Raw genomic sequence first — 72,089 nt, forward strand, 5'->3', positions numbered from 1 at the left:
GCATATGTGAAGACGGGTGGTAATTAGATGCTGTCAGTTGATGAAATAATACCATGACTGGAAAACTCAAAAAGCCCAGAGAAATTCACTCAGCCTCTACCTGTCAAACCGAGTTCAAGAGCCAGTTGTTTTAGTAAGTTTGAATTCAAAAAGACTTTTCAACGTAAGTTTTCAAAAGTTGACTGCATCATGGGAGACTCATTTCTCACTTTTGTCTTCTTTGAAAAAGAGAAAAGGAATATTTCTGGCACTTTTCCCTTAATTTTCATCTTAGAAAATCTGGAAAAGATCATTGGTTATGAAAATCAGCTCCAAATGTGGATCAGTGCAAGTATCAACAGATGTATGATGAAAAAGTACAAAACTGGCCAACTGTATTGTCCGTCATAAATCCATCTGAACTATACGCCCCTACATTCTGTAACATTCTTATTCAATACGTATGTGTGATTATTTTGTACATACACCCCTGGTTTATAAGTTTACAATGCATGTGAGTGACAGGGATAAAACTTTTTCCATCCATGACTTTTAAATTGACGAAATAACATATCAGCTGATATTATTATGACTTATTTCGAAACTTTTTTTTTTTCATTCTAAATTAAAGCAAGACCCTCTATGAAATGTTTAATCAAAGCATTTTCATGTAAGTGATAGCTTTCGAAAAAGTAAGCGCACACTCAATTTATGTCTTATGTAGGATGCAAATAATTATGAGTGAGTACAACTGTTTAGACATTCATAGCTATGATATTAGTAATACCAACCACAATTCGGAATAAGAAAATAAGTGACAGATATGCCCTCAGACGCATGAATACATATGACATAGACATATAATCCATACCCATGTACAGGTACACGCAACAGTTAACGCATGAACCCTTTAAATATTTTCCTTGGAATTTATGCGTACACGAAAATAAATATTATGTGGTCATTAAAAAAAAAAAGAGTCATTTGGTGATCTCTGAGAGCAGATGCAGTTTGAAACAATGGAGTTTCAGCTAAATAACCAGATTCAAAATACGGCTTTGAAAAGAAACAGAACTTTATAGTTTACCTTTCCCATAGAATACCTTAATCACATGGAATAGATATAAAAGTTAGACAGCTCTGGCTGCGCAATAACACCTTAAGAATACACTGGTGACTAGAGATATGAAGGGTAGTAGTTATTTCTTACTGATGCACTGAAGGCAGAGCATGTTAAAAGGTACGTTGTATTCACACAGAAGAGGCCTTCATACATCGTGGTCGAACTAGTAGATCCTCTAAGAGACGGGGTCGGAGGGCGAAAGGGGTAGGGATGGGAGGGGGCGGGGGAGTTCTAATGGGGAGGCTGTGAATGAGCGTGGGCGGCGTGACCATGCCGCAGATCAGCAGGGACGCCCACGATGTCTATCTCGTCTTCATAATCGGAATGAGAGATGTCGCTGTCCCGGGCAGTCGTGGTGGTGCACGGAGATGCAACTGCCAGAGAAGAGGAAGAAAGTGATGCTGTTATCATCAAGAGAAGGTGGTTGCAAACATCTTGTCGAGGGGTCCTTAAAACCTCAGGATTTTTGAGTGTTTAACCAAGAACATGAAGAAAAAAATACAGATAATTCAAGTTGTTTTTTGAGCAAAGGAATCTGTTATCGAAGGCCATTGATGTAACTATCTCTTTTCCATCTTTTTCCTGTGAAGGAAAACCCAGTCGGATCAAAGCCAAAATGTTGCTGGAATCCCGATTAAAAAGTTTTTAAACAAAATTATTAACTAATTTGCTTCCTTAATCAACGCGCTCAAGGAAGGATAATCAAAAGGGAATTTTCTTTAACGGAATTTTCTTTTACTTTTTAATGAAAAAATAGGATTATAAGCAAACTACCTAATTCATGCACTGACTACTGTAATGCTAATAAGAAGTTCAAAGTAAAGAATTTCAGCATTAAACCTGACGTCATGTGACCACCACAATATATATGTGTGTATGTTGGAAATATATTAGGTGCTTCAAACACCTGCATAGAAAGCGCTCTCCATCGTAAGGCTCCCTACCATTCAATATCTCTTTCACTCTATCCAGCACTTTTTAGGTTTTCCTCTATTCGTTCCAACACTTTCAGATTGTTAAATCTTGCCACCATCCTACTTCTTCCATTCTCCTTAAATGACCAAAGAATCTCAAAACACTCTGATCTATGTTTTTACATTTACAGTGGAGCAATCCACTGACATAGCAAACGAAGCTGAGCGCTTTGGTACTCGACCGCGGCAACACTAGCTGATTGCACCTTATAAATGTATGCGGGTGTGCTTGTGTGCAATAATATTTGGGGAGGTAGATAGAATTCTTTCAAATACTTTTAATCTTCAAGGCAATTTTGAGTTTACAGGCAAGACATTTAACAGTGATATTCTCTTTCGCAGTTTATTGAATATACAGCACAATAAAATATATACATAAGTTGATATTTTAGCAAACCAGTGAATAAAAAAAAAAAAAACTAACTAAAGAGCGGATACGTAGGGCAACGCTAAACCCATACGAGCACATACTTTTTGGTCAACAAAAACTGTTTTTGTGGAGATCCAGACGACTTAATTTGCAGAAGTAAGTGTTAATAAATGTTTAAAACAATCTTCGGTAAAAGTACTTCGAGGTTTCGACTTCTTAAGCGTGGAACATATGATAAAAGGTGTTCCTTCTCCCCGAAAGTTGCATTCGTATCTCAGCCTTGATCACTTGCTACCTGTCACCAGGCTTACCTGGTTATCTTGTTGTAAACTTCCACACAAAGCTAGTTACTTAAACCTCCCAACCAACATACAAACTAAGGAACGAAGAAACAAACCGCATCATAATCTCCTTTACAAAGGTCAAAAGGTAAATAACGAAAAAACTCACCCACGAGAAGGTAAATTAGCAATAAAGTAACGTACCTCCTGTCATTGGTGAAGAAGGGCACATGGATCGAGACAGTTGCTGTTGGCCATGAGCCTGCTGGGCTTGGCCTGCTAGGTGTGCTTCTCCCTCGCTTCCGCTGCTGCTGCTGCTACTGCTACTGCTGCTGCTACCTGGTGTTTTGTCCTCGCTGTGCTTGCGCAGCTGCTTTTTTTGTGCTTCATCCGGCGGTTCTGAAACCACGTCTTCACCTGTGGTCGAAAGAGAGTTTTTTTTTTTTTTTTTTTACTTTGGTTTGAGTCACTGTTTGTCAAAACACTTATATTGTCAGAATAATTATCAACTCTTAGCAAGTACAATAGGTTTGTTTCTGCTAGCCTTAGATAGCCCTATGGTAGCATTATGGTTCCTGTTTGTTTAAAGGGTGTCTTGGGAGTTCTTTAAAACGAAACTAACTTTTCATCAAACTTACCTTTGTCTCAGAGTTTACTGTATGTTCAGATTACTTCTATCGCACGTTATCCATTTGACGTACCTATGTTCCAGTCTCTTTTCGATAGCCTTGGCAACCTTGTGTGTCAGGTCTGCCTTTCTCAGTCTTGTGTCTCTTTAGCGTCTTTGTGTCGGAAAAACCTTGTTGGCTGACCAGGTTCTCATGGTCTCTTTAGCACACCTATGCTTATTGGTTTCTCTGCACATAAATTATAGCATACGCATTATTTTGTACTTATCTGTGTCCCATGGTTTCCCTTTAGCAAGCATATGCCTCATGATCTCGCCTCAGCTTACTTAAGTTACATTATTTTCATATTTGCTTACCTGCGTCTCTGAAAGATTGAGAGCTGTAGCAAGTTCGACTCTTTCGGGCGTGGAGAGAGATACCGCTGGGCAGCAAATCTTTTCTCTAGACCCCCAGCTGATGGTCACTGAAGACTGTGCGGGCTTTGCGTCGTCGGCAGGCCTTTAGTGCACCTTCGCTCCCCCAAAAGACTTCCAAAACCGAGACCTAAGTGGTGGATAGATTTCTTCATTAATAGTTATTAAGAAGGTTTGTTAGGGCTAAAAGTGTATTTGGAAGCGGCACGTAAAGAAGCGTGAGAAAATACTTTATAATGATTTAAATATTACTTTAACATTAGATAACAAATTTTACAGTTTATGTTGTTTGCATGAAATGTGAAAAGTTCAGACTGGTAGTTAATATCTTATGTGTTGATGATCTGATTGATCAATGACGCACCCACACAAACGCTGCTTACATATTTTCCAGCTTGCATTCCGAGAGAACATCTTTATAGTAATCCCTAAAAGCAATAAAAATGTTTTCTTCTGCAAAGGTTAAATATCAAAGTTCCCTTTTTGTAGTAGTCAATTAATGTCGAGAGAATAGAAGAAATCCTTACTAGCTCCAGGGAAGAGGAAATGTGCTTCTGGTTTGTGCAGGTACGGATGTGGGTGTAGGTAGGCCGCAGCTGCTGCGGCAGCCGCTGCCGCTGTGGATGGCAGGACGCCTGCGGCTGCTGCTGCTGCAGCTGCGTAGGATTCTGTAAAAGACGCCCTTACAATGGACGAGCTGACAGAAGTCAAGTCCCTTGAGGTCTGTAGAAGCAGAGAAACAGAGCATCAGTTAGCAAACATCCGAGTATTTTGGGCTCTTTAGTTTCCTATTGGACCCTTTGCAAGCTACAGACGTAAGTTATTTGAAGAAGGGCTAACATCCAAAAATGACTACTCTGTCATTTACGAAGCAGCAATCATATGCATGAAACATTCATAATCCCGTTGTTTCCCTGAGGTTCCCGTAAAATAAGAGCACAAAATCTCCCTCTCTCTCAAAATCAAAGGGCGACTGAAATGTTACCAAAGAAGATCAGGAAATATTTATCCGTAACTGTAAGATTATAAATTATAAGTTTGGCTTTTGTTTATAAAGTGGAGGGTGGAAGCCACCGTCATTATCATGATAACGTTAGATGAAGTAATGATAAAGGTAAATGATTGTCGAACTACATTTTTCTTTCTCAGATTGCTGTTTGATAGGCCCATCAAATAGAAAGATGTTAATATGCTTGAAATGATAATAAAGGAAGATTACAAATACACCGTGTTATAATAATCCGAACTATGAGGTAGGCATAATACTTGAGGGAAATTCTTCCTTGGTTATGCTTTAATTCTTAGTAATGCAATACAGTTTATGATGTAATGCTTATTAATGCAATTGAAGTATTACTATTCAAGCCCTTTTTTCAATGGTCTGGATACACTGACGTGAAAACCATAGTGATTATTGTTGGTAAAATACTAAGTAGAATTCCATTCATAAGTGGCAACATTTAAAATGTTGGAAAGGCGGTCATGATTTTGCTCCACTCAAATTACCATCATCCGTTTTTCGCTAATCTGCACTTTCAAGGTTATGAATTGAATCTGACATAAACGATGGCCGACCGATAGAAGTTAATAAGAAAGCTGCTAATGAGAGGGAAATAAAGCCCGAAATTTAAGTTCGAGAGAAAACCGAAGCTTCCATTAAGTTCCCTCTACAACAGAAACGTGGTCGCGGTCACTTTACAGTAAGTTGTAATGCTCGTGTATCCAGACTGTACAAAATGCAGTTTTGAAAATCATCTCACCACGGGGTACAGGGGAGCGTTTAGCCTCATCCAGTGGCTGTCTTCACCGACCATCCCTTCTTCGTTCCCGGAGTCATTTGTTCCAACTCTCTGAAGATGACAAGAAACGAGCATGCTCAGTACCACAAATGCAGAAAACTGTGTAGAACTTATCCTATGTAATTTAGGCAGCGTAAAGTAAATAAGTACATTTGACATGACTTTAATTAGATCCATTTAAGATAAAAAATTAGATCCTTGGATTAATATGGAACCCGTATTTTTTCTTCACAGAATATTGCACGATTAGCCTTAGTCGTTTGAAAGTAAAATAAGCAGAACAAGTGTCTAAAAGAGTTTAATGATAGGGTAAAAGCTTTGTATACTCATCTAAATTTCTATTCTTTGATGCTAATCATAAAGATCTTAATGAAAGCGCTAAGGATACTCACACAATACATATGAATCGGTTTTTAAATGCATTATTTTTATATAAATAAAAAAATATAATGTGTTAGTAACACATACCGTGCTTCATTCTAATAGAACACTTATGCAATTGCAGTCTTAGTGAAACAATCATAGGAAAAGATAATTTAATTACTAAGAGGCTGAGACCCTCCCTGGAGAGATTTTGTCCGTAGCAGCATAAAATAGCTCTATATCCGCGTTTCAGGAATACAGTGGCTCGTATTTGTACAACCTGTATCTAAAGTCATTCTAAAGAAATCCCTCGTTTATAATGTCATCAATTGACTAAACTCTGTTTTTTTTACCGAGGCACATTTGCACCGAAACGCAGGGGTGTCCTTTTAGCTCGGAAAAGTTTCCTGCTCGCTGATTGGTTGCAAATATTTTGTCCGAATAGCATCATTGCTTTCAAATAATTACCAAGTAATGTGAATCGAAACTTATTTACTAACCTAAATTTCTCCCCAGATATGTGTTTTGTCAATAAATAATGTTAACGAATAAAGAGATTATAAAGGATTGTGATGGTAAGTCTAAATTTAATAACAACACCCGCCGAAGTCAACGACAGGAGCTTGTTTTCGGATGTACGCTGCATAATTTTTTTTTACTTTTCACATATTTTAACACCAATCGGGATAAATTACACTAAGCATAAGAAAAACATGTTATTATAAACTTTCTTTGAATACCAGAGTCTACTAAAAACATGGAATTAATAAAACTCGCTATTAGTGGAAACTTCCAGGAGGTAAAGGGAACAGCCTGCGGCGGCCTGGCGGGAAAACTATCACAGGTGATTGTCATTGCAGCATTTTCCTGATTTATGTCATTGCAGCTTTTTCCTGATTTATGTAAATGTTGAAATCAGTGTTACGTTACTTAGATTACTTTAATGGCTATATCTGCAATGAAAAAGTTTCTGTGCTTCTTTTTGTAGGTGCACGCTAATAAAAATATATTTCGCAGACATTAACAACTTACTCTTTCATGTAAGTTACAGCAGACAATGCGAGATAAGAAAACTTTTTTTCTTATTTTGCGTTCTGTTCAGGACACATATAAGGTTAACACGAGTTTCTGCGGATATTTTGAGAAGTAAAAGAATATGTGACTGAGTAGAATATGTACTATACACATATACATTTTAAGGATTAGCTGGCTATATGCGTCTACTGTCAAATACCGAGGCGGGGATGGAAGGGAGGGGTATCACGTTGTAACTCGGTGAAATTATGAATTCGTTTAATTATGATTTTTATGCAATTTATGGAACACTACAGTATCCTCAAACCGAATATGGTGCTATTAATAGAATATATACCTTTACGACAAAATTAGCAAATCCTTTCTATACGGACTTACATCATAGGCCTACATACACCTAGCTTAACTTATATCAAGCATCAGCTACTGTTTACTGTTACTCCTTACCTTAAAGAGTTAAGCAAATTTTATTGCAATTGTCAAAAAATGGTGTAAGACACATAGACATAGGCTAGCCTAGTTTGAAATCTGTGCAAGAAATAAAGCCATAATAAGGGAAGTACATTATTATTATGTAAAAGAAAAAAGAGCGTCTTCATATTTATCATAATGATATAACAAAAGGCTTCAGCACAAAAGCCTATAAAAGATGATATGTATCTGAAAAGTTTTCTTGCCCATCAACATTTGCTGGCATGTGGATACCATATGAATAACTAGGCCTACTTATCTAGGTAATTTTATCTAAATTTTATCTAATGCCACAGGCTGTTCCTTTTACCTCCCCGGAAGTTTTCACTAATAGCGAGTTTTATTGATTCCATGTTTTTAGTAGATTCTGGTATTCAAAGAAAGTTTTTAATAACATGTTTTTCTTATGCTTAGTGTAGTTTATCCCAATTGGTGTTAAAATATGTGAAAAGTAAAAAAATTATGCAGCGTGCATCCGAAAGCAAGCTCCTGTCGTTGACTTCGGCGTGTGTTGTTATTAAATTTAGACTTACCATCACAATCCTTTATAAACTCTTTATTCGTTAACATTATTTATTGACTAAACATATATCTGAGGGAGAAATTTAGGTTAGTAAATAAGTTTCGATTCACATTACTTGGTAATTATTTGAAAACAATGTTGCTATTCGGACAAAATATTTGCAACCAATCAGCTAGCAGGAAACTTTTCCGAGCTAAAAGGGCACCCCTGCGATTCGGTGCAAATGTGCCTCGGTAAAAAAAACCGAGTATAGTCATTCTCATTTAGTTTATAAGAACACTTGTGTTATGCACCCATACATTTGTCTGATTTATGTTGTACTATAAAAGCCTTTTCTCGTGCAGAGCCGCTTCTCCAGAAAATCTTTGCAGTGAGAAAGTTACATTTTGGAATTTGAGGTCGTCGACTTCTGTGAAAAATAAAGTTGAAATCCAAAGTACAGGTACCTTGAGTTTTGCATGGCTGTCACTAATTCTAAGAATTAGAGGTGTAATTTCAATGTATTATCTTAAAGGAGAGAGACATTGAGAAAGCTTTTAACTAGCGTTTGATAAAGATTCCATTGATGGAGAGAGAAACCCACAAGATTCCTGTGTATAACTTGTTTACTTGTAAATATTTACATGTTACTTTTAATCTCGAGTACTGTCAGGTCCTAACTGTGACCCTTTTTCAAGAGATGAGGTAGTCAGGCTGGGCCTTGAACCAGCCTGACTACCTTATCTCTTGAAAAAGGGTCACAGTTAGGACCTGAAAGTACTCGAGATTAAAAGTAACATGTAAATATTTACAAGTAAACAAGTTATACACAGGAATCTTGTGGGTTTCTCTCTCCATCTTCAGAAGAAAACTGAAAGAAGTTTTTGTTTGTTTCAAAGATTCCATTATTAGAGATTTATGTTAGCCTTGTGAATTATGAGGAGGACATCTTGATTTCCTCCCAAACCGCTGCCAGGTTAAACCTTAAGCTTAGGAATTCAGAATTTGAGATTCCAAGCGGTCACATTTTGCTATACTTAAAAGGTAAAACTGCCACCATATAAACTCGACTATAGACCTATTTATAACTATAAGACGTTAGGATGTCGGGGAAGAAAAACTGGTCCATTTATCACATGAATTTCCGATACTAAGATCAGAAATATCAGTTACCAACTGGACTAGTAACTAAATGAAAATAATCAGACTTAAGGGATATCATTCTGACCACCTTTGGCTTTGACTTCCTAATGACCATTCTAAGAATTCTCTAGTCAAACGCCTACAGTAGGTTTAGTGCAAGCAATTCGAACAGTTCTTTCGTTGTGTCATGCCTGGGTTTCCGTTGCAGTTATTGCAGTGACGTTATGTTCCACTCAGCAAGTCCTTAATTCGTCACAATGACTCTTATTACGTTGCAATGAGACAAAGCCGATTAATTACAAGGGGTCAAGGCAATTACGATGAGGATTCATCTGTCATCAGTGCATGCAGGCACACGTGCATTCTGCCGACGACGATGGCCTAATGATATCGGCGAATTTTTGTTTTTATCACTTTTGAAGTTAGTTTTTGTTTTCTTCTTATTAAAATGACTTGAAGTGTAGTTGTTAATCTTGATACTATTCCTTTTGTTTTTTACCGTTTCTTATCATTTATAATTTACTAATCCTTGCATTTCAGCACGGAGACATTTCTGATTTGTTTTAGCGAGAGGTCTTTCGGGTTATGTCCCCCAATGATTTCCCTTTATTCCTCTTTTCTCCCACGTCTCTTTATCTTTTCCAACGTTTTCAACACCGTTATCTCCAGCGTCACCACTACCACCACCGCCACCATCCCTGGGGCACTATCTTCAACACCGCCTCATTCTTTTCCTTCTTCTCTGTCCCCCGGAACCTGACCTCGGGACATAGGCCCTTCATGTGCTAAGCAGGAGGCACAGCGCGTGTGTGATCATCGGAAGTCTCACATAATGACGGAGTCTAAGAGTAAACATCGGCCTGCGTCAATTAGGCAAAGATTAGAGCGGGTAATTAGAGCTGGCTCGTACGACCGACAACCGTGGGACAACCCTCTGGCTGAAGCTGCTCGGTTGAAAGCACCGTTTTTTTTTCTCTCTCTCGCTCTCTCTCTCTCTTTCTCTCTTTAATTTTTTTGCCGTTTCGTGAAACGTTTTGAACTCTACATTGAGTCATTTAAATTTTCTTATTTAAAAGGTGATAGCGAACTGCAGAAATCGTGGCGATTTATAAAGGAGTTTTTTCGAACGATACATCTTTAATATGCTTGTCGATTTTTATGCTGTTGGTAAGCTCTGCTGAAAGGATCTTGTAAATACTGGGATTTACAAAAGAGTTTGATAAACTCTCTCTCTCTCTCTCTGTATATATATATGTACATATATATATATATATATATATATATATATATATATATATATATATATATATATATATATATATATATATATATATATATATATATATATATATTAATGCTGTACCTTTTAAAGAAAATTACATTATTCAGAGCGTAGACAATGTCAAGTGGAAAAGACGATAAAGGTCTGAAAATACGTATGTTCTCTCTCTCTCTCTCTCTCTCTCTCTCTCTCTCTCTCTCTCTCTCTCTCTCTCTCTCTCTATGAAATACGAGACGGAATCAATAAGCTTTTGCGCCCCGGCTTTTGTGTCCCGGAGTCAGAGTCCAACAGTTAATTGACAGATAACGATTAACTGTTATGCCTCTTTTAGCCTTCGCGGGCGGAGCTCTAAAGGCGCTTCCTCAACGCCCTCCCCCAAAATCTCCCTTCCCTCCCCCAGAACCCTCAATATAAAGGATTCTCCCGTCATGGAACATGAAACAACTAATCTTGCTTTATTTTCTGCCATTTTGCTAATCATCGCACAGCCAATTATTGTCTGGGATCCGGCAATATTCCTTACCTTAGTTCTAATCAAATTATGCCGTTCGTCAAGTCTGTCAAACATAATGAAAAAGACTATGCGGCGAGATCCTCAACTTCATACCTTGAAAAGGTAGATGATCCTCCGTCTTACGCTCTGACGTTTCACCCAGAACAACGTGATTGTGTATTTTCTTCGGCCCGCCGCAACTTTTCCCCCTTACCAAACTAACTCTTATTTTGCACAAGGAACAAGCTAAAATAAAGGTGCGTGAAGCTGCTTTTTAGTCTTTACTAAACCGAGATCAAGTTATAACATTTCTGCCGGAATTTTGACCAGTTTTCTTTGTAATTTATAACTGATATACCTTTAGTTGTAATATCAAATTGTCGTGTTCTGTTTTCTTCAGTTTGATTATGAAAGACGCTTAACTTTTTCAACAAGACAAAATGAAAATCTAAAAATATTGTATTTAGATTTAGATACACGGCATGCAATGATATAGACAGATAAATAGATAGTTACAGAGAGAGAGAGAGAGAGAGAGAGAGAGAGAGAGAGAGAGAGAGAGAGAGAGAGAGAGAGAGAGAAAAAGGAGGGGGTTGATATTTACGTACGCTTTTTCCAACTCCAATGCCTTAATTGGAAGTTCAGAGTTGTTGCAACATCTCTTACATAAAAATATGTGTTCTCATTTTTCCGCAGCTTTGGAATTTCACAGCTAATATGACACTAGCTACTGCTGTCATTTTTAATCTTCTCTATTGATCGCTGTCCGTTTCGTTTTTTGTTCTCCTGATTTTCCTTAATAAATATTTTTTTTTCCTCCATAGCCAGTACATCGTACGTCCCCATAAATGTAACAGTACTTCCTGGTCACTTACTAAGAGATGTTTTCTCCAGTTTACAAGAAAAAAAAAAGTTTTCATTTACTATGTCAATGCGTTTCATCGCGCATTGTCATTCTACGTCATATGGCAAGAAAAGTCTCGGTTGTCAAATTAATCAGAAACATGTAGCAATTATTCGTCTTTGTCGTAAACCATGGCAATTCTTCCTCGTTATTACTCGAGGCAGATATAAGTCTACACACTTGATCTTCGCCAAATGCTGACATAATCCTTTACGCAACCGAGGTTCCCTTTCCCTATCACCCTCTCACGGCAAAATAAATAGTATCTTATCATCATTGCCATAAATACATTACATTTATGGTGGTTTTTAAGAATCAGTGCACAAATAAAATAAAAAACCTAATCAGTAGTCTTTACTGTCAAGTATTGATTATTATCATTAGGGTACTGTATTATTAAAAGATACACAAAAGGCATTGGCGATAGACTTCATGTAGGCGCTAACGCCCTTGTACCGCCTTCTTATTCATTGTCATATTCGAATGTGTGTCCTTAATTTATCGTCTTCTTCGCACGGGAAATTCACATCCGCCGGTCCAATTCTCGTCCTTTTAATTGTTTATCGTCATCATTACGTCATAATAGATTAAAATCCCTTTGTCATCCTTCTCTTATTCAGATTTCTTTTGTGGGTCTCCAGTGATTTCTATCTCCCATGCCCCACTGCCCTCATCATACCCCCAGACCGGATCACTCCTCTATACCATCTCTTCCATACCCCCTCTCACAGTCTGTACCGTCTACAGTACACCAAGGAGGGTGTTCACTCCTCCATCTCTCTCCCTCTCCCATCCCAGCCCCTCTCTTCCCCTCTTTTCCAGAGGGAAGATCAGGTTACTCTGGGAATCAGGAGACTCTTCAGCAAGAATCACCAGCAACACCACTCTACCGCTCTTGGGGTCCATACCTCCCTACACCATAGACCCCCACCCCCAACCCCGATCCCACCACCGCCAGATTGTACCTACACCTCCCGTTTTCCCAGGACTAAAGTTCTTACGGAAAGTTTAGCAATACTGCAAATGATCAAAATAACTGAATTTTGGTTTGCTCGTGGATAATATTACGAAATTTGTTTGTTTCATACACTTATTTTAAAGCTCTACAATTCTAAAATTTCTTCCTATAATTTTTTTTACGAACTTAGCGCACAAAAAACCTTTGATTACTTGGCCTGTGAAATACTTGCTCTTGACCAAGGTCAATATTTAGATTTCATTAAAATCAGGAATTTATGGCTTTCGAATTAGAGTGCCTTTTGAAGCCTATGTGAGGCTTTTAAAAGTTCTCTTAAAAAAGTATTAGTGGTATAATTTTCAGAATAATGGAAATTGATCATTGCCTGATTCGTGAAAAGTTTTAATATTGTGGTAATTTCGCAATGCAACATTCCAGCTTTTAATACCACAGTCAGTCTTTGGATAAGATAATATTCTCTTTAATGATGAAAGATTCAAGTCTGAGACTTACGATAGCGGACAATGATCTGGTTTCTGAAATGTTTGCATGCTTGCAATGAACATTTAGTTAATTTGTAATAGGATTTGATAGCGAGTGCGACAATTATTATACGGTTTGTGTGGTGTTCCCTTCAGCAGACCTTTGATAAAGGGCCAGTCTCCGATCTACAGCTTGTTTAAGTGACTGCCTTGTGAGTTGCACAGCTTTCGTCATTATATTTAGCACTTGGGTAGGCACCATTGTTTGGACATCTATAAGATACAGATTTTTTATTTTTGTGTCGAAAGGTTCAAGGTCTTTTAATCTTAGACTTTTTATATGGTGGAATATTCTCATTATCAGAAATAGAATAAGAAAAAATCTGTCGTGGTCATTTTTTGTAGCCTTAAATTTGAAATACCAGGCTTTTGTCAGCGGCCTGATGGCTTTCATTATTATGATTAAGACAAGGGGTCAGTTTGGACTGAAATAAAAGATAAAGGGAATTTCATGGAAAGTATACCGAGGATTCACTTTCAGACAGGGAATCACTAAGGTTTTGACCATCTGTACTCGACTTTACTAGACAAGGTACCGGTTCCATACATAACGTAATCAAGTTTTTTCATCAAACTCAACACATCATGGCGTTCTCACGACTAACATAATGTTATCCGCTGACCTTTCCGAAGATTTTTTGGCATTGTTTTACTTTCCCCGAAGAAGAGATCTTATACTTAGTGTTCAAAAGATATTCCTGCTCTGTTCTATATTATGTAATTACATCCATCGTAACAGTACTGAATGACAGATCATGTTTTCCCTGTTATCTTAAAACATAACGGCTAAAATTTCATACGTAAAATTGCCTCAACATTGATAGAGCGGATGAATAAGGCCTATTCCGAAGGTCTTTAAAGCTTATAAGATTTACTCCAAAGGAGATGAGGCAAACTTTCTTTTGTACTATTTGAATAGAAGGCGTCTCATTGAATACCATAAGTTTATTAAGATCGTTCCTCTTAAAGTTGTTGCATTATGAACGCTCTCGTACAATTCTTCCGTGATATCTTCACGTCAGGAGTCATATATTTTTATGGTAGGACAGAGAAAAAAGTGAAGGTGATGTCAGTAGCGAACAATGTGAAAAGTTACCACAATGTATATATATATATATATATATATATATATATATATATATATATATATATATATATATATATATATATATATGTGTGTGTGTGTGTGTGTGTGTGTGTGTGTGTGTGTGTGTGTGTGATATATATATGTGTGTGTGTGTGTGTTTGTGTGGAGAGAGAGAAATAATCGTTTTGAAAAGCATGCAGCCTATTACACAAACATGTAAGACAAAATAAACAAATAAGAAGTGGATAATATGTAAGAATGTTGAAGAACTTTTATCTTGATTATATTTCGTAACATTTCCGGACTGGGTTCTGTTTTCCTTATTTGTAAATATGAAAGACTACGTGAATTTCACAAGTTCTGGGGACTGACTTCAATGCATTAGTGGTTAAAATGAAGAATGAAAGTAGGCCACTATGCCAAGTATCACCTTGGAATAGATATAGCTGCCTAATTAAAAATATCAGATACTCGATGAAAGCTGGATCCATTTTAAATCATCTTTGTGATGAATGCGCGGAGACAGAAAAAAGTCTATAATAATTATACATATGTGTGCGTGCAGAAAACGACAAACTTTTAATTGAGCAGACATTTCACGTTGAAGGAAAAAGACGTTGCTCCATTAGGCCAACGAACATAAACAAACGTTTTGCAACGTTTTTGAAAAGGGAATAAGAGCATCGACCTATTCTCACGATGGGTATCCCAGAAGGTTGGGATATGGAAGGAGCGGGGTGGGTGGGATCTGTATGGGGGAAAGACGAGAAGGAGGGTGTTGTGGGGGCGAGTCGTAGTGGGAAAGTGGATGTGAGTGGGAGGGTTGTCGGAGATAATAGCAGACACACTCCAAAGAGCCCCGTCAGAACGGCTCCCTCATCTAACCTGACGTAGGGGAATTATCCTGCTCTGAATTGGCTAATATTGTTGAATGGACAAAATCTCTCTCCATAATTGACCCCTTTCACGATTCCATTTTCTCGTCTTACATTCCCCTCACACCCCCTCATTCTGTTAGGTAGTTTTTTCTTCTTTTTCCTTTTTTTAATCTTGTTCCGGTCTGATATTTTCGCTGGTTCTTTATCCGTGATTTCGAGAGTTCAGTTGACAATCGTACATTGTCGTACAACGAATTTACTTTGATTTCAGTGACGTTTCTTCTTCTTCTCCTTCTTCTTCTTCCACATGAGACCTCTGCCCCCTCGTGCCTCTCCCCCGCTTCCAGATCATTCTTTCAGCCGTAAATGTGACTTTTGCATAGCATCTGTCCTCGCTTCCCTCATTGGCTCTTCAAACGGCCATTGTTCGCTCATTACGCGGATCCCTAGCCTCCCGTATTGTGCGATGCAGCGTTTGATAAGGCACGCTAATGTAACCTTTTATCTCTGGTGGGCAAAGGATGGAGGATTACCTTCCGAAAGTGTTGTAACTCGGGGAAACAGTTTAGCCATGAAGAGACTTACACCATCTGTGCTGTCTATATCATCTCATTCCGTTTTCCGCCTTTCAAGCTTTTTATTCTATTTTTATCTCTTCCTATATTTTATATAGTTCACAGTTTACATCTGTTGAATCTGTTAGTGCAAGCACCCTTTTCCAATTATTCCCGTTATTATTCTGTTGTTCTATCTCGCTTACCATTGCTACACTCAATTCATCGTTTGCCTTTTTTTAAATACACACTTTTTCGATCCTAACGGCGTACATCACTCCGTTCCTAACGCCAACGTTATTTTCTTTAAAATCATTTGCAGTCATTTTGTTTTCAGCACATTGAATGACTACCTTTTTTATGAGCATTGTGTTCTAAAGAAGAACAACATTCTAAAATGGTTAAACTTTTGATTAACATCATTGTTGTTCAGATCAATAGGAATTTTTGTATGAATGCATTTTACTTTGCATCATTTTCCTTATATTGATGAAGACATTGTAAGGTTTACATACTTTGTATAATTGATTTTCCTCTTCGCCTGGTATAAAATGAACCTTTATTGTTGAGCAAAATATTCTGTAATCGTTAGTAATTATTTTCCAAAGCATAACTAATAAAAAGCAACTGAAACTTTTGATCAAACGGCGATTGAGATTTCTGCCTAATGCCGTATGAAACTATACAAGATAACTCTCTTTACGTTTGTGTAAAATGTACAAAAGTAGCAGGTGAGGCTACCTTTTCCTTGCTCTTTGCTTTCACTCAGATATGTTTATAAAACTTTTGCTCTCTCTCTCTCTCTCTCTCTCTCTCTCTCTCTCTCTCTCTCTCTCTCTCTCTCTCTCTCAAGCTCTAAAATTAATAGTAACAAGTTGCTACTGACAGATTACTCTAACAGACAGACAAAGAGGCTGACAGACGGACGGACAGACAGACAAACAATAAGACAGACGTCACCCGTCCATAACCAAATTAAACTGTTATGACTCATAAGTGCCACGATTGAACAGGAGGAAAAACAGACATTATCGTACAGATAAACTCGTAACTCTTCCCGTCCGTTCTCTCCCCTCCCCCCATCCCTCCTCCTAATAGGGAAGAGGGGAGGGTGGGGGAGGGAGGTCCTCGTATGACGGCCGCCTGCGTTAAATCTAATTTTGCGTCTAGCCTATACAAAAATTGCGTTAGGACTTAATTGAGTCTAACAACATATGGGAGAAAGTGTGTTGGCGGTAGTAAAAAAAAAAAAAAAAAGAAGATGGATGCCATGATGATACAACCTCGGACCGGCCCTTTTGTGTTATTTGCATGAAGAGATATAAATGGCTAATTGACCAGATCTCTCTCTCTCTCTCTCTCTCTCTATCTATATATATATATATATATATATATATATATATATATATATATATATATATATATATATATATATATATATATATATATATATATATATATATATATATATATATATATATATATATATATATATATATATATATATATATGTGTGTGTGTGTGTATGTATGTGTGTGTGTGTGTGTGCACTTGCGCGCTGTGTGTGTAGAGTCTTGAAGTTAACTAAAATAATAATTTAAATATGCAATGTACTTTTGTTCCGTGCACTGGAAATATATCTTTCCTGGAATTTTTTTCCATATTTCCTCTAATCTTTTAAAGAACATTTGAACCATGATTAACATCACTGCCGCCAAAGGGTCCTTTAATCCCCGAATGTAGTCTGAGACAATTTATCATTTAATATATTATAAATGGGCTAAATTACTCAACATTAATGTTTTATTGCTAAGATGGTAAAGTTACGAGAATAATTTAAGTTTGTTTGGGAATACGAATAACGCTTACAACATAGACAATGAAATATGTACAAAATATTAAAAAATTTACCTTGAATAAAATATATATATACCTGTATATAAATAAAAGAAAAGTGTGGGTTGTTCCATCAGTGAAATCAGCGTAGTAAAATACTGGTCAAAATCTGCCACATCTTCCGAGTATATTAATTTCAGATGTCGCTAAGCGCAGTTGATGAGGAAATATGCTCTCAAGAAAACTGTTACTTGAGTCATTCAGTATATAGCAGCAAACTCTTATTAGGATGACGTTGATGGCATGAAATAATGTAAAATTCATGGTAATAAAACCATCTGGCTTTGCAAGCAGGTGCAAAGATATATACCATCTAAGATGGCGCTGTCATTTACGAAGTCTGGACACAAGTCTTCCATAACAGGTCCTTGTGAAGGAATTTGTCCTGAACTTTGGCGCAATGGAACCAACTAAGTTACTGACTGTAGCTTGATAAATGAGTTTGTATGACCTGCTACGACACAGAGATGTTGAATTTATTGATATTCATATTCCTATAACTGGATTAAGCTCAACTTTTTTCGCGCATATGAACTAAAACACTAATGAGCTGGTTCCATATCTAAAGATGGTTGCTTTATGCCAAGGATAAAGAGTGTTTACGAGTACATCTTTAATTATACTTTGAGGAAATTATTATATGGTACTCAAAGCAAAATATCATTTTAAGAATGTTCTGTGAAAAGCAGAATGATTTTTTTATATAAAATATGAACATGAACATTATACAAGAATATTTTTTATACGACTCAAGGGTTTAAAATAGCGTTTTAAAAAAATCAAGACCGTTAATGCTGATTTCCCCGAATTTCCTTCTACGGTGTTTTCAAACTGATTCGACTTTGTGTTACGGGATCAGGTTTCAGAAAAATATGGATGTTATGTGTTATGATATAGTCATATATAATACTTAGACTATTTGTGTTCGCTTCTTTATTATTTTCTCGAGCTCTCCCCCAGTAAGCGATCTGTATTGCTATACGGACAAGAATCTTGAATTGCATGATAAGAAAGCTATATCTAAAATATTTTGTCGGTGTGAGAATAAATTCTGAGAAGAATAATCAGAGTCAGGTGGCCGGAATAAAGCTAGATATGACACCTGCGGGTGTTTCATATATAGATCATATAATGAAGGAAAGGTGAGAGATGGCTTGGACATGTCCTTCGTACAAGCCCTAGGAGAACAGCAAGTCATAGAGTAAGCGGGGTTCTTGTGGGTAATAGGAGAGTTGGAAGACCCAGATCTATTTGGATTAGAACTATGAAAGGAAGGCTTGAGTCACGCGGCGTTGGAGGTGATGATTATATATATATATATATATATATATATATATATATATATATATATATATATATATATATATATATATATATATGTGTGTGTGTGTGTGTGTGTGTGTGTGTTTTGCGCATGTATGCGTATACATGTGTCTGTATGTGAGATATTATTATATTTTATGAATGCAAATATATTACATCTCTATTTTATTTTCAGGTCTTGCAAAGTAGACAACACTCTTCCTGCTGAAGAATTACTTATTTATTCATGTGAGTATTATTTGACTATAGTTATTCGTATACAGCGCATTTTCAATCAGAGTTAAGCGGCGGGATGAATAGGCAAAGTGAATCTGAAACAAACACGTGACTGGAAGATCATCTGTTATAGCCTAAACCGAGTTTTAGGATGAGGCTTTCTAGATGCGGAATACTGGACATAACTCTTAAGTCTGTAAACTTTTAGCGCTTAGGCTACCTTCCCTGACTCGTTTTGCGAACTTAAGACGAAAACTTCCAAAAGCAACGAGGGAAAGACTTGGCTTAGCGCGATCAATGATGCTTATCGTTCTTTTATATTTTGATTTTCATTTGACCACTCGATGGTCATCGATCTTAAAGTGCTTAGTTTGTCTGTACCTTTGGGATCGAGCGGGATGATTGTGCGGTATTTATGTGAATATAGGCGGTTAAAGGGCTATGGATCTTTCCAATGATTCTCACAAGGTTTGCGTTACTGTTTCATCAGTACAAGAATAGATTTGGCTATGAATACTTTCTCGTTTTTTCGAAGAATCCCACTGTTGGGGAAAATGCCTTTTCCTGAAAAGAAACCCCACGTTTACAAACGCATACTCACGTGTACAAGAACCGGTAGTATATACATTTACATACGCATACGTCTCTGTTCGTATATAGGCAAAGTTCCCCTCAGTAACTTTCCTTCCCAGTAGAGGCGAGGACGTCTCCCCTTTCTTTCCCTTTACGTTTCTCTCTCTCACTCTTTCTCGTCTCCCCTCAGCCGCTCCCTGCCAGTTTGCCCTAAACAGCCTTTAACCTCTAATTATGACAAACCAAGACAAAGCTCCATCAGCTCTCGACTGTCTGTCTGCCTGTCTTTTAGAGGCCTCTGTTGTCTGAAGGGCTTTTAGGAGAACTATTAATGTCTTTGTTTTCCTTGTTTTCCTTGTCTCAGCCGCTGAGAAAATGTCTCGGCTGTCACTTCGCTTCTTGGAATTTTTGATGGACTTTGTTTTGAGTCTGACTCGAAGAAGTTTCTCACGTTCTGAAACTGTGTTTTGATTGATAGAGGATGAAATGATATTGCTTTTGTTTATGGGTAGTAAATAAACTGATAATTAATCATGTACTTATGTGTTGGTCACTAATTTCTTTATAAACAATGAACAACTTTTCTTTTGCGTTCACATCTTTGCCATATGTGTTTAGCGGTTTTTATCACTGACTACATTCATCATAGATGTAATCATAAGACGATTTGTAAATCATTTTTCTTTCTCAACAGGAAAAGAAATAAAAATGCGCGACTAGTATAGAATGACAAACGTGATGCTTAAAAAGATAAATGTCCACCTTCATCTTTTTTTTTTTTTTGATTTTGCTTGGAATATTGAAGGCGCATGTGGAGACTCCTAATGCAGAGTAAGGGTTATTATAGTCCTATTTAGATTTACAAAAGGTATTTATGTGTATAGAATCGAAGGAGCAAACATCAAGTTACGCGCTTTTTAAACATAAACGTAGTACACTAATAAATAGATAAACCAAACAGTGCTGCTTCACTTCCTATCGGTAAATAAATGTCGCTTCAACTAACTTTTGTTTGCATCAGTACGCATTTTCTTTAAAAAATTAGGGCATTGAAGAGGAGACTAATCTACTCCATAAGTTTTTAATCAACTAACATCAAATTTTGTTATTTAAGCATCACCTAAGATTTCAGGGACATTTTCTTTAAAAAAGTGCAATTTTATTTTCATATAGGTCATTGAATGAGGAATCTTGCTGACTAATTAAATTTCTACACAAAGAATACGAGCCTATAAGTTTTTTTGTTTGGCGATCTAAGACTTCGATCATCAAATTGGTCTCTCACTGGTGAGGCGTATATGTTAACCACTGTGCTCCACTGCAGAGAGAGAGAGAGAGAGAGAGTTCTAAAAAACAACTGACACATAATATCAAGCTTATTTGTATTCTGTGAATGGTACAGCAATCGTGGAAAAGGACGGAGAGTAAATACTAAGCGAAATGCACTAAAAGTAAAAAATAAGATTTTTCCAGGACTGTAGTTTTATCACTCTGACTTTATATAATTAATAAGTGCATATTTATTTTCATATATATATATATATATATATATATATATATATATATATAATATATATATATATATATATTATATATATATATTCATGTATATGTATATATATACATATATATATATATTATATATATATATATATATATATATATATATATATATATCTTAGTCAACTCAAATCTGCTGCAATGACAAGCGAATCTTGCTGAGCTATGTTATGTAGAGTTAAACTTCTACACAAAGAATCATCTTCTTCAAGAGAGCCTATTAAGCTGGCAAAGATTACAGAATTTTGTTTGGCGATGATAGCAGATTCAGCATCTTTCTTTGTAGGACAGTTCCATTGCCCCACTCCAGTTAATGACATCCCTGTTTAATATATGAAAAATTCTGGTCTCTCACTGTTATTCTTTGTGAGGCGTACCATATAACCACTTATAAACTCAGCTCCCTTTTGTTATTTAAGCAGAGATGGAGATAACGGAAAATGAAAAGAGAGAGATGTTCTAAAAAAACAACTGACACTACTGGTATATTTTATATACTCGTTAAATAACTTGATCCAGAAAAATTCGGCAAGAAGATTTTTCGGAGGCCGAGGTAGCAAATGAATGAAGAAATTTGTATTCTGTTTTTTCATTGTTTATGGTACAGCAATCCCAGAAAGCTGGGGGACTTTAATGAAAAGGCTAAATTCGGTCCGACCATAAATTTAAAACAGAATGGAAAAGGATAAAACTGCCGTTCCTAGATGCATGAAAATGCATTTACAGTATATAGAAAACCCACCCTGTTCCTACATTCATTTCTTGCTACCACGACGCCTCTCAAGAAAATCACGGTAGGGTAACCTATTCCTCAGAGGACTTAGGAATATCTGAAAAGTAAAAACGCGAAGTTATTAAACAGAACAATAAAATATACTACAGGAAATGTAAACATTTTTCCAAAAAGGCCAAGACTGTAGTAACTTTTATTTCAAGTCCATCGGAGTTCAAGCTCGTTAACGATACTTAAATACAATATATAAGATACCGTATATATGTGGAGGCGAGATATATATAACAGAGCACAAAAGATATATAGAGTATTTTCCTATATAGAAATATATATATTAACTGGAATATTGGTTTTCATATAAAAGAAAGATGCTGGAATCTGCCATCATCAATCAAAACCAAATATGAACTTCAGAGGACATTGGAAATATATAGACCTAAGAAGATGACTCCAAGAAAACGTATTCCATCGCCAAACGGGAGCTGTAGGCCAAAAACCACTAGGGAATATTCTCCTCCTTTCTAAGAATCGCCGTCTTCCTTAACATCGGAGGCCTAAGGCCACTATATATATACCATTGTATACCTGTCCATACCATGAACAGGGGCACAGAAAACAAAGTGCCCGAAACATATGGTAACGTTTAAATAGTGTTTTACATATTATATATTATATACAGGAAAGACCACATTCATATATATATATATATATATATATTGTATATATACATATATATATTATATATTCATATATATGTATATATATACATATATATATATATATATATATATATATATATATATATATATATATATATATATATATATATATATATATATATATATATATATATATATATATAATGTTTTAATTCGAGCTCAGATGGGTCAGGGGAGTTGGATAAAAATCCGCTGATATGTTAGGCCTTAGTCGCCTGCCCGAGAAAAACATTAGGTACATAAGTACTTGGGTTTCAACGCCTTTTATGACCTTTGTGCCCGAATTGTTAATGCCCTGGACTCTCACTCGAAAGACCGGGGTTCGGTCCCTTGGTGAGTCAGAAATTTATTTTTCTGCGAAACACGTTTTGTGTTCATGTATATTCATCTCACTATATATATATATATATATATATATATATATATATATATATATATATATATATATATATATATATATATATATATATATATATATATATATATATATATATATATATATATATATATATATATATATATATATATATATATATACATACTCAGGTCCGTCCTCAGATTTAACATTTTGTCTTAACGTTGCACAGACCAGACTATTTCTTACACAACACAATGGTTGGCAAAGACGAATTACACACACACGCATCCCTGGGAGGTTTGATGATTCAGTTACGTGTAACTAGGGATCAAATTATCGACTTTATCAAGCTTAAAGTTACTTTCCATTGTCATGGCAACTTGAAAGCAAAATGAAAATGATGAGACTGTGTCGATGAATGCACTTGAACGTCTCGGGTTGACAGTCCTGAATATTTTAGCAATGGAATGGCTCGCAAAGTCAAAGTTCTTTACGCTAAGAAATCAAGTGTTTTTTTCTTATAATTACCTTATATTGAAAACGACAAGAGGTAATCACTACCGCCAATACTTCGTGAATAGTGACACTACCTCCGCTGTACATGAATAATTTCGACTCCTTCAGCTATAGCATGTTTAGAAAGTATACGATTGACTACCTTTTATTTTGATTTGTGGAAATATAATTGGGTTAATACAAAACAATGTTTTTCAGTGGCTGAAAACGTGGGCCACAAAAACGAGTCTACCGTAGGCGTTTGCTGTTCTCTGTCTCTCTCTCTCTCTCTCTCTCTCTCTCTCTCTCTCTCTCGATAATGAAAAGGGTCAAGTGATTTCACTGATCCTCTTCTGTTTGTTGTCTCTTTCTTTGTGCTCTTGCTCTTGTGGGTTTCTTTCTTCTCGTGCTGTAATTTCATCTTCCAGAGAAGGGCATCATGTCATTTTAGGCTGTGTATACGCTGTCTGAATGCCTTTGATAGCCAACTTACGGGCAGCCTCGGAAACTATAAACCGTTGGATTCTAAACTTTTTAATAGATTATGTTCTTTAGGTTTCCGTTTGTTAGTTACGATAACATGTTGAAAGATAGTACTCTATTTTATATGGTAATGAAGTAGAATTGTGTTAGTGTATCAGACGTGTTTGGGACTGAGGGGTTAACAGTCGTACCCAAGCAAGCAAATGTATGTAAGACGATGGTCATCTGTTTCTTCCTTCTGTGGGGAGTGGTGCTGTTCTTCTTTACCAAGACTGGCATCAGGTTAGGGATAATGAACATACCGAGTGACATTTTCGTAGGGGCATATCAGGCAACTATATTGCATTGTTCTTCTTAAGGCCGTGACAAATTGCGATTGCTCCTCGTTAGTTCTCAAAGGTGGTATGGGCATCAAATCTCGATATTCACGTCTTCCTGAACTCCAGTATTGGTTGAATGTTGGTGAACTCAGTCTTACTCCTTGTTTTACAAATGCCATAGTCTTCCCCTAATTTAACTATATAATCAGTGATTTCTCTTGTTAGTCAAACATTGCACATGATCCTTCAGCTATCAATGCTAAAGCAATGAAAATAAATTAAGTGTAATGGGAGCTATGATAACTTCGAAGAATGAACAAATGAATGATAGAGTCTTTACTCATCCTAGGCGGTCATGTAACCCACAAAGCCACCTCTCTCACACATATCTTTTCATTCCGAATGTATTCCAGTAATAATGCTTTGCAAGAGATCTCGGCAACCGCACTTCTCTTTTATGACGCTGACTTACTTGAACAACCCTTTCATGCACACTCTTTTTTTCCCCCCTCATTGTGTCACTGATTAGTCTGAATGCCCGGGCGAACTAACATTTGTTATCTCAATATCTTGGGTCTATTCATTCTTCTAATCCTACTTTCACTAGTCTCTCCAACTTTACTTCTATTTCACCAGTCAGTGTTGTCATCTGTACACATAAGCAACAAAAGCAATTCCAATTACGACCTCTCCTTCTTTATATCCCTTTAATTTTGTGTAGTCTCCTTCGTGTCGTCTCTAGTCGCTCTGCAAGGTGGCTATTGCTCAAGAGTAATGTGCCTGCCATATCTCCGATTCACGTTCGCACAACTTTTTATTTTTATCTCCAGATATTTTTACGTAATCTTAAATTTAATCAACTAAAAACTTTCATTGCTCTTAAAGTATCATCTGTACCAACAGGTGATTCCACACAGTTCTTCCTTGGAGGGGTGGGTAAAGCTGTCGGGTAGCACGCTGTTGGCCCAGCGTTCAACTCTCCGACCGGCCAGAGAAGAATTAGAGGAATTTGTTTCTGATGATAGAAATTCATTTCTCGTCATAATGTGGTTCGGATTCCACAATAAGCTGTAGGTCCTGTTGCTAGGTAACCAGTTGGTTCTTAGCCACGTAAAATAAATCTAAACCTTGGTGCCAGCCCTAGGAGAGCTGTTAATCAGCTCAGTGGTCTGGTTAAACTAAGATACACTTAACTTTTACCGCATCTCAGTCCCTTTTAGTGCTTTGTCAGCCATTTTTCTCTCCATGAATGTCCTATTTTATTGAACTCATTTTCCTTCCAAATGTTTGCATAATTGTTAGTAGTAAATGCTTGACTGACATATCTTCTTCGTCTCTTTAGCTTTTACTCTTCTTCTCACTGTCATCTTCAACTCCACGCCTAGCGTACATACGCAGTGTTATGTAGACAAATAAATAAATAAATAAATAAATAAATAAATAGGCTATATATATGTACATATATTCATATATGTTTATATTTATGTATATGTGTGTTTATGTATATATGTATATATGTAGGCTATATATATATATATATATATATATATATATATATATATATATATATATATATATATATATAATATATATATATATATATATATATATATATATATATATATAAATATATATATATATATATATTTATACTTATATATTTAAATATATATACAAACACACATATATATACATACATACACATATATATGACACACATTTATATATATATATATATATATATATATATATATATATATATATATAAGTATATATATACTATATATTCACATATATATTTACATGCTGAACGAACATGAAACCAGCTAAACTCAATACAGTCAACGGTACTTACATTTTATTTTATACCTCTCATTCTTTAAGGCTTAATACTTTGTTGTAGCTAATTATCATTCATTTTGACTACTAGTCACTACTATGTATTGCTCTTAAAAACAAAATATGCTATGAATGCTCTTTTGTTTTGCCTTCATTTATTTATATTTCTCTCCTGCATCTCCCTCAGGTTTTGTCGCAGATTTACTTATACTTGGAGCGTTGAAACCAGTAATAAGTATGAAATTATGTGACTGATTCTCACTCTCTCTCTCTTTTCTTATCGTACACTTCAGTGACTGCTTAAACTTCGGTGAATTATACCTTACAAGATGACGTTACATTCTTCTCCTAATTTTTAGAAAAAAATTGAGAAGATTTTACAGTTTAAATGCCATATATATGAACAACACTTCATGATCTAAAAGACCCATGGCTGTAATAATGTTTGATTAAATGGATGAAATAAAAAAAGTTATTATTTCCAAAGAGACGATGTCTAAATTCACGGAAAAGCAGCCTGACACGAACAGATTTTTCCCCCGTTCTTTCTTTTATTGAAAATACTTTCCCATATTCTCTTCCTGATCGTCAGTTACCCAGAGCGAATGTCCGGATTGATCTCGGTTAACAAAAAAAAAAAAAAAAAAAAAAACGCTGGGATTGCATCATTCAATACATTTAAGAGGATTTAGGAATAAAAAAAAATAGTAACAATCGCTAAGCAATAAAGCGGGAATTTCCCTGCATTTATGCCTGCTTTGCTGTGGAACAGGTAGAACATCGCTCTGCTTTTAACTCTTTAAACATTTCCGCCGTTCCAATAAGCGCCTTTTACTGCTACATTTTTCCGAAATCGGAGCATTCGCCTTCGGCGCACATTGGAAAGTCAAAACTCGGATTAATTCTCATCACTTGGAAGATTACGGCAGTTGATTAGTTTTGGGGGAAAATAAAACTCCGGCGTCGATTTCCGAAAAAACGAATATTTTTTGTTCTTGCAGTCCCTTTTAAAAATGAATACTGCAACGGACGTAAATATCGGCGCTATAAAAAGAAACTAAAAGCGGGATTCCCAAGAGCTAAACATTTCTCTAATAAGACGAAGAGTTTTGGGATGCGGGAGCCAATCAGGGCTCGGGATGATCCGCTTAGGACGGTTCCCGCGCATTTACCAAACAAAAGCGAAACGTGATGCGCGATCATTCATTACTGTATCAGCCCCAATGGGTGATATGACCTCTCTTGACCCTTGTGGAGGAAGAGCGAAAGGGCGAGAATGGCAGGCGCGGCGCAGGTGGCAGATGCCGTTTAGCAGGAGTTGGAGCAACATTTTAATAAGAGCGGATAAGAGCAGGTAATAAAGCAGTAATCTGGCTTAATGAGGTGGCTTCTATTACAGGACAATTAGAGTAAGCATAACAAGTAATTAAACGCTGCTTAATTGTCCAGCGTCGAGTTCTGGTATTCTGTTTTCCCCTGGAGAGAAAGAGATGAGATCTGTCGTCAACCCAACTCTAAGAGAGAGAAAGAGAGAGAGTGGAGTCATCTTGTTTTAGTCAGCGCTTTGGAAACTTTGTGACTTGAACTTAAGTTCTGCGGCCTTTTTTCTCCGTCCTGGAATAACGTTGGTGACATGAAGAGGATCTCAACTCCCTCGGAAAATCATATTATGATGGATTACGGACATATTTTAACTCCACGAAACAGATTTCAAGGCGCAGCTTAGGAAATTCTCTCTCTCTCTCTCTCTCTCTCTCTCTCTCTCTCTCATACATTTCATACAAAACACAAATACATAAACCAGCCAGTAAACACTTCAGAGTAAATTTTTTTTAATTTCCTCCCCGCCTCTCTCTCTCTCTCTACAAACTCTCTCTCTCTCTCTCATACACTTCACACAAAACACACAAATATATGAACCGGCCAGCAAACAATTCAGGGTAAAATTTTTTAATCTCCCCTGTCTCTCTCTCTCTCTCTCTCTCTCTCTCTCGTTTTCTTTATTCGATAAATTACACAGTGTACATAGAGGTCATTAAAAATCTGTTTCGTGTACTGCGAAATGGGTATACGCTTCAAGATATCGCAGGAAGAAATTCTCTCCATTTCTTAAGAATTATGTAGCGCCGTAGATCGAGTAATTTGGGTAGTTTTTTAGAATTGTCATTAATTTTTGTTAAGAGTCCAGATTTCCAGAGAAAATTCACTCTGCGATTTTAATACCATTTTTGCAAAGAGAATTCCAATTACTTTTGATAAAAGCACATGGAAATATAATGTACATAATTAAAAGTATGTATGTATATATATATATATATATAAATATATATATATAAATATATATATATATATATATATATGTACATATATATATATATATATATATATATATATATATATATATATATATATATATATATATATATATATATATATATATTGAATATGGTGTGTGTTTGTGTTATATATGCAAATATATTTCAATCTAAAAACAAATATTATGCGACAGTGAGGATGGGTCAGTTTTAATTCTTGAAAAAATGTACCTTAATTCAAAGCTATATATATATATATATATATATATATATATATATATATATATATATATATATATATATATATATACATATATATATATATATAGATATATACATATACTACATTATATATATATATATATATATATAAATGATATATATATATATATATATATATATATATATATATATATATATGCAAAAAAATCACAGTAGATACACGTGACTTCAGTATATGAACTTGAATCCCCACTTCTGCCTGTCATTTTATGTGGGGATTCGCTATATATATATATATATACATATATATATGTGTGTATGTATGTGTATATGTGTGTGTGTGTGTGTATGTATGTATGTATGTATGTATGAATAAATTTGAAGTTACTCCTATTACACACACACACATATACACATACATACACACATATATATACATATATATATATATATATATATATATATATATATATCATGAAACATATTTTTACCAAATTGTTTACGTGCTCTATATTATCCTTAACTGATGTAAAATTAAGATCGTAAATGATATTCCAAATCTGTATACTATTTTGAATTGAAAAATCATTGCGCTGTATCATGCTATTTCTGTACATGAAATGAAAAGCCCATAAAAACTTACAAAGTCTCTCGGATAACTTCAGCATTATGGATAACAAGGTAGTTTTTTTTTTTTACTCGATTCGGACCGTTTTTATATTTGAACGGTGGTTCTATTATAATTTTAATGATGTATAAAAAAGAAATAGATGGATATATATTTAATTAACATTTTCTGTGAGGTCCGAGCTTACGGGTTTAATGCTGATTCACATTATGCCATCACGTCACCGACATATCACGTCACGTCACCGTCCCATCAGCCGTGCCTTGTATTCACACTATCCATCACAATCCCGTTCATTTCGTGCCCAACCTCAGCGACTCACAGATTTAGCGGTAAGAAACTTGCATAAGTACCGTCACATCACGTCGCGTCCAAATATTCTTTCCAAGAAAACGTGTCGTGATGTGACGGTGGATGCCTTGTGCTTGATGGTGACGTGACGTGATGGTGTGAACAGGTCCATTTGATTACATGTAAGAAGTTCTCATGTATTTTGACGTGACGTGATGTGTCGGTGACGTGATGTTATAATGTGAATCAGCCTTAATCCAACCGGTTCTTACGTTACCCTTGTCCAAGCTTCAGAGTGATAATTATTATCTGTATATGGTCAGGATAGTACTACATTCAGTAGGTAACCAGTCCGTGGACAGCCTCTCTCGCCACTGCCCTATATAAGTCCTCTTTTTCATTTGTTAACGTTATTCTTGTAACGTCCCATTCCAGGAGGAACAGGGTAAACCAGACATTAAAGACCTAAGCAAACTTTCACATGATAGAGAGCCTGTGTGTGAGGAAAGAGGCAAAACACGCAAAGATATGCAGATGTTAAATTACTGTTAAATTTAACAAATAAGTAGAAAATAATCCTCCATTAACCTCCTTTTGTCTACGTTTTAGATCTTATTTACTTAGTCGACTTTGTTGACCATATAATTTCTATACAATTATATTATCAAATTCCACCTTCACAAGAAAAATGTATAACCACCATATCGACATGATAAGAGGAAAATTAAATCTGTATATTATTTTTATCATACCTGATTATTATGTATATTATTTTTATCATACCTGATTTGTTTGAATTCGTTATATACCCAGGAAGCATTGTATGGCCTTCGGGTATACTTTCTTTAGTAGAAACGCACAGTAATACATTACCTGGATTTCTACTTAGACAACTAATAGACTAAAGCTGAAGCTCAATTTCAAAACTGTTTAAGAGTTACGACGCCTTTTTTAAAGGGTGCACGTTGCGTGAGTTAATATATATGTTTTTATCTAATGTGAGTATAATAGGCCTAAAAACAAGCTTTTCACAACACGCACGCTATAAATGCAAATTAACAATTTACGATTTAACAAAACTGCGATACTTAACTGAGCCATTCACGCCTTCATATGAAATTATTTTAAACAGTTACCACACCTGTTTTTTCACTAAAGTGATGAATTTCCAGTTTGACAGAGTGGAACTGAAGAATAAAAATTGCCATATTTAATGCTTGAAGTCAGATTCTATAAAGTACCTTCGCTACTGTTGCTCAAACTACGTTAATTAGTTGATACTCTTTGTTAGCACCATCAATCTAAGCTTCCTTATTATTCATTGATGGTCATTGTGATTTGAGTTTTCTTATATTCATGTTGCATACGCTTGACAGTTTTTGACTGAATAATGGAACGTGTCTTTATCCATTAAATGCGTCATATATAAAACAAATGTGTATGTATGTATGTATGCATATATATATAATATATATATTCTGTGTATATATATATATGCATACACACACGCACACATATACATATATTCATATATATGTATGTGTGTTGGTGTGTGTGAGAGTATGTATGCGTGTACCTACGTCCTATAGATAATCCTCAGTAATACCTAGAGAGAAATTAAGTGTATTTCTAAAGATTTCAAGAATATTTCTTAGGAGCATGCATTACTATTTTTAACGGTATGAGGCTTATCGTGAATATCATAGACAACGCTTTTATTTTGCGTTTATTTTTATAATTAAATAAAAGCTCCTCTTGTATAATCAAGTAAAAGTTAACTGCTCTTGTAGGCAATTCAAGGTGTCTGTAAGTGAAATATTTGGTAACACTTTCTGATGAGGCATTCGGTACGCCCAGGAGTCGGTGAGCGGACGGTCATAATCACGTGACCTGACATTCAGATAGAGAGAGAAAAAAAGGTATCATGACTTAATGTTACAATGCCACACATCAAAATTACTTTCACCCCCTGTTTGAGATCAACCATAAAGCATTGATCAAAGAGCTAACTGAAACCGGCGATGACAAAGCATGTAAATAAACTTGGCAATACGGCATGTCACGAAAGTAAAAGGACCCACCGAAGCATTTCAGAAAGCCATTTGATATAAATGATTAAAAAGCGGGACGATAAAGAACAGCTCTGATGCGGAAAACGAAAAGGGCAAAAGCTCACAAAGTTAAAAACACTCCTGATCAAAAAGACTTTCCCCAACGGAATAAAATAGAGTGAAAATAATTGATACTCGTAACCCTCCATTACAGCGAGGAGAGGAATGGGAGCGGAATCGAATAAATGTTTAAAATGTGGAGCACTGAGCGCAAGTTCGCACGTGCCCAAACAGAAACAGATTTAACTGCCGATAAATGAAAAATGTGAGCAATGCAATGACGCAAAAGGATGAATCGCTTGCGACGTGTAGCTGACGCTTTGCCCCTCGGTGGGCGTTAGATTTTGGGAGTTCTGAAGAATTAAAAGGTGGCTGTGCTGGTCGTTATCTTATTCCTTTGTTAACCTAAGGCTGTGCTGAAGACACGTTTCATTTAACACGTAACTTCATGTGCACATATTCTTAATGTTACTCTAATCGATAAAAAGCAGAACGACCTTTCAAAAGTCTGTTTCATTACGCTTGAAATAAAACATGAAAATATTCATCGATATAAGTCAAGAACTTAGTTTTATATATCGGCCAAAGGGAAAAGAGAAAAATGATGTACACTTATGCATTCGTGTGCAATAAAGCTAACCGTAGAGCGCATTCAACTAACGATTTCCTTAGCGACTGAATCCTGAGTGGAAAGCATCGAAGACGCAAGGGGGCGTAATTATTCTAACCGGGTAATTAGTATGCCAATTAGTCATGTACATCGCAAATTAATATATCATTTGTATTTAAGTTTGTTTTATGGCGATAATAATCTTACTGATGATTTGCCGGATGCATCTCATTATTATGCAAATTATTTTCTGGTTCCTGTGACGCGCCAGAATTCCGACTATAGTTTGTGCTGTCAATCCAGAGGACAGACTCAGCGCAAGGATTTCGTTGCAATGGCCGACTCTTTTATCGTTTGATATTCGGCTTCTGATCAGGTTAATCATAATAGGAATGGATGTTGCGATTGTTTGAGTCGAGTATTGCTACGTGATTTCGCTTTTGTGGATGTAATCTACGCATGCATGTTAAACTGGCATTTGTAGAAGCATCAACGTTTGGAGTATAAATACACCATAGTGTATGCACGTTATTTATTATGTTTGAATCGAAATTATATAAGCGAAAATTCATAATCGTAATGAAAATGTACACGCTAATGCGCGTTTAGATCCCAAAATCAAGCGAACATAACATAAAGGCGTATTACTTGACAGATAACAAATCAAAATGGGAATTAACTGGCATGAGAGTGACACGCACAGAAAATAATTTACTTGAAGTGTGCCTTCTTAATATATTTGACATTTAAGCGAGGAAGTTGGCGTCGCAAATTATCACAAGTCAGTTAATTTGCTACAAATACTTCATCAGCATTTCTTTTGAATATCACCAAAGGTCTTCATCTAGTCCAGGGATGAATGAGAAACAGGAAAAGAGACGAAGAGTGAAGAGGAGGGGAAGGTACAACAACAAGGGAAGCGATTGTCTCGCTTCTTGAAAGAGAGAAGTGTGTGTAAATAATCTTGGAGCGAGAATCACATAACATGACTTGTATAAAATCAATGCAGGGCGTGGTGCGCTAGTGGGTGTTACATGGCCGAGGAAATGAAATGAAAACTAAGAGTTTGAAGATTCCCAAGTAATGTTAGTATTTGAAACTAGAGACAACCGTCATACATGTCGATAGGCTATACATTTTCTAGTTATTATTGTATATATTAAAAGTCCACAATTATATCAGTAATTGATATAATTGTGGATTTTTAATATACAGCAACTTAATCACGGCACTGAATTTTTAAGTAAGATACTATTATTGTTATTATTATTATCGAGCTGAATTGAATAAAGGGCTGAACACAGAATTTAGGACAAAGGCCAAGCACTGCGACCTATGAGGTCATTCAACGCTGAAACGGAAATTGACAGTAAAAGGTCTGAAAGGTGTAAGAGGAGGCACACCTCGCAGTTGCATTATGAATCAATTGTTAGGAGAGGGTGAAAAGTAAGTTGGAAGAAAGAGAATATGAAAGGAGGTACAGTAAAAGGAACGAAAGGGGTTGCAGCCAGGGGCCGAAAGCACGCTGCAAAGAACTTTAAGTAATGCCTATAGTGTACCGCATGAGGTGCACTGACGGCGCTACCCCCGTACGGGGTATTATATTATTATCATTATTGTTATTTCACCTTTCCTCTTTTATAGGGCGTGAGTACAGGTATTTATACGTCTTTCTTACATGCAGTTTGAAAGACAAGAAGCTGGCCTCCCACATGAATACCCCTAAACAGAAATGGTCGAGAGAACATTGTGTTCCCTCCCTCTGTGTTCGGTAGAGTAAAATCTGCTGTTCTCGTGACCTAGTGAATTCATTAAGATGCCAATTAACTTTTGATTTAATGATTATAAAAGTGGTTGGCTAAATATTTTTGTCACTAAATTATGTCTCTCCTAAATTGTGGTCTTACATGAACTTAAATAAAAAAAAAGTCTATTTCCTTTTTCATGCTCATGTTATGCCAAAGAACAGATGAAGGACATTTGCCTTTTGTGATATATTAGGAAGAAAAACGGAAACAATGATATTTCGCTGAGAGAGAGAGAGAGAGAGAGAGAGAGAGAGAGAGAGAGAGAGAGAGAGAGAGTTGCTAACGTTGTGGACTGAACTTTTATGTCCTTAAAACAAAACGAGTATGAGGATTCCAGAACACAAGCAGTTAGCAATTTGAGACACGCCAGGTAATTCTAAAAGGCTCTTACAATATAAATACAACAGCGGTTTCGATCTATGCGATTTAAGAATAAAGCAGAAATAACTTTTATTCAGGAAAAATTCGTAACTCTAGATTTAGATTTTCACATTTTCCAGTGAAACGTCATTGCATTACAGGTATCCTTCGCATCAGCCACTATGAATATTTAGGAAAATACAGATACCAGAACACTCACCCAAACAAACAAAACCCATCTCAGACCGACAACAATCATATGGTCAAGTTGACACCTGTAGTAGACTAACAATAATGAACACAGCAAATGCTGAACGACAACAGCATGAAAGCTTTTGACAGTACTTCCAAGAAAACAACATTAACAATATTGATGGTACTAGTAAGAGGGTTTAAAATCAAACTCAGATGCTCAAATGATAGAACGATCGTTTGTGTGGTAATGCGCAAAAGCAAAAAAAAAAAAATAAATAAATAAATAAAAAAAATAGAAAAAAAATAAATACATAAATAAAAGTCAGCACTTTGACCTTTATTTAGATACCATGCTGCAATGATATGCAAATCTTGGTTTACTCCAGCAGTTCCAGCAATATGCGTCAAGAGCCAAATAGTTCCAACTTTTTTCTTATATAGCATTTGAAATTACAGATCTATTGGTTCTGAAATTATTATGTTAAAAGTATGATGAATTGTTTCTTAGTAACTGGTGCTGATACGGGATTGTCTAAAGTTCTTTCACGTCAAGATCGTCTTGTGGTAATATTTTCACTATATTTTGATAGCCTAATATATACGGTCCATCTTGGTTTTGGAGAGAGTAAAAGAACAAGGGATCAAGGTTCATTTTCACATACTCAGTGTTGGAAGTGATAATATCTTCAAAACCAAAAGGCGTAAGCTCTTGGAGGTAATGTGTCTCCCCACCGATTTGGAGAACCTCAGTACATTCGTTCTCAACTTTTCATGCTGAATATCAGGGTGTAGAGACCGTAAAACCTGAACGGTATTCGACATTTATATGGGAGAATATAATGATATTCATTTTGGGTTGAATTATCAATATTATCGTCATATATTTTTTACTGAACTTATTATTAAGGAAATGCATGATCATGTGTTTCAGTACAACTCACAATGACGTAAAACGGGAATTTCATTCGCCCCATTTGTCTTCACGTAGTCTATTCCTTATTTCGCTTCCTCTGTCTGTTTGTGTTGTGTCCCATCCTGCCCTCCACATTCTACCTTCATCCCTCCAGCTATGAAGTGCAGGTGTGTGCATGTGAGTGGGAGAGAGAGAAAGAGTGTCTGCGAGTCCCTAAATGTGATTGTGAGTCCCATACCCTTATGGAAGCGACCCTTTCCAATGATATTGTAGTGTAGCATATCGGATCCCTTCTGTGGAGGGGACGAGTGGGATCAAGCTACTTTTAAGAGGATTGGATTACGTTCCGTTGATGCTTTCTCCTCTCAGGTGTTTGGGATCTGGCCAGGCCAAGTGCAAACCTCCCTAATTGATATTTACTCTCTTAATTACTGCGATCGGACTGTGGAATCTCTCTGCCAGGGGAATGAAGGCGTTCAGTCTAAGGAAACTGGGCTAAGCGAAACTCTATTTCACAGCCTTTTTAATTGGGAGCTGTTTGAATAGTGTTCCTTCTCGAAAGAAGAATTTCTGCTACATTTCAGACTTTCCCTCTTGGGCTTCCCTCTCGCTCTTTCACTGACGATGGATGTCCGTCCCTGTGACGTTCACGCAAATAAACACCACCGACGAAAGTAATAACGTGGGATAAGAGGATGTTCATTTTGGGTGATCGGGGTGATAAGGTGGATACTGACCGGGTGTTGGCGGAGTGAAGAGGGAATGAGGTTGAGGGGAAAGGGACCACAGCAGGGGATGGGAGAGGAAGGGGTACTCTGGAAGGGATGGGAGGGGAGGGGAGGGGAGGGAAGGGGTGAAGGGTTGTAGGTTTATTTACAGTTAATCCAGATAATCTGGTTAACTGGTCCTGTAACCCATTAAGAGGGTAACGGACCTTGGTTATGAATGTCCCATCCCTTTTCTATTAGAAAAGACTTAACGAAGGCTAAAAAGAGATCTATTCCGTTGATGTTACTGATTCATCGAAGATGATTTTCCTTCCGGCTAGATAATGCATAAGTAATTAATAGGCTCGCCCTTTATTCCTCTTGCCTGGGGCAGTGCTTCAGTGTTGCAGTTTCGTAATCATTTCAAATGGTATTGTATTTTCATTCCTAAGACCGGTGATGCTGACAACGAAATACTCTTATATAAGTAGGCCAGTCCCGATGGAAGTAAGGAAGATTTGTGCATAACATCGAAGAAAGAAATAAAATCGTATGCTTGAGGATTCATCTCAAGGGTAGAGAGACAAACAGGGATATTCCAGAGCTTTGCAGAAGATAGAAGTAAACAGATACCAAACCACGCATACTTAGAAGTACTGGTTTCTGCAGAATGAATAAGAAGGCGGGAGGAGGAGGAGGAGGAGGAGTGTCTCCTTGAGCTCAGTGAATTAGTGTCCAAAACTGTCTGTAGGGAAAGCAGGGGCCACCTCACGGGAAACAGAAAGCTTTAGAATAGAACTGTGCGTTGATCAGACGAAAAGCCTTTGAATCGGTCTTGCAGAAACGGAAGCGAAAGACGAAGTATCGCACATATGAGAGCGATATTCCAACTTGTTAGGAATAAGAAAAAAAGATGGAAAATCTTGTTACTTGAACAAAACAACCATATTTTAAATGTCGGTTTAACAACCTTAGCTACATAATCTCTCCGAAGCAATTCTAAGTCAAGTGGTCCAGTTGAGAGGTTTATATTCTACCAAGCACGTAGAGAACTCTCTGGCGTGGCGTTTAAAGATCTGCCCTGGTGCCAGTTTTACAAAACAACAACTTGACAGACCTTTGAATGTCTTTGAGACAAACCCTGAAGCTATAATTATAAGAGTATAGGGGTTTTTCATTTCCATGTATCTTGTTCTCCTTCCTATTCTGGCCTGCTTAGGATTTTTCAGTCCAGTTCTTCTCCACAACCTATGAACAATAACAATTTTTTCTCATTTATTACCAAGATTTACCGTTGTATATATAGCCCATTTATAAATATTTAACATTTTCGTCTAGACAAGAAACATCATACAGTATTTACATCTAATTAACTGCAGGGGTAAACTGTTTGTATAATCAATTGGCGCTCTTTCTAAGATCCCTTGCTGGCACAAGGCCACCTTAATCTTAACTATTTTGTTAGTACTTGTATAGGTAAATTTATCATTATTATCTGTTTTGCATACGATTGTTTATTTTCTCACTCGTCCAACTTTATGTTATGCTTTATTCCATATTTTCTTGCTTACTAATTTATTCTTTACCTATAATATTAAAAAATCAAGATAATTGTAGAAAGGGGAAATGCCTCCAAACATACCGTGACCACTGAAAGTGCCCAATGGAGACAGTCTTGAGCTGCTTATCCGTGGATTTAAACGCACGTGGAACTGTTTGGAGTATTGGCAACAGCCCCGAAATGAAATGCCATGTTGATAGAAAATCAGATTCCGTTTCTTGTTATTGCATAAAAAAACTTTATCAATCGTGAACCTATGTAACTGACTTAGAATTCTGCGTAACGAAAAAGATAATATTTGATATCTGTAATGGGAGAAATGAGAAATGGTTTTATCTCTCTCTCTCTCTCTCTCTCTCTCTCTCTCTCTCTCTCTCTCTCTCTCTGTTGTTATAGATTTGGCAGATACGCAGAGATTAAACACGTGGAGAGGACCCAAACAGCCCTACCAGAGAGCTCATTTCATTTTGGTTTTAGTATAGTTTTTTCGCGGGACTAAATGAGCGTTGGAAAGGAAAGGAGATAGATAAATAGACAGCGTATGTGTCTGGAAGGTGCAGCACTAAATGACAAGAAACTGAAAAGCCATTAGTCTGAATAAATACCCAAGTTAATTAGGTTGTACAAAATGAAGCACATAATCATTAACAAACATCACATTACGTTAACGTATTTATTCTAATGCTTGAAAACGCACTCCGAGATCCACATGCCAAGATCATGTTAATTTTTATTTTTTAGTCCATCATCATTCTCACAAGAGAAAGTTTACATTGTTTCTACTTGCTGTAAATTTTTGTAAATGGCTGTTCGCTTTGGCGACTCCTTTGCTATTGCTGAAGGACTGTTCATTTTGATTTTAGACTTGACGAATGACAACATATGCAGAAAAATTAAGAAATTTGGGAAGATGAAAGATCGGGGGCTGACGGTGGTAGGAAAATGGAAGAAAAATAGTAGATTGTAGATAGACCCACTTATTACAGAAAAAGTTTCACCAGAGAAGCGTTCTTTTAGGATTGCTTTTTGTGTCCAGACGACGTTCATGTAATCAATTCCCCAATTCCGGAGTCCATCTTGTAACTGTGTAAACTCGAAAACTGTGAGAATGTCCTTTCCTCTTGCTTGCCTTCGCTGCCTGTCTGTCTTTCTCGTAACAGCCGGTTGAGTCAGTGCCTTACCCCTACGCCCTTGCCCTAGCCACCCCTTTAATACCTCCCCAACTCTCCTTAACTCCCTACTTAGCATGAGGCCCTCGTGAGGGTGAACAATAGTCCAGAGAACACCCGGAGAGAAGGGTCTGAAGACGCCAGAAGTGGCAACGTCTTGATCCGTCACCCCAACAATACAAAAGGTAACACTATATATGACCCTTCACGGTGGGGAAGCTCTATGACAAATGGCATTAGCCAATGGTCTCGTCTCTCTCTCTCTCTCTCTCTCTCTCTCTCTCTCTCTCCTTCATTTGCTAGGATGTGTTTTTGCTTTTCATTTATCTTCATATCCTGGATAAACATTTCAATTTGGCTGCCCGAATCAAGTACATTACTTCGTAACAGAATAATTTTATCACATGGCTAATACCTAGGCATCATAAATGATTTAGAATTATTTATTAGATTAAGGAAAAGATAAGACTTAATATATTTGGCCTAACTTAAGTAAAGGACAAAAAAAAATCAAAACAGCCCAGTGATCGCGGAAATAGAACAAACGCTCTGACATACAAAAAAAAAAAAAATAATAATAATAAAAAAAAATTACAACTGAACGGTTACGTAAATATTTAAAGAGAAAAATATGAAGAACTTCATTCACAACGGGAAACAAAAGAAAGAGTGAGCTTAACACTATCCAGGCTGTCACCGAATACCTTTCAATTTCCTTAGATAAGAATAGAAACAGCAGAAAGAAAGTGACGGCGCAAGAAGGTGAGGTGAGGGCACTTCAGGGGGAAGGGATCGGGGTCTTCGATACCCATTCACCTCGGGTGATCGATGCCCATCGAAGAAATCTGCTTTGGGATTTCTTCTAATGATTGACGTTCAGTGGGACCTAAGTTGGCGATGGTTGCAGTTGAAACACGAGATCTGATCAATTATTGATTAAAATCGGCCATTATGACAAGCCCGTCATTCCTAGAAGGGGAACAATTAAGGTTGGTCGGATCGAGCACCTTCGAATGTTCCAGTTGAAATAAATTCGATTTTATTGTTGGGTGAATTTTTTCCCTCTTGATTTTTCTCAGAATTGAACTGAATGTAGCTAGCTCCTTGGATGACTCTCTTTCAAGAGGACCGAAGCAATCTAAGTTAGTCCTTTTAATACACAGGTATTTTGAGTTTTATCGGAGCTGAGGTTCTTGTATGCTTGTTTCACAGTGTGGAGCAGTGTCCTACTATATTAAACAAATTAGCATAGTTTCCCTCCAAATTAGATATTCGAATAACTGATCCTTATCTAGCACGCGTGACAAACTGAATGATATTTATAAACAGTTAATTCAAGATCTCTCGACTTGTAACCAGTATGAATTAATGATAGCGGAGAAATTTTGTTGTTTTATTTTCGGATGACAGTGTGCATACAGTACTTCAGTACTTTTGTCAAGTGCATGAAATTCAGTCACGTTACCTCCTGGTGAAGATTAACAACATGGAAAACATGCACTATGTAAAGCATTTTTCATTTTCATTTCACCAGTTAATTCTTTGGCATCCATAAGTCAAAGGAAGTACAAAGAGCAAGGAAGTCATGTAGATAACGGTATTTCAAGTATTTAAATATCCTCTTTGACTTCAGGAACTCAAAACAGTGGAGTTAGTGTTGTCCGATTCCCTAATGTTCGCAAAATGATTAGGTCTCAAGGTTAATGAACTGAGGACAAGACTTGATAGCAAATTCAAGGATAATAGAAAAAAATATATATAACGTGACGATAGAGAAATATGGTCGATTGATTGATTAATTAGAGTAAAATGGCATGGAATCGCTTATAGTCAACGGTACTGACACAATAGAGAAAACATGATAGCTCAGCCATTAGATGAGAAAATGATGAGCCTTCTATTCAGTGTTGCAGAATCGCTTGCAATAAATGAGGAGTTCATGCAACATCTCACCGTGACTTCACTTTTGAAGGGTGGTGTCGCCTTATATATGCATATGTTTGTTCACCTTACAGTTTTTCCCGTCTGGAGAAATTGGCACCAGAGAGATGCACCCTAGGGGTGAGGGTGCTAGCCTCGCACCCTTTAATATCGACCTTTGGAGTTGGGGGTGTCTATTTACAGCTGGGCGGCCTGGTGGACTGTAGCCCGGGAACAATCCACAAACCTAACAAACGTAAGCTGAGTGCTGTACCACCTAGACATGGCACCCACTTTACACATAGACACACATTCATATATATGTATATATATATATATATATATATATATATATATATATATATATATATATATATATATATTATATATATATACAGTATTACGTGTGTGTATATATATATATATATAATATAAATATATATATATATATTATATATATATATATATATGTAGAGGTCTGTGGCGCGGGTATCAAATCCGCTTACTGATCATATATATACTATATAGAGGTCTCGATGGCTCAGTCAGTTTACGCAGCACTGCAGCTTCGGACTTTGTAGAGGTCTGTGGCGCGGGTTCAAATCCGCAGCCGACTGATCAAAGAGGCGGACTTTGTAGAGGTCTGTGGCGCGGGTTCAAATCCGCAGCCGACTGATCAAAGAGGCGGACACTTTGCTATCCGTGTAGACATCCCAGGATTATATATGTAATCAACGGATAGGTTTGCTTAAAAAGCAAATGGGTGTTACAGACTAAATACACACACAAACCAAAGCCACTACAACACCTTCTAAAAACATAACAAACATCTCACACGTCTCGAACTCTCGCCCTACCCGCGCAACAACTTCTCGCTGCTGGGAAGAAAGGGCGTTGGGTCAGTATGATACATGTAATATACTACCGGGGTCTAAGCGATGTCAGGCAGGGCAGCCGATCGGAGACTACAGGTCTACCCCCAAAGCCAAATCAAAAGTCCTTCAAAAGAAGGCATCGTGCTTACCCCATACAAAAATGGGAAAAAGCACGTTAAAAGAAGAGAAAGATAGATATATATATATATATATATATATATATATATATATATATATTAATATATATATACTGTGCATATATATATATATATATATTATATATATATATATATATATATATATATATATATTTATATATATGCATACATACATATATATATATATATATATATATATATATATATATATATACTCATATATATATATATATATATATATATATATATATACATACATATATATATATATCCCATAAAGGTATTCATAAAAAATAGTTTTCCCATGAGAGCAGAGTTTAAAGGGTAATTTAGGCGCATCCTGTTTAGTCTAACTATGCTGCTGTAGACCTAATAAGTATGATAAGTACCTGATAGTTAGCTGTTGTGGTAGGTTTTAACCTCAGTGGAAAAGGCAAAAGGCGAGGGATCGAAAGGTTTTACGATGGATGTGGAGCCTGTAACATAATATACTGTATAGATAGAAAGGTGACCATTTCGGGGTAAAGGTGGGTCTCTGATAAGGGTGTTATGTCATCAGGGCTATTCAGCATCACTGTGAACGGAATTATGTGAGAAGACAGACAAAAGAGATTAGACACAGGAGCAATGTTGTTGTGGGATAAGGAAATGGGTCGTGAATGGTACAGCGTAAAGTTGAATTTTACAGATTCTTCAATACTGATGGGGGATAAAGACAAACTGAAGAAAGTAGAAAAGAGATTGAAAGTGTTTTCATAAGAAGAAAGTTGAGAGTCGGTAGGTAATAAACTGAGAAAAGATTTGACGTGTACGGAAGCCAAGGTGGCAATGCATGCAATGATTGCTAAGCCATCTCTCTTTCACGGAAGTGAAAGAGAGATGGCTTAGCAATCATTGCTAAATGCAAATTAGAGTAAGTGTTGAGACTGCATAGATGAATAACATTTACGTGGTATGTGTGGCATATGAAGAATTGAAATGATAAGAAAATGGAGATATGTAGGAAAAATGGTAAAAAAACCTTATATGTAGAAGTTTAGACATAGTTTGGGCATGTGTGAAAACTGGAGAACGTTAGGTTGTTGAAAACAACGTTCAGTTCGGAATTGTCAGGAGGCAAGAGGAGGAGGAGGACTGAAAAGTGCTGGATAAATGGGTGAAAGCGTGAGGTTGCCTATATATAAATATATATGTGTGTATATATATATACACAGTATATATATATATATATATATATATATATATATATATATATATATATATATATATATATATATATATATATATATATAATGTATACATATATGAGTTATATATATATATATTTGTGTGTGTAAAGTTTTGCTTTTTACATAACGTAATTCAAAATAAATACCTTATCGTGTGTAGAACCCATTTCTTTTAAACATATCCTAAAAACATCTTTAGGAAACTTTAACAGTACACAACCAAAAAAGTTTTGCAATTCTGCATATCAGCATTGGTAGTGAAATCCTAAAAAGCCTCTGGACAGAACAGATAATGCGCAAGAAGACCGTTGTTTGATCTTTTAAAGAAATACCTATGGTACGGACGTTCATTTTCTAAAAAAACTTCCATGTTCTTTTTCTTTCTAGATAAATGACATTGGTGTCTTTTGAAACGAAGATCTGATATTAATATTGCTGTTGTTTATAGAAATACAGAAAATAAATGTAAAAAAAACAATAATTTAATTTATAAATAAATAGTCGTGAATCATAATTGCTAATCAGGGATGCCGGAGGAGGTAAAGGACCCCTTTTTCTAGCTAAGTTTAGTTTCCTTGGGGTTCCGTTATGACTAAAACATCCATTGCTGATGACTGATTAAATCATAAGAGTTATCAGTGTAACTATTCCGTAACGCATTAAATTGAAAGTTAGGGTGATATTCTTCACATAATTATCTTTGTATAAAGTTATGAGTTAAGTCGTTCAACGATTTAATTGTTTTAATTATTATATCTGATTTTTCTATGCAGCACAGTAACATATTATTCTCGTGAATTTTGTCTGAGCGGAGACCAACGGGATGAGCATCATATATCTCTACTTAAGCATTAATATAACTCAGGAAAATATTTTGAGCTTGTCAGGGGAAGAAATGTTAGAAACACGTCTCATAAAAGGGTTGGTGTGGTATTTTGGAAAACGGAATGGGGGAGGGGAAAAGGCTGACACTAAAGTGACATCTCCGATGACTATGAATTCTGTGCTAAATGTGGAGTATCACCTGGGCGCCTAAAAGGCGGAACGATTCTGTTACATTCCTTAGCGGAACCTATGAATACGGTCTCGGACTCTCAAAAGAGCAAAATGTAATATGTATTAGCTCGGCGGACGTTAACTGGTAACCTGACAGGAAGCGCTCTATAGGGGTCCATTTTCTTCTGTCTTCAGTATATGCGATTTCTTTGGCAAAGTACTACGATCAACCTGCCCTTATTATGCAAAGTAGAGGCTGCAAATGCAGACTTCTGAATGATGATTGTAATTCATAGCTTTTTTTTGAAGTGTTTCGGCATGCACTTCTCGAGCGTCATTTTAGATTTACACAATATTATAGATCTTAGTGACATCTTGATATATTAGTGAAAATGAGATGAGATGAGTTCTCATTCTCTTTATTTTTCTTCAGATTTGTCACTCGATTTTAAAATCTGACGGTGCGTTTCCGCGATCCCAATGCAAAATTAACAGCAGCATTAATGGTCACGTTAATGGTCATGGTATAAGTTGTAGCTCTTGAGTGCTAGATGAAAATAAATGATTTCCAAGCGAGGGAAATTGATACCTGAAATTGGTTATGAAGAGTTCACTTGAAATTGACCCTAATGGACAACTGTATGAAAGTGATACTGGTTTTCATATTTCAATTTTTTGCGACACATACCATGGGTAGGTACAATGGAGAAATTTTTTTACTCATGAGTTAATTTGGGAATGATTTATCTTTCTGTGACTGGTCTATATTTTCCTTATTTGTTCCCGGTGTGATTTTTCTATATTCTTCAAGTCAAGCAGATGCCCCTACTGTGAATAAATGATGCGATTTGATAATCACTATGCCCATCAGATGAATTCATTGGAAAAACCCACTAGTCCTTCCAGCGTTTACCGTTGGCCCCCAAATTAGTTTTCTTTAACGAAACTTGTCTCCAAGAATCTAAAAACTCTTTGATAAATCATATTCAAGCATTGTGATGCTAACTTGGATAATAATGAAAATAATAATAATAATAATAATTATAATAATAATAATAATAATAATAATAATAATAATAATAATAATAATAATAATAATAATATCTTGAAAAAAATAATACAAGGTGTGTTGCGATGAAAAGGTGCTGTATAAAAATTGTGGAAAATACGAGGGAATCACCGCTAATATCTAGCGATGTATACATACATAAATGAAAAATCATTTAAAAAAAATAAAGAGCTCGTTTTTCGACGAAATATGATGCAGTAAAATTAAGAGAGAGAGAGAGAGAGAGAGAGAGAGAGAGAGAGAGAGAGAGAGAGAGAGAGAGAGTTACCGACAATCATAAATGTGTATTATTGTGTAAGTTGGATAACTGAGAAAATTATAGCTATCTTGCACTTATTCATAGACATAAGTGGTACTTGACGGTAAGCGTGATTTACTTACTTTCTCTTGCACTTTTTTAATAATAATAATAATAATAATAATAATAATAATAATAATAATATGGTGATGTTGAGGACGATGAGGTTGTCTGTAGCATAAGTGTGGTTACAAAAATTATCATGCTGAAAAGAGCAAAAAAAAAAAAAAAAAAGAAAAAACAAAATAATAATAATAATAATAATAATAATAATAATAATAATAATAATAATAATAATAATAATAAAGTACCTCACTGTTATTAAAACTATCTGTTTGACTTTTTACCTGGAAGGAAAATCGAAAATAATGTTATTTTCTTCCGCCGGATTTGCAGTATATATATATTTTTAAAATTTATGATATTAATTTATCATCTCTGTTACTAATCCTCAAATAGCATTCGGCATTTTCTCTAGTGAGTATTGTTTTTGCAAAATTTTACTGCAATGATAATAACCGTTATTTGTAATTATTTTTGCCTTGTGCGCTTGAAACAACGAAAAATAAAAGCCGATACGAAAGGAAATTATTATTATTATTATTATTATTATTATTATTATTATTATTATTATTATTATTATTATTATTATTATTATATGATACTCATAAGAATAACAATAAATCTAATATCTGAATAACGCTGACAGGCGTTAGCCAATGGCGCCATCCGTTATTATGTTTTGGAAAAAATCCAAAAGACACATTCAGTTGTTTGATAAACTATCCATCAGTCTTTTCATATTTACCACTAATCTATGAAATATTTGTTTTAATTTTCGCCAGTCAGAACTCGTTTTTCGTGTGCGGCGCTAAGTACAAAATTGTTGTAATAACTTATATTGCAAATGATAAAGCAGTCTCATTTACTTTGCGAAGTGAGTGATTATTTTCATGCTTGAATTAACTTCACCGATTGTTGATATCTACCTTATGACTCCAGCGGCACTGTAGCAAAAGAAAGCAAGATAAAGCGAACGATGTGTGTTCTGAAGCAAATTTTTAAATCTTAAAAGTTATTTTGCGTTGTAGTGTTAGAGTGTTTTTTTTCCCGAATGTTGTATTCAGCGATTGTAGATTTTTCTGGCTCCTTATCCCTTTTATTATAATTTCCGAGCACTTGTATTTAGCGACTTCAAAAATATATAGTCATGTTTTATAGAAAATCAGCATTGCCAGATTGGATGGAAAATCAGGGATATAGAAATTGCTTAAATTTTGTGACAATATAATGGATCAATTTATAAAAAAAAAAAAAAAAAAAAAAAAAAAAACAAATGAAAACAAATGTATGTGCACAAAAGAAATAAAACAGGAACCAAAAAGTCATAATATTTGTTAATAATTTGGCTTATTTAATGACAGAAAATTTCCTTGAGGTATTTATTTGTATTTTAGTTAACTGTTTTAACGGTAATTCTTTATAATAGTTTTTATCTTTCTAGAACGCAGAAAAACTATCAGTTCGCAAGTAATGTACTTCATACCAAGACCGCTGAAGTGCAAAATGTTATTAGGTTTCAAAATAATTTTTGAAAGGCACAACATGAGAAGGGAAACGGGAGCTTATATTTTTTACAGGCTGCGGCTCCAGGAGGCTTATCCACAACCATATATTTTGCCTGAAGAGGAAAGTTTTAATCCTAACGACACGTTTATACCACCGTTAGAGATCACAAAACACACAGCGTGTTGTAACATAGTTATTTGAAAATACACTACACCACAGTTGATATTGTTCTCATACTTGTTTTGTTTCCTCTTAAAAGTTTCTAAGGACTTCAACTATCAGAGTAGAACGCACTAACCTTTGGTCTGTGGAAGAGAATATCGTCAATGAGAAAGGAGGTGGTTGAGCGAGAACTGGAGGCGGTGTCCAAAAGACGCGGTTCTCTCTTCTCCCGAAGAAGTTCCATGCTTCGTCTCCTCCTTCAGATGATTTGCAGTCGCTTCTTTAAGGGTCAGGCGCCGACTCGCCCTTTTAGCGGTCGCGTTGGGCTATTGTGGGCTCTTCAAGACTCGTCCAAGATGTGTTTTAAGCCTCGTCAGCGTATTTCGGGCCTGTTCAGTTGGTCTTCGGCGGTGGACGTTAACTATTTGGTCAGAGACAACGAATGAAAATTGTTTGTTTTCCGAAACTTGGCGGTGACGAGTCAACCCCAAAACGTGCAATTTTTCGGTCCGATTAGAACGGAGTCTTTTGGACCAATGGCAGGCGATTAGGTGGTCGTTGTTGGTGCACATTACCACAATCACGGCGGTGATCGCTGCTTACCTCGTCCACCATCTCGCTCTCCTCCAATCAACGGCGCGGTTGCACATACTCTCAAAGACGTGCAAGAAAGTGGACCAATCACCGGGTGACTCTTCAACATGGCGGTGGCGTTCACCAATAAAAGGCCTCTCCGCGAGACCCCCTCCCCCTTCCAGAGGCGAAGCTCCGCCCTCTTTCCCGGTAAGGAAAACTGGCGGGGAAGAAGATGAGAATATTAGACACAAAAGTCAACTTGAGCAACAATGAGACGCGCTAAATTGCCGACTTGGAAAACAAGTGGCATTGTTGCCTGCGGGAAAATGTTTGTATCCAATTAGGAGGCGGCTGATACTATGTACCCAAGACACACGAACACACACACACATACAGAGAGAGAGAGAGAGAGAGAGAGAGAGAGAGAGAGAGAGAGAGAGACAGAGACACTTACGAGAAATGCTCATTAAACCTACTTAAAAGAATTACCGGAATTCCAGAGATTGTGGAAAAAATATAAGTATTGAGAAATGGTTTATTTGAATTCATATTAAAGGTATTCATTATGCTCGTAAAACACGCGTTCGGAAAAATCTGTATCTCTATGAATGCATTCAATCTGAAGTGTAAAAAAAATGCGTAAAAATCGAGGGTGTCAACGAAATTATGGATGTGTATTCCCCTGATGAATAAACGAAAAAACTACACGTCAAAAAAGCAGTTCCGAGTCGTTTTAAAACTGAATATTATCACTTTCAAATGCCGCCCTAAAAATGGTTTCATAAAAGAGAGAGAGAGAGAGAGAGAGAGAGAGAGAGAGAGAGAGAGAGAGAGAGAGAGAGAGAGAGAGAGAGAGAGAGAGTTTTTTTGTCTTTTTTTCCACTGCGGTTTGAAAGTGAATTACCGCAGGTTCCTTTATGCAAAAGCTTTATGCAAATTCTGCAAATGATCTATTCAAGCGACACTCTGCGTTCCATTTACTCACATTGGGTTCTCCATTTGTCCTCATATTTCCCTATTTAGTCGCTTTAACCACGTAACTTGTTCGCGTGTCACAACTTTGCGGTCGACTTTCATTTCATTTCGAACGTTCGCTGATGGAGATGGGAGGATGGGATGCCCGGGGGAGCGGCTGGGTGGTGGGATGGGAAGGCTGCCTGGAGGCTGGTGATGCTTTGGTGTGGAGGAAAGGTTAGAAAGCGCTCACGAGAGAGAGAGAGAGAGAGAGAGAGAGAGAGAGAGAGAGAAGGAGAGCGCTCCTGATGAGTGCGAAGGAAGAGCTGACGGAGCGTGGAAAAATGAGAGTAGAAAAAGAAAGTCATTTAAATACCGGAATGAGACAGGTAGGGATTTTGGTTTTATCCAGTTGGTGTCACAATATCAGAGAGAGACAGACTGACAGACAGACAGAACAAGAACTCTTATCAAATGTGGAGGAATAAGTGACGGATTGTGGTGAAAAGAGGATAAGAGAGTAAGTCAATTTAAACATACGAAATTAGAGAAGTCAGTGCCTAATGATAATGAGGAAATCATCAAGACAGTCATAAATGAGAGGGACAGAGAGATCCTTGTGAACGATGGAGATCATTATCATAGGTGAAGAAGGTATTGAGAAGTATAGAAAAGCAGGCCATACAACAGAGAGAGAGAGAGAGAGAGAGAGAGAGAGAGAGAGAGAGAGAGAGAGAGAGAGAGAGAGAGAGAGAGAGAGAGAGACTTGTAAAGAATTTAAACGCTAGGTAATTCTGTAATGGAAGTGAATACTGCAGTGGGAGTGTAATCAGTGTAAACTGATGGTGACTAATTCTGGGAGACGTGAATGTAAAGAAAGACTGTTAATATGAAAATGAAGTAAAACAGAATTTAATATAATATTTGAACGAGCGTGAACAACTGTATGCACAGAGAAAGATAATTCTGTAATTGAATAATAAAATTAAACATTGAAACTGAAAGTAACCATGCATAATCCCATCAAATGTCAGTGCTTCGCGTTAAGAGGCCGACGGAACAGGCAATATGTCTCCATTTATCCTAGTCCAATCCCCACTGCAAAATCACAAGGGAGAAGAGTACAAGCAAAGGTGAGGGAGATGAAAAGGAATAATAATAAACAAGTAAAAAATGCTCCAAAGTTTCTTCGGTGCAATCGGGTTTTCTGTGCATCGTATAATCAATGCCACTGAAAATAGATTTATCTTTCGGGGGGTCTCGGTATAATACTATACGAGCCACAGCCCATGAAACTTTAACCACGGCCCAATGGTGGCCTGTCCTATATCGTTGGCAGACGCACGATTATGTCTAAATTTAATCTAACCATAAATAAAATAAAAACTACGGAGGCTAGAGGGCTGCAGTTTGGTATATTTAATGACTGGAGGGTGGATGATCAACATACCAATTTGCAGCCCTGTAGCCTCAGTAGTTTTTAAGATCTGAGGGCGGACGAACAGACAAAGCCAGCACAATAGTTTTCTTTTACAGAAAACTAAAAAGGTAGATAAAGAGCAATAAGATAAATACGCTTTCCTAATGGGAAGAGATCACATAAAACAGTGATTAACAAATATGTAAATATCAGATTTGAAGATTACTCAAACCATATACTTTAAGCCATGCATCATTGCCTTAAGAGTTATTTCGTCAAAGAAATAGAGCGCAGATAGAGGAAAGATTTATATTATGGTTCCACATGAGGGCGTTAGTATGACTAAAAACAGGGAAAAAACAGATTGACAATTCTCAAACTTTGCATAAAATTCCCAAAGTACTCAAGAAAAAATATATGTTATATATATATATATATATATATATATATATATATATATATATATATATATATATATATATATCTCTCTCTCTCTCTCTCTCTCTCTCTCAGTTCTGCTGGTGGCTATAAATGTATATTTACTTAATCTTCTCAATTTTACCTTACTTCAGAATTTTCTTCTTGCTTGTTATCCTGGGACGCGGTTATCTGTTGACCTCTTTGCTCAAACTAATTAGACCTCTGTTAATGGTTGCTCTAGAAAGTCTTCCTCAGAAAGGCTTCCGCATTTCCCTCCACACACAGCTCATCTTTTCCTTCCAGTTTTTTCGCTGTTATTGAGAATGGGAATTGAAAAATGACGTGATTCTCCAATATCACGACATTTCTGCAGTGCTGAATGCTAATAACGCGTCATAATGATCGCTAAAATTCTGCTGGTGTTGTCGTTCCAACTTGAGAGAGAGAGAGAGAGAGAGAGAGAGAGAGAGAGCGTTGAAACGATTGCGAAATTCGTCGGAAACGACCTGTTTGCCTGACGTGGAATTTTGTAATAAATTTGCTGGAGCGAGTTAATTCACAAGAATAAAAAAAATACTCAACAAAAGCGTAATCAAATCATCCCCGGACAATTACATTACCCAGCATACATTTTTTCTTCCGCTTAATATCTCGTAATTAAATCACATTAGACATTTTAATAGAGAAAGTGATGAAGAGGATATTGCTCAGTAGATTGCCATCCGACCGTCGATGCTATTTCAGTAAAAGAACCGAACGATTTACCAAAAGCATTTTAGGATCGTTAGGATGTTTTCAAGAGCAACCAATAGCACCCTGTATCCTTTATGTCTGTCCGATGGCGGTTAGTAGGGGCGATATTACTGACAGTCATAGCACTTCTATTGTCACAGTGAAACTGTGTCTGTTTGTATTCAAACAGACAGCTACGGACAACAATTTCCTCTCATTTTCGCTCATTGGAACAGGGACAGTATACGAAGCGGTTACAGAATTCTTCGTGCATCAGTATTAATGATTAAGAGTGTTATCTGGAACAGATCAAGATTGTTTTACAAAGTCCAGATCCCCTTAACAAACGACGTAGTTTCACTGGCTGCATATCACAGGTAGGCTACAACAACTACTCTGGTGGAGTTGTGACACGGCCTAGACCATCTTTCTATCTCACACTCCTATACCTTCCCATTAAAATCAGGGAAATTGTTGGTTGGACCAGTTTAATCCACTCCGTAGGGTGGTATTGCCGTCAGTACACCCCATGTGGTGCACTATAGGCATTACTTAAGGTTCTTTGCAGTGTGCCTCCGTCCCCTAGCTGCAGTCCCCTTTCGTTCCTTTTACTGTACCTCCTTTCATATTCTCTTTCTTCCATCTTACTTTCCACCCTCTCCTAACAATTGATTCACAGTGCAACTTTGAGGTTTTCCTCCTGTTAAACCTTTCAACCCTTTTACTGTTAATTTCCATTTCAGCGTTGAATGACCTCATAGGTCCCAGTGCTTGGCCTTTAGCCTAAATTCTATATTCAGTTCAATTCAGTTTAATCCAGCAGTATTTAGGGTTTAGAACTTAACAGTTAAAAATCTTAGAAGGTTCCCATTAAAGCCTGGCTAAGCTTTTACAAAGCTGGATGTGCATTGATTCTCCGCTTTTGAATGGAGCGTTGAGTTATATATAGCCTATCTGGAGAGGCTTACAGTATGCTATTCTTCTTTATTATATAAAAAACCTAAGGGTTTCCTTCTATAGAATGCCCCAGCTTTGGATGCCTGGATTCACCTCGAATACTTAGTTAGATAGCCACCCTCCTGTTTTTTAAATTCTAATTTGAGCATGGCTTTCGATACCGTCTTGACTGCATGCTGTTTCCACTCTAAGGCCCCCATTACAGAGTTAACTTCCGTGATCCCACAATGACTGGAAACTGAATTCTAGGATCAACTGGTTTGATTATTTTTCTCTTTCTATTTAATTTAACTGTTCAGCGTATCCAACCTACTTCTTTTTCGTGGTCTCTTGAGAATGAAAATTTATAAACGCTCATAGAGGGAGCACTTTGCTTTGGGTAGGATTAATTATTCTGGTCTTTTTATCCTGATCTTGCTATCTGTGAATTCAGCTTCTTCAATGATAGTTTCGGAACATACCGTGACATAAATCTGTAGACAATTTAGTTAAAGTAATTGCTTTTCAAACCAGCAGGTTATTTAACCTCAAAGTGACAATACTGTAGTTTAGGTACTGAGTGGAGGCATATAAACAACTCATTGTGGTCACTTGTCTTGATTTTTGGGCACCCAAGCTCATTTCTGTGAAACGCCTCTCTCTCTCTCTCTCTCTCTCTCTCTCTCTCTCTCTCTCTATATCTCTCTCTCTCTCTCTCTCTATATATATATATATATATATATATATATATATATTATATATATATATTATATATATATATAAATATATAGTATATATATATAAAATTATATATATATATATATATATATATATATATATATATATATATATATATATATATATATATATATATATATGTGTGTGTGTGTGTGTGTGTGTGTGTTCAGAGGCTTTGTCCATCAAAGTAGTGCTCAAAGTAATATCGTTCTAATATCCAGTGCTTGTGTCGACAGAGGCACATTGAGTATGAAGTGAATGTTCATATTGATCCGTGCTGGTTCAATACTCGAACGTTGATCCTCCTGCTAGTAAGACGAGCTTGCTATCTTTATGCTGCAAGGCTCGTATGCCGGCGATAGAATTCAATTTCCTCTGTCAGCGCGAGGAGTCCAGCAGCTAACCGACACCTGCAGCAGCTACGCCCACGAATTTGGCACTATTCACAACGAAACCAAGACACAGTGCACTTTGCTACTCCCTAGATTGCTTTCCCACGCTAAAGTGGCACAAATATTCCTCCAAAACCAATGTCTGGAGTTTGTACACGAATTTCCGTACCTGAGGAACATCATCACAAAATACTTGAGATACAAATGACTCGAACAGAGACATAGAAACAACGTTATATAATAATAGATATGTACGATTGGCAACATGATGGCCAGATTTTCTTTCTGTCCCACTTGCATCGCTGTAACGCCTGTATACAGATGAACTTTTTCCTACAAAACGTGAGACGGTTTATCTTATCATCACCCGCAATGGGATGCTTAGATATTTGACACTTCCACCGTTGTAGCACGGAGGTGTTCATAGAAAATCGCCCAGGTCACTTGGAAAGCATTATATGGCGAGCCTTTCCCAGTCTGCTCCTCAGAAACTCATCTAAACCAAAACGTCGTCAACTGAAGCGAGAGAATCCAAGTTTTAGGAAAGAGAAGTAAAATGTGGCTTCTATAACTTAATAACGGGCCTTCTTTACAATATGGGTAATTTCAGGGTTTTTTTTGTACGTTTCACTGTTTCTCCATTAATTACTATTTATTATTAATATTATTATTATCATTAGCCTTATAATCTATCTCCAGTGAAGGTGTGCAGACGCTGAATATTCCTTTTTCCCGTTTTGCATGATCCAGTTATTTCTTTAATATAGCGGTAGTTTGTCTTTTATCATCATTAATGGCCCTTTCTTTGTTTTCTTATCCCTGAGGGTATCATTTTACACCATTTAATAATTTTTCATCAGTAACGTTTGTCTTAATGCACTGGCTGATGTCTTCAGTGCTACAGCTTTTATTTAATAATAACGTTAGCTAAAGCCATCGCTCAAATTGTATGTTCACCATATATATTATCGTTTTAGGATTACTGATTTTATTACTGTTATGAAACTAACGGTCCATTTTTAGTTTTCTGTTGAAGAAAACTATTGAGATGGCTTTGTCTCTCCGTCCGCACTTTTCCTGTCCTCCCTCAGATCTTAAAAACTCCAGAGGCTGGAGGGCTGCAAATTGTTATGTTGACCATCCACCCTCCAGTCATCAAACATACCAAATTTCACCGCTCTAGCCTGAGTAGTTTTTATTTTATTTAAGGTTAAATTTAGCCATAACTGTGCGTCTGGAAACGCTGTAGGACAAGCCACCACCGGGCCGTGACTGAAAGTTTCATGGGCCGCGGCTCATACAGCATTATACGCTGTACAGAAAACTCGATTTCGCCAAAGAAACTTAGGCGCATATTTTACTTGTATTCATTTTACTTAGTGCTCTTCTCTTGTATCTTAATTCTCTACATTTACATATGACGGTGAGAAATACATACATATATATATATATATATATATATATATATATATATATATATATATATATATATATATATATATGACTATTTATCACATCACCGTGATTCATAAACAATCAGAAAGCTACAAACGTCCTTAATATCCAATTCGCTCTACCTCGGAAATAATATTTTCATATATGTTACCGAAGGGGAATTTTTTAGTTGATAATAAGTCCACCGTCCCGTGGGGTCGAACCAGCGACGGACGAGGACTCAGGACTACAGAGACGCACTAACCCAGTCGGCCACAAGAGAGGTATAAGTGAATATCGCCTCCCATCAACTCACCCGTCGAACTCAGGTGTTTTGCATTTGGAGACGATATCCACCCACCTCTGCCATGTTGACCGTGTAGTGCGTTTGTCGCACGTAGCCATATTATGACTATTTATCACATCACCGTGATTTATATACAATCAGAAAGCTACAAACGTCCTTTAATATCCAATTCGCTCTACCTCGGAAATAATATATTTTCATATATGTTACCGAAGGGGAAATTTTTAGTTGATAATAAGTCCACCGTCCCATGGGGTCGAACCAGCGACGGACGAGGACTCAGGACTACAGAGACGCACTAACCCAGTCGGCCAAAGAGAGGTATAAGAGAGGTATATATATATATATATATATATATATATATATATATATATATATATATATATATATATATATATATATATATATATATATATATATATATTTACCATTTCGATTTTTGAGCTGTCTCCATTGCGTGTTAATTTTTTGGTTCGTCATTAAGTCATTTGTATGAGGTTGCTTTCCATGCCATTTTCAACCGAGATTGTGACCCACTACAGTTGACTGACTCTCAGGTAGTTTCCATTACGAGGAAATAAAATATAGTCTCTGCTTATACATTTTTAATATAAAAGGCTTTCGTAGGTATTATCATTCCAGTTCTCATTAAGTTTTTGAGGTAGTGGGGCCTAAATCCTTCTCCACCCTGGTTGAGATCTTCCACAGTCCATAACTATAGTTCACAGCTGAAGTCAACACAGACACGATGAAATTCAACACAAAATACCTGAAGCCTCTCGACTTATTATGGAATTAAACTCAGGAACTTTTGCCTGCAGGGTGAGCATCCCACGACTATGAACGCACACAGACACACGCATATGTTTATATATACGCGTATATATATATATATATATATATATATATATATATATATATATATATATATATATATACATGTATGTATAGATGTATGCATATATATATATTTATATATATATATATATATATATATATATATATATATATATATATATATATATATATATATATATATAATCTTTTTCATTAACTTCCTTTCTTCCATTATTCATATCAACACTTACTGCTCTGCCTTCTTGGTTTCCACTTACTCTTATAACTTTAAAATTGCTCACATTGACCCTCAATTTTCACTTCTTGAGACTTAACCAGACGCCATATATTTATTTATTCATTTATTTATTTTTTATTATTGTCGATACGAACACAAGCTTCCACAAAGGTGAAGGCTCATGTGATATCCCAGTAACTGAAACTGAGAAAATAAAAATTAATAATGAAATATTTGAATAAACAACAACAACAATAAAAAACCAGCTGATTAAATTAGGACAATTAAACGAAGAGGTGACATTATTTCAGATTGATTTTCGGATTAAAATTGATTTGTGTTCATTAGTTTCTCCGTCCTTAACAAAATATGCTGTGCTATGTAGAGACATTAACGAGTGGTTTGAAATAATTATATATAATGACAGCTAATAATAAGACTTACTGATACTTAGGAAACAACTTTTATGAAAACGAAGATCTTCTGAAGTGTTATACTATAAAAGATTGTGCATATGTACAAACCACAGTAAAATTTTAAAGTTTGAACACTATTCAGCGACCTGAAAGCGGAAAAAATGGTTTATAACCTCTCACAAAATTAGCTGTATCCAATGACACAATAACTAAATCTGTCGAACGAGTATTTGCAATAAGCAAATGCATCCGCGAAAATTTCATACGTTTCCTTTTCGTTCGAACTCTCTTTCTTTCAGTTTTGTACGAATGCATTCAAAGTTTGCCTCACTGCCGTTGTACATCGTCCTTTTTTTTTATATACCTGGCAAGTTATTTGAAACTTTCTAATAATCCCCAAACTCATAATACTTAAACAGGTTGTAGTTAATCGAAATGGTTTTCTTGTTTTGAATTAATGGGAAGTTACACCATATCTATCTCCGACATTTTACGAAACCCTAATTTACATTAATATTCTTTTCTGAATTGACTGACCCTGTTTTCTCAGTACAGTGATAACATGATGAACGTAGTTGCTTACACGGAACCGTTCATCTAGGGCGGGAGTGACTTTTAGGTGGTCCACAGGATGTTCCCATCGCCTGATCATAAACTGGTTATTGGTATATATAATTTTAGAATTGAACATGCAGTAAGAACAACTTAATCTAGATAAATAATTGAACATTCATTTTATTGTATTAAGATATTATGCCAACCTTCAGGTTGTAATTCTTGCGTAAGAAAAATATTTCAACCCGAAATGTTAAAGTCTATGCTTTATTTATCGGTGTGGTGGTCCATGACCTGAAGCGAGTTGAGAACTGCTGTTCTAGAGTGACTGCTAGACATACGTACTGCCCGCCGTACCCATAACATCTCTACTGCCAGTACGGACCCCTACACCGACAGCGACATTCTTGGTACGGTCGACACTCAGAGCTAGCTTTTGTCGGTACAGTAGGCTGCCCACTCAGTTATACTTCAGGGATACCGAAAACGGGTTCGGTCAAATCTGAATATGGTGTCTTACGTCAGTTTCTGATATCTCCTTAGTTTCATTATTGGAGTTGAATAGACAATAGGGACAAACGACTGATCTGTAACAATGTTTGACGAATAAGTTTATTTTGCCCTTTTTATTTATAGGGTCCTAAAATACAATATGTATGAATAATTCGTCTCAAAATCTCCTAGTTTTTAAAGTATATCACTTCAGTATTGATTAGTATAACAGTATTACGCCAAAACTAATCAAATCTCACATGAGATATAAATATATTGTATATTTAAAGAGATATAAAATATGAAATCCTCAGTGCCTCATCCATCCCTCGAATCATAAAATAAATGATAATTTACCATCACAGGTGGTGATAGCTAATACAAGGATACACTGTATAGTGCCAAAAAATTTGTCATTGCGTATCCTGTAAGTAGAGCTAAGCTCATTTAGCGAGCTGAATTTCCCTGCGAGTTTCAGCTTTGTTTGCTGTACGTACCTACAAACATTAAGAGGGCGCATGCGCTTTGCGTAGCTATAAACGTTAACAGGGTGCATGCGCTAATTTGCTATTAATGATGATAATTTCTTTTGTAGCCTACGGCTTCACAAAATTTGTAACTTTGCATTTTTCCATTGTTCAGCTAACTTTTCTAGTGGCCTAAATTCCGCTGCGAGTTTGTCAGTATCTTGATTTTAAATGAAAAGATAAGTAAACCCTGACACATTAATATGGCCCATGCGTTAAATCGTTGTTCATGCACATGCACTGTATATTCCATCAGTGCGTATGCACTGTGATTACCTATAAACATGAAAGGGACGTATATGCTGTGCGCTCATATAAACACTAGCAGGGCGCGTGTACCACCCTTACCTATAAATGGATTGATGCTAGATGTAGGATAGCAAATGGTCCGTGCGGTATAGGGGAACGAAATGTAGTTACAGCTTGATGGATGATCTAAAGTTATGCAGTGTGACCAATGCCAAAAAGTAATTGATAAAAAAAGATTGATGAAAAGATACGGTTGAAATTTATTAATAGGAAACGATCCAGTATTTACTTGAAAACACTACTGTACTAATTTTTCAATACATTCTGAATGTAAAACATCAAAGGACAAAATGGTAAGTTTGTCATGATATGGATCATTAAGAAGTTATTGATGATGTTACCTATTCATATTGACTGTGGGCTATTTTTCCCAAAATTACCATTGCGTAACATAAGCCTGAAAAAATAAAAGTTAAAAGTTAAAGGATTGTTTATCTTTTTTCTGTTGCCTCTCTGTTAGGGTAAACTTGAAATTAGGGCATTTATAATAAAATCCAAGTGGCTCTTGTTTATCCTCCCCCGGGTGACAGTAGGGGAGACATGACAAAGCCACCCACTCCCTTGCAAACCGGTTTGTCCACCCAGAGTGGAGGCGGGATAGGTAGGGGATCGGGAGGGTAGGGGAGTCATCCACCCTCCTCCTGCAAACCTGTTTATCCGCCCCGGGTGGTAGCGGGGTCGGTAGGGATCGGGAGGGAAGGTGAGACAGCAGCGCCGGGTTCCAGTGCGAGCGCTACGTGCGCCAACAAGCTCGTTTTCAAACATTCTGTTGCTTTGTATTTTATGGCTCCATCGGGCCATGAAGGAGAAAACGAATTATGATAGAGCATTGAGAAATGGAAACTGACTGGAAATGGAGTATTCTACTGAAGGTGGATACACGGTAGGCCTATGCAACAGAAAAGAATCGCCTGAAAGGATACGAACAATACAAAAAATTCCACAGAAGAGGGAAGAATGAATATCTGGCGATGAGATACCAAAGGGCCACGCTATTTTTAGACTAGCTTTTATTATAAAATATCTTCCAGACCGTCAACGGAAAGATAAGGAACGAAGGCGCATGATTTGCATGCAGTCGACTGTTTTGTTGTCACTCTGAGGAGAAGAGCGAATGTACGAAGGCAGCTCTTAAACGTGTGAGCAACCACAGAAGAGGCTTGAGATTCATTCAAAGTGGAATATTGATTATCGATGACGGAGGAGGGAGGTTATGAAAATTCTCTTCTTTGATCAATAAATGAATTTTACTCTTGATCTAAATTGGCATTTAGCTTTAAACTGTATGCATTATAGAATTGCTGTTATGGTCAGGATGGAATTCCTGGGAAAGTGACTAGCGACAGACTATGTACGAGATGATTTATTGGCTGGTATTGGGTGTAGCATGAGATGATGTAACAGTTCTGTTTGTGTTCAGCTGTAGCATAACGAAATCGAAGAGGCATGGGTTTATTCGTCATTGAAGCATAGTGATTAATTACAAAACGGAAATTCTTCACTTTATCCATTATAATAGCTTGTAGTCATCGTACCGAAACTACAGTAACTTCAGTTTGCTTGTTCCCGTAGGGGGTTAGTACCGTCAGTGTACCTCATGTGGTGGACTGTAGGTATTACTTAAGGTTCTTTGCAGCGTGCCTTCGGCTCCTAGCTGCAACCCCTTTCGTTCCTTTTAATGTACTGTCTTTCATATTCTCTTTCTTCCATCTTACTTTCCACCCTCTCGTGACTATTGATTCATAGTGCAACTGCGAGGTTTTCCTCCTGTTACACCTTTCAGACTTTTACTGTCAGTTTCATTTTCAGCGCTGAATGGCCTCATTGGTCCCAGTGCTTGGCCTCTGGCCTAAATTCTATATTCAATTCAATTCAGTTTACTTGGGTAATGATATAAAAATAATATTCCTTCTAACAGCAGAGCCAAGTAACTGTTAAAGAATAAGAAAAAAGACAGACTAAAAACAAATGTAATTCAAGACAGTCTTGCAAGATTCGTGATATACCTCTTATCATGATTATCGGGTATAAGTATCCATCAATTAAAATATAAAAACGATATTCAATACAATAGGCCATCTCACTGTAAACCGAACAAGAGGTTTCCAAAAAGTCAACGATATTCGACAGAAGTGTTACTGCACTGTCTGGGAAAGCGAGTATATTTTATTATTAAGTATAATGAATGACTTCAGGAAAATGTATTGAAAAGAACTGATGAGAACGTTCTTTTCAGTGGCCGGTTTCTCTTGTTGGATGACCATCTGGAATTTAACCTTGAGGTGATTATGGAAACCAGTTTGATCCAAATGCTAGGATGAATTGATAACAGAAACGAAAATAACTGGTATAATTATAGAGCTGAGAGCATTTATGCAAAGCCTGATTAAGCGCAAACGCCATTCCTGTTTGAAATCTGAACCACGGTCCGTCAGGTTAGAGTGCATATAGCCTATACACACACACACACACACACACATATATATATATATATATATATATATATATATATATATATATATACTGTATATATACATATATATATGTATGAATTTATCACATCACCGTGATTCATATACAAGCATTGTTACAACTGTCCTTTAATAACAATTCGCTCTACACTGAAATAATATATTTTTATATATGTTACATATATAGAAATATATTATTTCAGGTAGAGCAAATTGATATTAAAGGATATTTGTAGCTTATTGCTTATATGTAGATATATATGTATAATATATATATACACACACACATATTGATACATATATATATATATATATATATATATATATATATATATATATATATATATATCTATATATATATATATAACGGTCATATAGATGTAGGCTTCATAATAATTATCAAAGGGACATGCAGGTAAAGACATCAATACAAATAAAGTTTACTGAAGCCGACGGCGTTTCGAAATGTCACATTGCATTATCAAGGCCGAAATTGACATAATGAAATTACTCAGAGATTTGTAAAAAATGTATAGATATATATTTTTGACAACTTATTTCAATATGCCAATTTCAGCCTTGATAATGCAGCTTGGCATTACGAGACGCCGTCGGCTTCAATAAACTTTGATTATTTGTACTGATGCCTTTTCTGGGTGTCCTTTGACAGTTACAACATACATGACACACACACACACATATATATATATATATATATATATATATATATATATATATATATATATATATATATATATATATGTATAAATAATATGTATATATATAATTATGTGTGTGTGCGTGTGCATATTTATATTTAAATGAATATAAATTTATGGCTAATCACTATTGTAGATTTGACTGAGCATTTAGTGCAGCAGTTCCTAAAGTTCAGGCAGTAAAAACAGATGATAAATGATAGTTAGAACCTAAAAGTAAAAAAGAAGAAAATATCAGAAAGCGATAAGGCCCCTCGATAACCAACGCATAAGCCAGAGAATTAGGAGGTTTTGGTAACTTTCCAGAACCATACAAACGACAGAGCTATTAATTACAAACAAGTGCATAGACAGAGGATTCTGCATTTACAGTAACTGAAACAACGAAATGAGCAGGATTAGGCTTGAAGTAACAGAACTTTCACCGGATTTAGTACTGTACACAAAGCTTGTTATTCCATCAAAACCAAAGGGCAATTTACATACATCAAGACGTATAAGTTTATTTGTTTTAATTCGTAGGTTGCCTTCAGTTTTCAGATCCATGAAGTATTCATCAAATATGCTTCTTATTACCTCATGAGTACCAGGGTTTTCTTTGATCCCCTTTCTCATGCAATTAATGTTCACCCAACTTATACCATTACGAATTAGAAGCACTCATGTATGCTTCTGTTGTTCAAGTATCGGACTTCGTAGGGGGACAGTGCTGTCAGTGCACCTTCTGCGGTGCACTGTAGGCATTACTTAAAATTCTTTGCAGCGTCCCTTCGGTCGCTAGCTGCAACCCCTTTCATTCTTTTTACTGTACCTCCGTTCATATTATGTTTCTTCCATTTGACTTTCCACCCTCTCCTAACAATTGATTCATGGTGCAGCTGCGAGGTTTTCCTCCTGTTACACCTTCCAAACCTACTTGCTGTCAATTTCCATTTCAGCGATGAATAACCATATAGGTCCCAGCGCTTGGCCTTAAGCCTAAACTCTACATTCTATTCTATTCTATTCAAGTATCGGAACTGTCGCTTCCTTAGACGAGGGTCCTGCTCTTGCTAGTCAGTCTCTTTCATTGTTTTCACCAAAATTGAAGTTATCAAGTCGCAAAGTTGTAATCACCACCTGCTTTACCATAACGTTTTTGATTTTCCTTTTAACAAGACATATTTGTGCCAGGCATCTGACAAAAAAAAAATAGGGAATGTTCATATGTCATTTCGTGTGCTAAATGCACCAGGCATACAAGCCTGATGTTTATCATACAGGTAAAAGTCAATCGCCCAAGAATATGACGCTCACCTACGGTCTTCTTCTTCTTCTTCTTCTTCTTTTAACGTGCTTTTATTCCCATTTTGTATGGGGTAAGCACGATGCCTTCTTTGAAGGACTTTTTGATTGGCTTTAGTAGACTTGTGGTCTCGATCGGCTGCCCATGACATCGCTTAGACCCCGGTTGTTTCATGTATCATACCGACCCAACGCCCTTTCTTCCCAGCAGCGAGAAGTTATTGCGCGGGTATGGCGAAGTTCGAGACGTGTGAGATGTTGTTATGTTTTAGAAGGTGTTGTAGTAGCTTTGTTTGTGTGTGTGTGTATTTAGTCTGTAACATCCATTTGCTTTTAAGCAAACCTGATTACATATATAATCCCGGATACTACACGGATAAAAAGTGTCAAGTCGGCTGCAACTCGCGCCAAACCTCACGATCAGAAGCTGCTCAACCTGAGCCATCGAGTCTTTGACGCTCACCTACGGTATATCTAAGTATACATCTGTGTGAGACGAAAATAACTCCGCGACCATTGTTTTAATGGCTCCAGCTTCATATAAATTCCGAACGACACAAAAGGGGAGCGAAATATTTTTAGAAAACGTTATTACAGAGCAGCAATCAGGTTCTACATAGAATCTCGTATTTTGGTAGACACAAAACCGGCTAATTCTTGAAAACATCATTTCTTGTAACATTATTGTTGTTATTATTCAGAAGATGAAATCTGTTCATATGGAACAAGCCCATAGGGGCCATTGACTTGGAATTCAAGCTTCCAAAGAGTGTGGTGTTCATAAGGAAGAAGTAAGAGGAAGTAAAGGGAAATATAGAAAGAAGAGATCCCACTTATTAAAAAATAAAAAATAAATTAATAAATAGATAAATAGATAAAAATGTATTCAAATGCAAGAAGAACAGTATAAGGGTAGTAATGTTTTTCTAAAGTTCTGTAGTTCCTCGTTGGACGAGTCGGTAGAGTTCTCGGCTAGCACCACTCTGCTGGGCTCGAGTTCGAGTCTCCGGCCGGCCAATGAAGAATTAGAGGAATTTATTTCTGGTGATAGAAATTCATTTCTCGCTATAATGTGGTTCGGATTCCACAATAAGCTGTAGGTCCCGTTGCTAGGTAACCAATTGGTTCTTAGCCACGTAAAATAAGTCTAATCCTTCGTGCCAGCCCTAGGAGAGCTGTTAATCAGCTCAGTGGTCTGGTTAAACTAAGGTATACTTAACTAAGGTTCAATAGATGAACTTTCGTTAGGTAAAAAGCCGATGAAATAAATTGTCTAGTTTCTGTGTTGTAACTTTGCATCTTAGCTCCTGTTCAGTACTTAAATTGTGTTTGGTAAGCTGATACTCTGAAAGTTATCCCCGCAAATATTTTCTTTTGATTGAAGGAAGCTACCGCTCAACGTACATAGGGGTCCTGGCATGAGGTGTATGTATAGACTTTGTTTGGTATGACCTTGGGCAGAAGAGTTGCGATATCACTAAGGCGCAAAGGACGACAGTTAGATATTATTGAGCTGACGAAGATTCGGGAATAGTTGTTAAAAATGATAAGATCTGGGGAAATGTGAAACGTATAGCTTGCGCCATTCCCTTACAATCGCCGCAGCTTCATGTAGTTGAATTCCCTATCATTTTTGCTCTTTATATGCCTATGAGTTAACTCTCTTTCTCTCTCTCTCTCTCTCTCTCTCTGTCATTACATTCTTTCTGTCTCTTGCCTGTATTGAGTATGATTAACAATTTTTTTTTTAATCTGTTTAATCATTCTGGCTTTTGTAATTTGATTCTCGAAGATGGCGCCGTTTGCCCTGAAGAGGCTGTAGTTCCTTTACTTTCGTTTCTAGTGATATGGCTGACTCATTAAAAAAAAAAAGAGAGAGAAACTTTATCGAGTACTCTAGTTCCACATTTCCATTCATAATAATGAACAAATAGAGATATAAACGAGAGACCTAGCATTCAAATATTAGACATCTGTAATCTTGATAAATAAAGTGAATATAGTAAAATGAAAACTACTAAACGATTAAAAGTGACTTTGTGTACGAACCATTTGTACTCTCATACCTCTTTAAAGTGTTCTTGATTTTCAGTGCTCTCAAAAGTCGGTGCGTTGGAAGACGTTGATGATAGTGCGAAGTTATTAGGATTACTTCAATAGTCCCACACATTTCTCTAAATGTTTTTATTATTTTGTTTACTTCTAAAGATTAGGTTTTTGGTTGGGACTTTCTGTTTGGCTGTTTGTTTGTTTGCTGGAAGGACTGAGTAACAACTAATAAGGAAATTTCTACATTCTTGAAGATACTGAATATGCCCTGGCAAACAACTGAGTAGATTTCCTTGAGGTTTGGACCTAGGAACTTTTTTTTCATTGTTCATGTTTTTTCAATAATTTTTAATGGGAACGACTGTTTGTGAAAGGAACTGTAAATAATTCAGAGCATATATTCTAATAGTTAATTACTTTAAAATACGTTCTACCTCTCTGACTACTATTTATGAAATTTCAGTAGCGCAAAAGTGAAGGTTGTTGTTGTTGTTCATATTATAATTCTGATTATTTGACCCGAATGAATCTGACATTGACCAGCTTTTCTTTTAAGCTGACAGGGTCACCAAGATCAAAAACATTGTCAAAAATTGGATATGGATATCTCTAAATATAATATCAAAACAATATCTAAATATTATAATTGTGTTTCCTATCCGTTTCGAATAATATCTTACCCTGTCATATGTTATCTTCTCCAAAATGTAATATGATCATATAACATGTAAATTCCACTTTCATGTAATTTTGGGAAAACCGTAAAACCAGAAGTGAAGTGTTTGTGTCATTCTGTTAAGTTCTCTGAACTTAACAGGATATAAGAGACTGATCTAAAATAGTTCAGGAAAAAGTTTAAGACATTAAAATAAATAAAAAGTACCCCAGATGATGAAGGCCGAATTCTACTGGATGAATTTTCATTAAATATCTCCAAATTGTTTTCAAGAGCATTCTCTGGCGAGGAGAAGGTTACAGCAGCGCAGCCTAACAATTTTAAAGTGAAACATGAGGTCACTCGAGACGTTGTCACTTCTTTCCAATGTAGAGTAATTCATTAGTCTTCATTAAAAGTGGTGAAATATCGTAAATGTAGCAAAAAAAGTTGACAAGACAAAGAAAAATTGACCCTTGCTATATCATTCTTTACTGCCATGCCATTATTAACCTTAATTTTATTATGATCATATAATGAAGATGAAAAGATATTAACAATAATGATACGAAAGATTAATAATAACATTAATAATAAAGATAGATATAACATAATTAAGAAGACCCGCCCCCACATAATTGTTCCCCGGTTAACTTGATTAAAATTTTAAATTTTTGGGTCCAAGGTCTTTTGAGCCTGTTCCGTGTAAATGCTTGTTTTTAATAATAATAATAATAATAATAATAATAATAATAATAATAATAATAATAATAATAATAATAATAATAATAATAATAATAATAATAATAATTCAGTGGATGCCATTCTGGAAATTCATCTAATTTTTTTCCTAAAATTATTAACCAAATAACCAAAAAAATGTCATCAGACAATTTTCAAATTCTGAAAACATGCTCTTCATGCCAAATCCGCTGTATCTAAGTAATTTCTCTATTCTTATATTCTGTAACTGTAGTAAACTAATTTTATGTTTTCAAAGGCACTTCACTCTCGTTCCTTATCTTTTTGCATAAATGTATAAGTATGTACACATATACTTACATGCATTAATAGTAAATACATACATACATAAATACATACATACATACATACATACACATACATACACTGTAAATACATATATACATTCATACATGTATACAGATAATGTGTATGCATATATATTTAGTGTATATCACAAGGAGGGCAACTGAGAGGTTGACCAATGGAAAGACACCAGGATCTGAAGGCATTGTGAATGAGATGCTTCAGTACTGTTATGATTAAGCGGTGGAGTGGCTGACATGAAATGTATGTAAGGGATATTTGTTCCACTGAATAAAGATGAACGTGATTCATACTTATATTTCTGACGAATATAATGAATGATGGGAGGATGAGAAAAGAGGTGAGTGCCAGAATAGGTGAAGCAAAGCTTGCAGGGTATGTGTAAAAGACTGGGCAGTGAGTGTATAATGAAAGAGCCGAGTTCAAGTTGTTGAGATAAACTAATTTACTTGTGTAGTATATCTGGTGTCGGAAGAACAGAAAGGGTGACAACTGTAGCGATTTGTTGAAATGGTAACATAGTTAGTGTAGATGTAGTGTTGCCCTCCTTGTGATATACACTAAATATATATGCATACACATTATCTGTATACATGTATGAATGTATGTATGTATGTATGTATGTATGTATGTATGTATGATGGATGGCAGTGTTCTGAAATGGCTTGTTTCTGTGGAAAGACAAGAGGACAATAGATGCGCGAAGAGAGTGTATAATCCAGAACTATCAGGGGGAAGGAAGGGATGAAGACCTACAATGGACTAGATAGATGGTGTGAAAGAGGTTTTGGAAAGAAAGGGCCTAAAAATCCAGGAAATGCTAGAGCATGTTGAATGGTGAATTGTATGTAAGGAAGTTTGATACCCTTTTGTAGGTCTATGAAACAGCAAATATTATGGATGTTTTCTGCTCTGGGGGCTATCCAATGTTTCAGCAGTCAAAATAGGAATGCGGAAGCGACCCATGTGGGTTTTTACCGGGATGCCATTCTCTTAGGGGAGGCGGCTAGATATTAAGTAAAAAAATGCACACATACTCACATAATTGTTCTCAAAGCTGCAAAAATGGCATGCAGTAAAGGTGATTAATGGTCAGATACACATAAAAAGAGGCAACAGATTATATTCAATTACTTCGCGGATTATAAGTCTCTTTTCAATCGCTTCTCTGAATGACTTTGATTCAATCATAATTATGAGCATTTTGGGCATAATTATATATATATATATTATATATATATATATATATATATATATATATATATATATATATATATATATATATATATATGTATATATATTTATTTATATATAGTATACATATATATAATATATACATATATACATTATATATATATATATATATATATATATATATATATATATATATATATATATATATATATATATTCATATTACTGTATAAGTATTCATGGTTATATTCATGGTTATGTTGCAAACAAGAATGTTTATAAGCTGATACGTTTTTACATTCGATTTTAAATACTACAGATATAGTAGCATTTTTGTAATATGGCAGACCTGAACAGTAGATTAGAAGCAATTGTTCATCTTGATAAAATTAAAAGTCTCTCTCTCTCTCTCTCTCTCTCTCTCTCTCTCTCTCTCTCTCTTGACTTTCGCTTTTGACAAGGATGTGGTTTTCCAAAGGATCGATAATATCATCTTGTTTATTGAAACTTTTCACCTCTGAGGCAAGAGGTGCATGACAATGTTGGACCACTGCATTCTTGCACGGGCACATCAGCAACACCCATGCACCTAACACAGGTTGGATGCTTCATTCTCCTCCGCCTTCTCTCATTTCCTTCTCCGTCATTATATCTCTCATTTTCTTGTACTTGTCGACTCAAGTCTATCACTTTTCCCTTTACTTCTCTATCAGTCTATTACGTGCATCTCCCTTCCCCTCTCGCCCTCTATGATTATTCACCTCGCGTTTCTGTGCATCTTCGTCTGGCCTTTCACTCTTTCTCTCCCCTTCTCCCCTCTGTTATCCTCCTATTATTGTCCCCTTTGGCTCGCCCCTCTCTTTCGTCCTTGCGGCATTCCCCTCACGTCGGAGTGCGGTGTGTCGCGATAAGTGGGAGCTCCCGGATTGTATAGAGAGCAAGTTTCCCGCCCAAATTGTTGGGGTTGAGAGAGATCACACCTTCGCTAAGTCGCTCAATACTCCCTAACTTCCTCTTTGAGCGTCCCTGACTCCCTATCCAAATGCAAGTTTACGCCGGATAAAGGATTGGATGCCATTGCATTAAATATATATCTATAGAGTTAGGTAGGGCCTCCCGAGTGACCGTCTCACTTCGGCCTTAGTAACACCGAAAACAAACTCCAAGCGTTAATGAGACTCCGTACATTTTGCATCGCATCTTTCTCCTTATCTGGCTGGCAACTTCCTTCTAACCTCCTTTGGGCAGCCCCTGTGGTCTGTCATACGAGACAAAAGATGTTGTTATTGTTCAGAGACTCTTGGAATCTATATAGCGTTTGCGGCGTTTTAGGACACAGCCTTGGTCTCTGATTCAATTAGGGGAATCGAATCAGCGACCAATCTGCCTGTTTATGTTGGCGCGCCCTGGACGATGGGGTCAGATGCTACGCACTCGATTGGCATTTGTTTCGTAGATGCTGAATAGAGAATTCGGTTTACATATTTCAAAGTGGCCGATGTGCATTACTTATCTGATGTCTGTCGTTTATTTGTTCCTCTTCTGCGTGACCTCTGCTGTTATTCAATAAGCTCTCGAAGCCTCGAGGTAAAGTGAACGTCGAGTCGCTTTAACAAGGGAATTCTAGAGATCGTCAACGCGACGACGAACATCTTTTGTCAAGAAACTCATTTTTATTAGTTAATAAGATAAATCCTGGGACGTGCCGCCCCCTCTAGCCATACTTAAAACAACTGGTGTAATTAGGACTCAAAGCCGAGAGCCCTTTCTACTAACAGAATTATCAAATGCCTGAAAAAAAAACTGGTCCTTAAAGTTTCATTTAATGACCTGGTAAATTAATTAGAGCAGAGATATCGGGCGCCCAGATAAGATGCTCCGAGTACAACGCGGCAGATTCCAATTGTCTATTTTTCCTTTGGCTTAATAAACAAACTCATTACGACTCTCCTCCAGCAATAAAGTTCACTTTTCAGTTAGAAGCATGATTTCAGGCATTCAAATTCTATTGTTTGCAAATTTCTTGCCATTACAATCCTTTCCATTTGAGTTAGTGGAGGGTAAATTATCGTACGCTTGCAACACCTTGGCTGGAGTCTTGCCTGATTGGCCGGGTGGCGGTTGTGTAGAATTGGAGTGTTGGGATGGTAACGTGGTTGAAGAGCGGTTCACCCCTCCCACTCAAACGCCAAACCCTCCCTTCCCCCACTTCTAACCCATCTACCGATCTACCTCCCCCAAAGAAGCAGTCCACTTTCCCCTGCTCAGCCCCCAGATGCTTTTCTACCTTTGACAAACAAACTATGAAATTTGACTTTTTGTCCACTGTTAAACAGAGGATTAATTTTTTTTTTCGTTCATTTAATCTTGCAATTGAACCCGGCAGAAAAAAAAAGGTTCTTTGTAGATTCAGCGGTGTTGTTGTCATTTTTATTCCTCATTTCATTAATATATATTTTTCTCTGTTGATTGGATTATTCTTTTATTCAATTTATCTATGTCGGGTCCGAATAAAAGTATACGACGATACCTTACCTTCATGACAGCTCTGGTTTCAGAACCATCTCTGCCGCTTAGTAATGCAGGTCTCGATAAAAGTGAAGAAAATGCATGACTAATTAAATAAGAACCACATTTCATTTACAGGCTGACGTATTGTTGGTAATATTGGCACTATCATTTATCGAATGTAACAGAATTCATAATGTTTGAAATGAAGATTTTTCCACGATTTATATTGATTTATTCATCATTATGATGCTAATTCGAAATCTCGAAGAGGGGAAACGTCTTTAGCGCTGATGTGTTAGTTGATTCTTGAACTTATTTCTTAAATGTTTCCGAGAAGCAAAAGCAGGGGAAAATTTCTGTTTTAAAAAGTAATCCGATTAGTTATTATCCAAAAATGCCTTCCAGACTTCTTCCCAGCAAGACGTTAAAGTGTGGTTTGAATTTTTAAATGTGATTCACATGTTCAGGAACTGGGTTCCAAGAACTTGTTCCTTTTTTTTTTATGTACCGCAGAAGCGGAATTATTGTACAGGAATTACTGATTCCCTAGGAAAATTTATCACTCTCTATAGACAACGCAACAGTTACGAAACTGGGCACTTGCAATTTTGTATGAATTATTTCGTATCTTCATATTTTAATGAGAAAGATAAGGTTTTTTTTTTGCATAATTAAGCAAGTTTTCCTACTTTACTGAAGTGTTCGATAGAATTAGACTGGTTTACTCTTATTATTCTCCATAGAAGAGAGAGAGAGAGAGAGAGAGAGAGAGAGAGATCAGGAATTCATAAAAAATGTCAAATTTTTCAACTGGAATGATGGAATTTAGTAAGTCATTGCTGACTGATCTCCAGCAGTTGTGTGAATGCTCAAAAATCCTTGTTCAGGTGGATGTAATTCAGTGCGTGTTTGCCTTCTCATGCTCGGAATTGTTTAAGTTGGAAAAGTCACGTGAGGCTCAGCCATTTTACTCTTCGTGAATACCTGTAGTCAAAATCATTTACGCAAATTGGGTGCTCATGTACAGGAGCACAGTCTGCGTTTTTTTACATAAATTTCTCGGTCTTTTGATGAATTTTCAATTGATATAAATATTCACCTGTCCTTTTTGAGCGCATCCACGCTACTAGTTCGAATGTACACTTTTTAACCAGAGTCGGTGTTATTACCTTCATGTCGAGCAAATTTATCGACTTATCCCTATCATTATCCTGTAATCCTATTTCTCGCACCTTGCCAAAATGACACGCTACACCACTCATAATTTCATCTTTCTTTGAGTCAAGGTGGATGTATTCCGTTACAGCATAAAAACTATCCTTCTAATATTAATACAGTTTCTAACTAGTAACAAGAAATATAAAAAATATAAATTTTAATTTTTTCTGTCATTTC

The 72,089-nt window shown here is 36.3% G+C and overlaps 1 pseudogene; it reads right to left on the reverse strand.

The window, feature by feature from the left end:
* Positions 1 to 691: 691 nt before the first annotated feature.
* Positions 692 to 48,243, reverse strand: LOC136840954 (brain-specific homeobox protein homolog; annotated as a pseudogene).
* Between the last annotated feature and the right edge of the window lie 23,846 nt (positions 48,244 to 72,089).

The sequence above is a fragment of the Macrobrachium rosenbergii genome, chromosome 8, assembly GCF_040412425.1.
Source record: "Macrobrachium rosenbergii isolate ZJJX-2024 chromosome 8, ASM4041242v1, whole genome shotgun sequence".
Lineage (NCBI taxonomy): Eukaryota > Metazoa > Arthropoda > Malacostraca > Decapoda > Palaemonidae > Macrobrachium > Macrobrachium rosenbergii.